At 38.3% G+C, this 72,089-nt stretch overlaps 1 protein-coding gene and 2 long non-coding RNA genes across 3 annotated transcripts; 2 read left to right on the top strand and 1 right to left on the bottom strand.

Moving 5' to 3' along the window:
- Positions 1 to 23,133: 23,133 nt before the first annotated feature.
- Positions 23,134 to 24,005, top strand: LOC141326463 (uncharacterized). Its single transcript, XR_012353897.1, has 2 exons — positions 23,134 to 23,212; positions 23,890 to 24,005. It is a non-coding gene; the product is annotated as an uncharacterized lncRNA (long non-coding RNA).
- A 37,955-nt stretch (positions 24,006 to 61,960) lies between these two features.
- Positions 61,961 to 64,690, bottom strand: LOC141322674 (uncharacterized). The gene is made up of 6 exons (XR_012353710.1): positions 64,380 to 64,690; positions 63,950 to 64,084; positions 63,681 to 63,815; positions 63,431 to 63,598; positions 62,504 to 62,599; positions 61,961 to 62,400 (listed from the first exon to the last, which is right to left on the bottom strand). It is a non-coding gene; the product is annotated as an uncharacterized lncRNA (long non-coding RNA).
- Positions 64,691 to 65,493: 803 nt separating this feature from the next.
- Positions 65,494 to 69,871, top strand: LOC141343142 (glutamine amidotransferase-like class 1 domain-containing protein 3, mitochondrial). Its single transcript, XM_073847747.1, has 4 exons — positions 65,494 to 65,604; positions 66,812 to 66,983; positions 67,067 to 67,265; positions 69,676 to 69,871. The coding sequence occupies exons 1-4, from the start codon at positions 65,497 to 65,499 to the stop codon at positions 69,869 to 69,871; spliced, it is 675 nt and encodes a 224-aa protein (XP_073703848.1). The 5' UTR covers positions 65,494 to 65,496.
- The last annotated feature ends 2,218 nt before the right edge of the window (positions 69,872 to 72,089 follow it).

The following is a 72,089-nucleotide window of genomic DNA, read 5'->3' as shown; positions in this document are numbered from 1 at the left end:
GGACGGCTGGGCGGAACCAGCGGAGGCTCTGGAAGGCCGGGCGGGACCAGCGGAGACTCTGGAAGGCCGGGCGGGACCAGCGGAGGCTCTGGAAGGCCGGGCGGGACCAGCGGAGGCTCTGGAAGGCCGGGCGGGACCAGCGGAGGCTCTGGAAGGCCGGGCGGGACCAGCGGAGGCTCTGGAAGGCCGGGCTGAACCAGCGGAGACTCTGGAAGGCCGGGCTGAACCAGCGGAGACTCTGGAAGGCCGGGCTGAACCAGCGGAGACTCTGGAAGGCCGGGCTGAACCAGCGGAGACTCTGGAAGGCCGGGCTGAACCAGCGGAGGCTCTGGAAGGCTGGGCTGAACCAGCGGAGACTCTGGAAGACTGGGCTGAACCAGCGGAGACTCTGGAAGGCTGGGCGGAACCAGCGGAGGCTCTGGAAGGCCGGGCTGAACCAGCGGAGGCTCTGGGAGGCCGGGCGGAACCAGCGGAGAGTCTGGGAGGGCAGCCATCTTGTGCAATGGCTCTGGAAGGGTGACCATCTTGAGAGCAGACTCTGGAAGGGCAGCCATTTTGCGAACAGACTCTAGAAGGGAGGCCATCTTGTCAACAGACTCTAGAAGGGCGGCCATCTTGTCAACAGGCTCTGGAAGGGTGTTTACCGTGGGAACATTGTTGTCATCCTTGATTCCCACAGTAAAGGGAGAGCCACTCATTTGCAGAGCAATGTCCACGTAAGTTTGTAGAGTCCAGCCAGGTTCAAACGTGGGCATCAGTGAAGCCAAAGGCTCTAAGAGTCCTCCACGGAAAAAAATCATCAGGCAACCATCATCCATAGTAGACTGATTAGCCAATTCGATGAAGTCCATCGCATACTCCTCAATAGTCCGCTCACCCTGCTTGAGACGCATGATCTGTACAGTGGTGTTCGTGCTGGAACCGGATGACACCATACTCGCTGCTGGATCCTTGTAGCGGCGAAGTCTTCTGTCACAAGGAGGGTCAGAGACGTGCGGATCCATTTGCAGCATTTATTAGGTAACACAAAACAAACACAAGGGGGCAGGCAGAAATCGTCGTCAAAAAACAGGCAGAAAGGCCGGGGCTGGCAGCAAGAATCAAACACGGGAGGGAGTCCAGGAATCAAAACACAGGGAAAACAAACTCGGGAAGAAACGCTCAGAAATACAGACCACACGGAACAATAAGACTTCGCAGAGTGGCTGTGTGTGTGAGAAGCTTAAATGCAGTCAGTGTGATGAGGAACAGATGTGTGCAGCAATAATCAGTAAAGTGAGAGCAGGTGAATGCAGTGATTAGTGCAGTGGCTTGTGGGGAATGAAGTCCATGAAGTGTGGTGCAAGAGTTCATGATGACAGGATAGACCAGATACGTGACACAAATATTACAAAAGACAGCTATTGCACAACATTTTCAGTGGCGCAAGTGATAATACGAGTAACATATCGTTTTTGACGCGGGAGACCCGAGTTTGCGTCCGCCTTTTGGTGAAATCATTTTCGAAATCGTCTCCCTTTTCACTTATATCACATCGGAAAGGCATTTGTTTATTTGTAAATTAATGAAATAATTGAAAAGTTGAAATAAAGTATCAACTAGGGTTAGGTCACCTAACTTAAGTGTATCTGAGCACTATACTGTACTTTTAGGAGTGTTAATAATTAATTTTATTATTATTATTATTATTTTTTTATTATTATTAATATTTTTATTGTCTTTAGATTTGTTCTTACATTTTTGATGCTGTACATTATGATGGCGCACTGCCCATGCAGTTTTTTTTTTTCTTAAAAACTAATTAAAGTGAAAGGGAAGAAACCCATGTAGATTTGGCCTAATGTCCATGTAAATACTATAGCCTAGTATTATATCCTAATATAGAAAATAATTTAGACAAATAAACAGAAGGCTCACTTTTCAAAACAATAAAGCTTATATGACTGACAACGAATACAATTGTTAAGTATCAAAAGTGCTCCAGTGAGTTATGCAATTTTTTTCCACCTTTTTTCTTTTTCTTTTTTTTAAAGTGGAAAAGTAGCCTAGTTCTTCTATTTCGGAGAAGTTCGTTAAGTCTGTCTCTTAACAGCTTCCAGTCACGAACTGCGGGTTGAATCTCCGACCAACGATCAGTACAAGGTTTTTTTTATTTTTTTTATTCCTCTTTAAACAGCTCCGATTTACATCATTTTAGCCTGGAACTAGGCTTAAGTCTGTTCTGGGAAACCAAGTTTTTTTTTATTTTTTATTTTTTCTCAGTTTTCTGAAAAGTAGCCGTTAATGAGGCATCAGCGTTAAGCGGCATGCAGTATAAAGAGCGAAATGTTTATGAATGGCAGAGTGGGGGTGGGGTGGGGTGTTGAATGCTGTCTGTTGCCTTGTTGTAATCAACATTTGGAGACTATTTTGGGGGTGCTGGGGGCGGATTCCGACTGCATTCAGTTGCATTTCGAATTCAGCATTCAAATGCATGCCAGGGAGAAGGGGAAAGCTTTCCTCACTCGCTCCACTTTTTTCAAAACATTAGTGTCCACGGCCCTGACACCAGTGATGCGCGGGTCAGTGGATAAACAACCCGAACCCGACCGACGTTTTCAACTAACCCGCCCGCAACTCGGAACGCCGAATAAAAAAATAAAATATTGTACTCGACCCGCCTCCTGACCCGTATGTTTAATATTAGAGTGATTATGCTGTGGAGATGCGGTCTGAAATATCCCGACATCTGAAATCCATTGGTGTACAAGCTACTTTAAAATAAAATAATGTGTCCTGTTGTAAAGTCGTTGCCGTATTGTTGTGTACGAAGTTCAGATGTTATTATTTTAAGAAATGTATATTTATATGTTTTTGGATTCTCCTTATTTTTGTTTTAGACATCCATCAATTACGGTGAATAAAAAAATGCCACGCTGGTGGAAACAAGACTTTCGCTTCTACTTTTGAGACCGGTGTTCGGACGTTTTTCTAAAAAAAAACAAAAACAAAAAAAAACTCTGTCATTTATGGTCATAAAAACAGAAGCTGAACATAATTCAAAACTAAAGTATTTGCTGAATAAAGAAAACATGAAGGATGCCGCTTAATATTTGGCTTTTACGTGAACTTTAAAGCTTATCCCTCATTCCATTTGTTTTCTTTGTTTTGTAATCTTTATATTATTTTCGTGAAATGTATTTTTGCTCAACATGCATTTCTCGTGGCCACGAGTTTAATGAATAAACAAACCTGCGTGACATTAGTAACCCAGAATTATTTGAGATATTTTATTTTGAGTTAAGGAATTATTATATTAATTGTTATAGAAATTAATACAATATTAAATAATTATATAGGCGATGCTGTATATGCTAATGCTGTCTGTGCGCAATGTAGACAGCTTTCACAAGTGTTTACATGTATTACATGTAGGCCTACTTCAAATTAAATAGCCCTGCAAGAAACATTTCATGCATCCCACAATCTTGTCCATTGACTGACCTTCTTTTTTTCCGTAATATTTGTATTATTCGTTTATATTCGTTATTTTTTCCTTCATTTTGATCTCGTTACATAACATTCTGAATGTAAATGATACTGTAAAGGTTCTATGACTGGGGTTTTTACTGGAATGCAGTTTAAAGGTTAAATTTAACATATATTGTATTTTATTTAGTCTAATTAATAGACAAATAATTGAAGAGTGAATCATTCACGTAGTTTCATTTGGAAATAATTTATCGTCACACAGTAAAATAGGCCTACATTCCTTCTATTAACTAATAGTCTTTTTTGCGTATTTGTCTTAATATTAATATCATTATTATTATTATTACTATTACTAATATTATTTTTATTAGCCTGTTATTTTTGTATATATTTTTATTTTCGTGCGTTTCCACCCCTTAATTTGGCTCTCTTTAACGTTCATGTAAATGATTCTGTAAATGCTTGACATATGCTATATGACTGATTTTTACTGGAATGTAGTTTAAAGGTTGAATTGAACATATTTTATTTTGTTTCGTCTAATTAATAGACTAGACTATATAAATACTAAACTGTTTTACTGAGAAATGAATCATTCACGTAGTTTCATTTGTAAATGAAAACATCATCACACACGGGGATAAATACAATCAAAAAGTCAAAACGTTATTGGCATAATTGTCAGGCGTTAAAAATAAATAGCCCTAACCAGGTATTGAAATAATAATAACCTATAATAATAATAAATAATAAGTGATTTAGAGCTATCTACTTTTTTCTTTATTGTGAATCGCTTAACCTTAATAACTTTCTGTATATGCTATTTGGCATATATTTAGCAAATATTGTGAACGACAATTATGCCAATAAAGTTTTGACTTTATGATTGTATTAATGCCCGTGTGTGACCATACGATTTACAAATGGAACGTGAATGATTCACTCGACAATGAAACACTATAAAGGTTATAATTAGACTAAACATGAATATATATATATATATATATATATATATATATATATATATTTTTTTTTTTTTTAAATCCCAGCCATATAGCATAATCAAAGCTTTAATGGCATGTCAGCATTTATCATTTAGATTCGGAATGTTAAGAGATCGAAATTACGAGGGACATAATGAATATAAACGAATAATAAATTTATTACAGAAAAAAAGAGGATCAATTAATGGATAAGACTTTAGGATGCATAAAAAATATTAATAAACCTATCTCTGATAATCCTCGGTTATGGTCACGCAGGTTTGTTTATGCATTAAACATAAGGATGTCGTTACCTCGACAAAATGATCTTGTGGCCATGTAGTGCCTGGAGGGCAATCAGACATGAAATAACTAGTTATATTCCTTAAATGACTTCTCCCCCATGATTAACACCTATGTGCTATGAGCCAGACCTTTGTTCACTATCCAGCTCATCCCCCCACCATCAAGATAAGACTCTTACAGAAATGCAGATACACTTTCCTTATTCAGACATACAGTCCCACATACAGTTATATAGAAATGTACACATATCAATGTGTTACCTTTTCTTATATCGTTGTTTCTGTTATGTATGTCGGCCTCAAACATTAATCCGCAATAGGTGAATTATTGTGCATGCTAAGACTCACGTTTAGAATCACTCAGTCAACCGAGAAGATTCATAGATCATGTTTGGTGTCTATGAGCAGCATTTATTATTCCCTAAATGTTAATGTTTGTGGCATCTTAATAACTCCTTGCTTTATATGTATTATTGAACTTTTGAAAGTTTTGTGGCCAAACAACCAATCAGCTTCCACATGCGAAACCCCATTGTGAGAGACAAAGACTTTCAATCTTCCCTCCAAAACTCAGATCAACCGGATTGGACAAGGTCCAACTGTGGGCGTGAACGACCTACAGGTTTATAAACCTCCCCTCATCTCTCTCTCGCTCGCTCTTGCCTTCGGGACACAAAGACACGTCACCCGCACCTCCCCCCAGATCCATGGGGGGGGGGGGGGTCTCACCTAGCGGAGGAGATGATGAGGCCTGCAATACTGGAAAGGACTTTCTGAACTGAACACAAACGGAACAATGCACAACAACAACAAGCTTGCAAGTATCCGTCCTTTCTACAAACGTAGATAGCTGCGTTTAAGGCATTTTATAAAAGAAACGATTTCAGGATGTTCAGAACCGTTTCATTCCTGTCCCTTTGCAAACTCACTTTCTGTCTCTCTCTCTCTCTCTTACTCTCTCTCTCTCTCTCTCTCTCTCTCTCTCTTACTCTCTCTCTCTCTCGCGCGTTCTCTGTCTATTTGTGTTTTATGTACGTTTGTCTATGTGCGATCGTTTGTAAGTAGAATAGTTTAATAAACAACCATATATTCACATATAATGATTCTCTGTGCTGAATGCTTACATTACAAAGTCACTTAAACTGTTTCGATCTCATATTGCTACCTTAAGCCCTATTCTGTTCAATTGTTTTAACTCCGTTCTGGTTAGTAAAAACGCGTTGCCGTGACGACGGGCCAACGTCAGAGTAATGGGTATCGCTGAATAATTTGCTGGACAAAGAAACCAGTCGATATCGTTATTACTGTTACTGATCAGAAACTGGAAATTGCGTATATTTAATGACGATTATTATACACGATTTCCTGTGAGTTAAACTACTTTCCCTGACTGAAATGTATGTTTTAAATAACTCATTTCATCCTATTCATTGGTCGTAAGACCTGGTGGAGTTTGCAGTGTATATGTGATGAGAGGAACAGTCTCATACATATACACACATATATTGATCATCTTAAATTCTTTGAGCTAACCAAAATTCTCTACATTAATTGGCGTTAGAATGCGGGGCAGTTTTAAACTATGTGATGTGAGCAGCTCAGGAATAATTTGTGTGTCTGCATGCTTGTGTATTCAAACTCGGCTCGCGACTCGCGTCTCTTTTGTTTGTGTGTGTGTGTGTTAGAACGGTGTGGCCAAGCCCACCTTTAACACCTTCACAGATGTTTGAGCCTCTCGCACAGAGAAACTAAACCGCTGTTGAAGATGTAACTTAACTGCAGTTTATATATTGACCCTATAAAACGAAGAAATCTTTTATAGAGCGTCCTAAAGCCACCCTAAATTGAGCGAAGAAAACCTCTATTTTTGCGTGAAGAAGCTGATTGAGCGATGTTCCTCTTTCACCTTACAATGGCCATATCTTTATATTTTGAGTGTAGATAGATTAGCCATTGATGTGCACTCCAATGCTAATCAGCTATCTTGCCCCTTTGGGTTAAAACCTCAGCTTAGCTAACTGATCAGGTTGACCCCGTTTGCTCGTCGAATAGATTTAATATAGTAAACAACTTCGCGTTATTACTGTACAAATCTTGATCGAGTGTTATTTATTTGTTTTGTGCAAAGCACACACAAGTCTTGTGTCAGCAGGCTGACTCAAGATCAAGGTGCACGCATCGTAACTAAGCAACCTTTTAATAGTGTAAGCATCCTATTAAGTTAAAGTTTGCAAAACACATGTACCTGTGTTCAGTAAAACGGGCACAAGAAAGATACACCCGCGATCACGCATCGCCATGGTAACTGCGCTTAGATGCGCGTTCAAATCCACACAAGGTGGAATCTGAAATCCCGCATAAAAGGTATTTCCTTCTATTAAAAGATAGAAGTCTGTCTAAAACCTCTTCCAATACCTATGCCTGATTTCATATTATTTTTTTATTTTATTTTATTTTTTTTCTTTGAGCAACAACGCTTATAGATAGTCCCAGTCAGTCTCTCCCTTCTCTTTTCCTTTTGATGTTACATTATTAATTATTGTTATTTAAACCATAATGATAATTAACATAATGTATGTTTTTTCTCTTGTGTGTGTGATTTAATTTTAATTATTTCACCGCCTTAGATTCAACTCTCCCTTTAGCAATTATAATCGTATTTGCTCATTTTAAATTTGATTAAACAGTCTTGATTTAAATTTAAACTTTGACCAAATCGATCAAGTTGCACTCTCACTACCCCGGGTAATTCGGCCCATCCCAGGGGGGCCTTTCTCTCTTTTGCTCTCTCAGCTCTGCCATTTCCCAGGTGTGACGACTCCATAGCGCCCCCACCCGGTGGGCCCCGTCACTGACCTCAGGGCTGGCAGTCAGCTCACTTTCTCTCTTTTGCTTTAACCCTTTATACCTCTCTTTCTGATGGATTTTGTTTTTATTTCTCTCCCTATTAGAGACTGAACCTGTCTGAACATCAGTGAAATCTTTTGGTAACTACACCGATGAACTGAATAGCTCTAAAGTTAATCGCTCATCATTAAGTTTACTCATAGTTTCCTGTGTTTACCCACACAAACTATCTGACCCCTTCTTTACAGCTAGGATAATAAGCGTTTAGTTTGCGTCACCATCTGATGACATCAGTTAAGTGCGCAACACATAACAACATTTTAGCTCATTAGTTCTGTACGGACTTGCATTGGCTCGTTGTGCTTTGTCTCTCCCTCTCTATTTGTGTCAACATGTCACCATCCAGTCTCGCCATCCAGTCCAGACAAGGCAAAGATGCCATCCTGCCCTGGGTCTAGTGACTACAGCCCCTGAGCGGAGAACAGCCGGTCGACCACGCACACAGGCGAATGGATCACGATCCAGCCAAGAGCTACGGCTGCAGAGAACCAATCAACTCATCTACAGCCTGGACCATCAGTGACCACGCCCTCAACAAGATCGTCTGACTAAAGCCGCAGCGGAGAAAGCTTCACCCACGACGGAACCAGGACAGCGCGCAGAACCGCCTAGACCATCTGGATGTTCAGAGATAGCGGATGAAGAGGACAAGGACCTACACGAGGAGAGAGGAGAAAAGCTTCAAGACACGCCTGCAACACCCCCACAGACTGAGCGCAGAGAGCAGTACAGGGGAACACTCCTAAACAGCGGAAGCTCTCTTTACAATGGCCCCAGGCAGACAGCAACACTCATGCCACGGCCAAAGCCTTTTAAGGCCTCCTGCAAGCAGCCTACGCCGAAGTTCAAGTAACGACTCCGCAAAGAAACACAAAGTGAGCTGAACCCAGCACACCTTAAAGAACTCAAATGCTTGCAGATAACAATATGAACAAACAGGAGAGCTCAACACAAAATCTCTCCCGGGCCTAACAGCCCACCGTTCACACCTCACACGCCAGCAAGCTGGCCGGGAATCTGACAGCTGTCACCACAAAACGCTGTCTTCCTGAACACTGCAGTAGGCTACAACACACGCCTGTCTGCAAAACATTGACTCTTAAGCAAGAACATTGCCCAGTGTGACCACGAGACAGATCTGCTTAGCTCCACCTCCAGCTAACAGGACCCCAGCCATTTGTCCCAGCAGTCAAAACTGTCAAAACTGAATACAGCAGCTAAGAACACGACTGCTACGACCAGCATCTGAGCCTACGTGAGACAACGCGACAGGCACCAAGGGAAGATGGCATCAACGCCAGAAAATCTTTCCCCTCAGATATCCACATCACACTGTGAGTCACCACCCAAATGCTACAGCCTTCTTCCGTACAGCAATTGCTCGATTCAGCGGACTCTACAGACCGCCGGAAAACAGCCAAGCACCAGAAGGCAATAAAGAGTAGCAAAGTGATTGTCCAGCTGCCCCATGCCAAGGGGGGACGTCTGACTGACCAAGGTGAACAAACATACAGTGGTGTATGGGAGCTGAACACGCAGCGACATCACTGTGTGGGAGTGATCTGAGATCAGTGCAGGCCAACACTGAGGACACCTGTGCTCTGAACTTAACCTGGAATAGACAATGCAAAACCTGCTACGTCCTGTTTCTCACAGCCCTACGATACTCCCTCAACTGCGAGAAAGCCTTGCTAGATAAGATTACTCCCAGATGTTTACACTCTGGCGAACGAACTACCTGCATTCACCAAAAGGGGTCACTGTTCGGCTCAAAACACAGTGTGGCTAAAACCCTAATGCTGCACACACATTCAATGGAATACGTGAAGCAGTGCCCACTCTAGAAGCCACACCCCCTTTCTGAAAAGTAATCTTTTGCAGTGTACATACCATTCAGGTATTTCAAAGACTTTAAACAATTCCGTCATGAAGAGCCTAAAGGAAAATGGCCACTCAGAAATGGTGCCAAGCTGCTCTCCACATATGACGATGATGCAGAACTAATGTCATGTACAAGGCTCTCAGCAGAGCCCAGCACCCAGATGACAACAGCTGCGCTGCACAAGCCATCCAGCGATGTGCCAAGCACACCAGAAGACAAAGGGAATCACAGAGACCTGCCACCACTGTGTGATGTTTATAACTGTCAATGCCTGCAGACCAAGGATCCCACGCACACAAACCCATGTGCTCATAGACCCAAGAGCGAGGCAAGACACGCCCAGAGCAGGTACCTAGTGGAAAACGACAAGCCTGTCCCACTGCAACACCTTAAGCCGGGCCACCTGACATCACAGCACGAGTGACGGCAATCGGATCAACCCTTGTGTCACAGCAAGTCGCAAGAACTCCCTCTGAAAATTACTAACCTGCATAGACTCAAAGTAGGCTAAGCTCAGTTTCAAACAACACCACTCAGTTTGAAACAGACGAGCATCAACAACTGTTCCAGACAAGCAGTGCCATCACAATAAGAACATTTACATGCTATTCGTGGAAAAACAGTGAAAGGCCCAGAAAAACTGAGGGATTTTGTGGCTGCCTAAGGTTTTCAACAACAAAAAACCCACCCACCCAACCCAAGCATCGCTTCTAAGCCACAAGCAAACCCCTCACGCTGCTACGCCGCCTGCATCACACCCATGCACACTGGCTCCACCTACAAAATAGCTCTGCTAAAGCAGCCTCTGCCAATGCTGACACTCAACCTTGCACTGTCCGACCACACTAAGGCACTAAGCCGAAAACAACTCAGTGATGTCACACACATGCCGCATCTAGATGACACATCCTCACATTTGTTCCTGATAACCAAACACCGCCACAGCTCCCAGCTTTCCAGGAACAAAGGGGGGTCATTGCTGATGTATGCCCAAGATGCACCGTGCAGAATACACCAGAGTACCAAAGCCACTACCAACGCAAAAGTGGCGCACTGCCAAGCATGCAGTGACAGAGGACATCAGAATATGCTAAGTTTGATGCCAGCTCGAAACCAGCGGATTTCAAACGACACAGCCTCTCTACGATGCAAAGCAGTCAGTCGACGAGAAACATCTGTGAACGTTTACCACCAGATGGCACCAGAAACGACACCCGTGTCAACTAAGAGACCACCCGTGTCACCACCTACATTGCTCACCAGTACTTCAGTGAAACATGCCCGAGTGCGACACCTGCATCCAAAGAGCGCAGGAAGCCAAAAGCATGCCGCAGCCAGCGAGATTCACAATAGGAACTGTGAACCAGTGTGTCTCGGACATCCAGCCCTGCCACTCACCAGGACCAACTGGAGACTCAGCAGAGTACAGAGAACGGCATCCTTCAGCCTAAAGCAGCCAACGGCCTGCAATGGCAGAGAAAGGAACAGCAGGACTGCGACAAATGGACAACTCACATCCAGCCTGGACAACCAGGAGCTGAGCAGCATCATCTTCTCCTTGGCCCACACCCTCAAGGGCCTCAGACAGGAGGTAAATGAACTGAACCTGCAAGCCTCCGAGTACCAAAATTAACCGACACCCACAAGGACAGCTGAACACGCCTGCTTTTCCAGAACAGAGTTTCTGATGCTAACAAGGAGCTCCTTGAATGAAACTCCACTGAGAAGTACTGAAAGATAAACTTCTGACTCCTTGCCCAACGCAACACCGCATTAGACTTCCTAAAAGGAAAAAGCATCCCATAAGACCAGCCGACACCTCAGGAGCAGCCAGACAATGTTGAATGGAGCAACGGGCCCACAGGCCCAACAGCAAAACCCCTACCAACACCACTCAGACCCGCTCAAGTCAGTGTCGACACCCCCAACATCAGACGCCTGATGACATTTGAGCAAAACAGCGGGATAACAGACACCTGCTGCCCTCCTGCACCCTAACCGGGTCCGTCGGAAACTTCTTTACACTACAAAATCTTTACGACAATTCTCTGCGAACCCTGGAACTACCTGCCCTCTCACAAGTGAGAGTCCAACCAGCGATTCCAGACTGCAGGGACCACAGATACTAGATAATAACCACCTGACACAGACCAACCTGGGTCAGGATGACCAGTGACAGTGCCTCGACACCTGTTGCACAAAGCTCGAGGACCCATACCTTGCCACTGTCTACATTATCACACCTGATAACGTCGACCACGGCACCACAGCCACTCCTTGAAGCACCAACCTCCAGAGAGCCACCTCTCTCTTCCAGCCATGAGTGCCGGGTGCATGCCTGATTGTTCCGCACCTTTGACGTCGCTCGCTGTTGTCTGTTGGACGGACAACAACGTTCGAAAGAGGGGATATGTAGTGCCTGGAGGGCAATCAGACATGAAATAACTAGTTATATTCCTTAAATGACTTCTCCCCCATGATTAACACCTATGTGCTATGAGCCAGACCTTTGTTCACTATCCAACTCATCCCCCCACCATCAAGATAAGACTCTTACAGAAATGCAGATACACTTTCCTTATTCAGACATACAGTCCCACATACAGTTATATAGAAATGTACACATATCAATGTGTTACCTTTTCTTATATCGTTGTTTCTGTTATGTATGTCGGCCTCAAACATTAATCCGCAATAGGTGAATCATTGTGCATGCTAAGACTCACGTTTAGAATCACTCAGTCAACCGAGAAGATTCATAGATCATGTTTGGTGTCTATGAGCAGCATTTATTATTCCCTAAATGTTAATGTTTGTGGCATCTTAATAACTCCTTGCTTTATATGTATTATTGAACTTTTGAAAGTTTTGTGGCCAAACAACCAATCAGCTTCCACATGCGAAACCCCATTGTGAGAGACAAAGACTTTCAATCTTCCCTCCAAAACTCAGATCAACCGGATTGGACAAGGTCCAACTGTGGGCGTGAACGACCTACAGGTTTATAAACCTCCCCTCATCTCTCTCTCGCTCGCTCTTGCCTTCGGGACACAAAGACACGTCACCCGCACCTCCCCCCAGATCCATGGGGGGGGGGGGGGGGTCTCACCTAGCGGAGGAGATGATGAGGCCTGCAATACTGGAAAGGACTTTCTGAACTGAACACAAACGGAACAATGCACAACAACAACAAGCTTGCAAGTATCCGTCCTTTCTACAAACGTAGATAGCTGCGTTTAAGGCGTTTTATAAAAGAAACGATTTCAGGATGTTCAGAACCGTTTCATTCCTGTCCCTTTGCAAACTCACTTTCTGTCTCTCTCTCTCTCTCTTACTCTCTCTCTCTCTCTCTCTCTCTTACTCTCTCTCTCTCTCGCGCGTTCTCTGTCTATTTGTGTTTTATGTACGTTTGTCTATGTGCGATCGTTTGTAAGTAGAATAGTTTAATAAACAACCATATATTCACATATAATGATTCTCTGTGCTGAATGCTTACATTACAAAGTCACTTAAACTGTTTCGATCTCATATTGCTACCTTAAGCCCTATTCTGTTCAATTGTTTTAACTCCGTTCTGGTTAGTAAAAACGCGTTGCCGTGACGACGGGCCAACGTCAGAGTAATGGGTATCGCTGAATAATTTGCTGGACAAAGAAACCAGTCGATATCGTTATTACTGTTACTGATCAGAAACTGGAAATTGCGTATATTTAATGACGATTATTATACACGATTTCCTGTGAGTTAAACTACTTTCCCTGACTGAAATGTATGTTTTAAATAACTCATTTCATCCTATTCATTGGTCGTAAGACCTGGTGGAGTTTGCAGTGTATATGTGATGAGAGGAACAGTCTCATACATATACACACATATATTGATCATCTTAAATTCTTTGAGCTAACCAAAATTCTCTACAGCCACGACATAATATGACGTTCCCAGGAATTAATATCTCGTGGCAATGAAAAAAAGTAATATGACGTTCCCACGAATTCATATGTGTGGCCACGACAAACATAAGTGAACCGAAGGTGTCCCCTCCAGGTTACCGTACCTTTTAGTTTGCAGCAATGTTTTCAGCCTGCTCCAGTCCAGTGCGTTACATGAATGCCCCCTACTGATCATGTCTTTCCTGTGTCAGAGCATTTTCTAGGATCCCTCGCAATACACTGGCGTCACGCGAGACCACTTTACTTCCCGCGCGCATTTTAAATGGCCAGATCTGTACGCTCCAGCCCTTGCTGCAAAAAGGTGAGCACGACTCCGATTGGGCATCTTCCGGGGTCCTCATTTCTAGAGAAAGCCCACTCGACGAACAGGTTCCACTTCAAGGCGTAAGCATGTCTCGTGGATGCAGCTCTCGCCGAAGTGATGGTGTCTACCACTCCTTGGGGTAGATCACTCAGAACCTCCGCGTCCCGTCCAGGGACCAGACATGTAGTTTCCAGAGGTCTGGACGCGGGTGCCACAGGGTGCCCCGTCTCTGAGTCAGTAGATCCTTCCTCAGAGGAATCCGCTAGGGAGGGGCTGTCGCGAGGAGCATTAGTTCTGGGAACCAGGTCCGAGTGGGGCAGTAAGGAGCCACTAACAGGACCTGCTCCTCGTCCTCCCTGACTTTGCACAGTGTCTGTGCGAGAAGGCTCACTGGGGGAAACGCATATTTGCGTAGGCCCCCCGGCCAGCTGCATGCCAGGGAGTCCGTGCCGAGTGTACCCACAGTCAGGGAGTAAAAGAGCTGGCAGTGGGACGTCTCCGGAGAAGCAAACAGGTCTAACTGAGCTTCCCCGAAACGTCTCCAAATCCGCTGGACCGACTGGGGATGGAGTCTCCACTCTCCGGGAAGCGCAGCTCGTGAGAGCTCGTCGGCTGCACGGTTGAGCAAACCCGGAATATGAATGGCACGAAGCGACCTCAGATGCTTCTGACTCCAGAGGAGGAGAGAACGGGCGAACTGCGACATGCGACGGGAGACCACCTTGTCGGTTGATGTACGCAACGGTCGCAGTGTTGTCCAAACGGACCAGCACGTGTTTGCCTCGAAGGCGCTCTTTGAGACGGTTCAAGGCAAGGCGTACTGCTAGCAGCTCTAGGCAGTTGATGTGCCATTGTAGCTGGGGGCCCATCCAAACCCCCTACACTGCCTGCCCGTTGTACGTGCCCCCCCAACCGGTGGTGGAGGCATATCTCTGCGGTTTATCTTGAAGAATTTCCTCACAGAAGTACGCAATAATTATGTTTTCTCTTGTCTTTGATATACCACTATCCACTGTTTAATTTGAAAAACACAAATTATATATATCTAGACAAGTTTCGTATGCAAGACCGAAAGTAAGTATACACACACACACGCCGCAGAAGCTTACCGATGCCATATTATGCACCGAGAAGCTTCACAACGAATCGAAAGTGGTCATCTCTAGTGCAATGTGTAACAATACATTAATATGGTTGTGCGATGTCCATGTTTAAATGAGTGATATAAACAGAATCAGCTTGACTAGGCATGTGCTCTAGCTGGATCAACTGTTTGTTGCATTGGTATTATACTATGCTCTGTTATGACCTCTGCTATTGCATTCTATGCAGTGGAGATTAGTTATTCATTAGAGCTGATAATAGGAGGTTCATAGGTAAACTTACAGTAGCTTGCTGACGGCTCAAATGAACCAGAACCGCAGACGCCTCGTGGATTTCACTCCCATCAAAGACACCGCAGCCTGCCAACACTACAGCTACACGCTTTCCCATTCTAGATGTCCTTAGCATATTCTGTCAAATTTAACTCAATGCAAAACGTCCCGTAGGAGGAACGTTGGAACTCTAAGAGGCTAAGCGAATCGAAACTCAAGGAAGATCGCTGTGAACTTGAAAGGCTACGAACTTCTGCGTTCCGTAAATAAGTATTGCGCCACTGCGGAATACTCATTTATAAATTTATTTTATAAATGAATTGTTCACTCTAGTCGGATCTTTTAGTGAATCGGTTGAACAGTCTGAATGATTCGTCTGAACGATTCGTACTGAGTAAACAACTTGGCTGAACTGAGAATCGTCACTTTCGAACGTTAGAACGTCCGAATTTGTCCATTTAGGCAAGGGGGGAAACAACCAAGAGTTTTATTAATGTACATGTTGGAGGATCTGAGGATACTCAAATGCAAACTGTGTGTTTTGCTTCAAGAGAGCAACCATACATTTGTGTTGTGTTTTTTACTTTCTTTTTTTATTAAGTTGGCTTGGGAAAGCCAACTTACTGAAATCCTATTTAAACTTATTATTATCTATCTTCAAACCTTTATCTATCTATCTATCTATCTATCTATCTATCTATCTATCTATCTATCTATCTATCTATCTATCTATCTATCTATCTATCTTCAAACCTTATCTATCTATCTATCTATCTATCTATCTATCTATCTATCTATCTATCTATCTATCTATCTATCTATCTATCTTCAAACCTTATCTATCTATCTATCTATCTATCTATCTATCTATCTATCTATCTTCAAACCTTTATCTATCTATCTATCTATCTATCTATCTATCTATCTATCTATCTATCTATCTATCTATCTATCTATCTATCTATCTATCTATCTATCTATCTTCAAACCTTATCTATCTATCTATCTATCTATCTATCTATCTATCTATCTATCTATCTATCTATCTATCTATCTATCTATCTATCTATCTATCTATCTATCTATCTATCTATCTTCAAACCTTATCTATCTATCTATCTATCTATCTATCTATCTATCTATCTATCTATCTATCTATCTATCTATCTATCTATCTTCAAACCTTATCTATCTATCTATCTATCTATCTATCTATCTATCTATCTATCTATCTATCTATCTATCTATCTTCAAACCTTATCTATCTATCTATCTATCTTCAAACCTTATCTATCTATCTATCTATCTATCTATCTATCTATCTATCTATCTATCTATCTTCAAACCTTATCTATCTATCTATCTATCTATCTATCTATCTATCTATCTATCTATCTATCTATCTACAAACCTTATCTATCTATCTATCTATCTATCTATCTATCTATCTATCTATCTATCTATCTATCTATCTATCTATCTATCTATCTATCATCTTTAAACCTTATCTATCTATCTATCTATCTATCTATCTATCTATCTATCTATCTATCTATCTATCTATCTGCTAAAATCATGCTAGCAACTTGCTAGTCATTTGCTAAATAATGCAAAAATCATGCTAGCGACTTGCTAGTCATGCTAAAATCATGCTAGCAACTTACTAGTCATTGCTAAATAATGCTAAAATCATGCTAGCGACTTGCTAGTCATGCTAAAATCATGCTAGCGACTTGCTAGTAATGTTAAAATCATGCTAGCGACTTGCTAGTAATGCTAAAATAATGCTAGCGACTTGCTAGTAATGTTAAAATCATGCTAGCGACTTGCTAGTAATGCTAAAATCATGCTAGCGACTTCCTAGTTGTGCTAAAATCATGCTAGCAACTTGCTAGTCATTGCTAAATAATGCTAAAATCATGCTAGCGACTTGCTAGTCATGCTAAAATCATGCTAGCGACTTGCTAGTAATGTTAAAATCATGCTAGCGACTTGCTAGTCATGCTAAATAATGCTAAAATCATGCTAGCGACTTGCTAGTCGTGCTAAAATCATGCAAGCGACTTGCTAGTAATGGTAAAATCATGCTAGCGACTTGCTAGTCGTGCTAAAATCATGCTAGCGACTTGCTAGTCATGCTAAAAATCATGCTAGCGACTTGCTAGTCATACTACAATCATGCTAACGACCTGCTAGTGTTGCTAAAATCATGCTAGCGACTTGCTAGTCTTGCTAAAATTATGCTAGCGACTTGCTAGTTTTGCTAAAATCATTTTAGCGACTTGCTAGTCATGCTAAAATAATACTAGCGACTTGCTAGTCATGTTAAAATAATGCTAAAATCATGCTAGCAACTTGCTAGTCATGCTAAAATAATGCTAAAATCATGCTAGCGACTTGCTAGTCGTGCTAAAATCATGCTAGCGACTTACTAGTCGTGCTAAAAATCATGCTAACGACTTGCTAGTCATACTACAATCATGCTAACGACTTGCTAGTCTTGTTAAAATTATGCTAGCGACTTGCTAGTCATGCTAAAATCATGCTAACGACTTGCTAGTCTTGCTAAAATCATGCTAGCGACTTGCTAAAATTATGCTAGCGACTTGCTAGTTTTGCTCAAATCATGCTAGCGACTTGCTAGTCATGCTAAAATAATGCTAGCGACTTGCTAGTCATGTTAAAATAATGCTAAAATCATGCTAGCAACTTGCTAGTCATGCTAAAATAATGCTAAAATCATGCTAGCGACTTGCCAGTCGTGCTAAAAATCATGCTAGCGACTTGCTAATCATACTACAATAATGCTAGCGACTTGCTAGTAATGCTAAAATCATGCTAGCGACTTGCTAGTCATGCTAAAATCATGCTAGCGAATTGCTATTCATGTTAGAATCATGCTAGCGACTTGCTAGTAATGCTAAAATCATGCTAGCGACTTGCTAGTCATGCTAAAATCATGCTTGCGAATTGCTATTCATGCTAGAATCATGCTAGCGACTTGCTAGTCATGCTAATTTAATGCTAAAATCATGCTAACGACTTGCTAGTAATGCTAAAATAATGCTAAAATCATGCTAGCGACTTGCTAGTCATGCTAAAAATCATGTTAACGACTTGCAAGTCTTGCTTAAATAATGCTAGCAAAACTATTTATATCTTCTAACTATTTATATCTATAAATCTATCTATTTTCAAACTATTTATATCTATCTAGCCTATCTATCTTCAAACTTTATTAATCAAACTAAAACTATTTCAAACTGAAAACCTTTAAACTTTCTTTAAACTAAAAGCTTTTAAAACTACTTAAAACTTATTGGCTAGGCTTTCTCAAGCCAACTTAAAGTTTGCTAACAAACTTTTTATCTAGTTCTTCATTTATTATTCATTCATTTATAATCCTATAATTATTCCATTTAATCATGATAATTTATAATAATCATTTAGGCCATTTATATATCCATTTCATTAATTCATTAATTCATTAGTCATTTGTATTATATGATATTATTGTTGTTTTTTATATATTTTTTTTCTTCCATTGTTGTTTAGTCTTATGACTGTGTCGTTTCATGTCCTGTTTGTCCTCATGAATAAGAGATATGAGGGAATGTTTATGAACCTCAAGGTTTATGGGATGCTCTTTTGAAGCAGTCTTTTCGAAGTCTGAGCATTGAGACATACGCAATTAAGACTATTCAATAAACTCTGCTCCTTTTTACCATCATCACTTCGTCTCCTGCTTCTGCTCTTCACTTTTATTAGTTTTTCCTCAGTCAACATGTTGTAGTAATCGTCAGGATGGAATAACATTTTGGCGTACTTCTTGGCTGACAGAAGACTGTTAATAGTGTTTTGGGTATTTTGGGTACCAGACAAGACCTCCTGTTAACAGGGTTTGGGTATTAGACTACTCTGCTGATGAGTGGTTCTGTTACTGGGCAAACTGATATTTTCTGATGGGATCTGGCGTCCGGGGCTGGATCTTTATTGTCTGGGCATGGGGACAGCGATCTAACAATGTAAACGATTTACTTAGGTTCAAAATGACTTTTTGAATCAACTTTTTTTTTATTAGCAGAATGCAGCAAAATGGGACAGGGTCATTCTATGGAAACATAAATTTTTCTGTCCCTAGCCTTTTCAGAAATATTACACTTAAAAAAAAAACACTTTAGGGTTACAATCTTTTGAATATGAAATATTGACACCTAAGCGTCAGTGCGTTTATCTCTTCTTTTACAAGTGAACATGATTGGTGTTGAAAATATCTTTATATTTTAAAATGAAACAATATACTGTTTGAACAATTACACGTTCTTGAGCTATCAATGTGACAATATTTGTTTTTTGTATTAATTATATAGAATTCCAAGCACCACAAATCTGCTCGTCCATACAACCATGTACAGGGGGAAAGTTCTTTATTTTGAGGTCAAAAGCTGTTTTTTCTACCATTTAAAGTACAATAATGTTTTCATAACTATCAAATATATGATATAAATGGCATTAAAACACACAATGCTGAATACAACATATAATGACAACAGTGGTCCTCTGGAGTTGTGAGAGCCTTCCAAGTGATCTACAACATGCATCTGATCAGTATTGGGTGCAAATATCTTCACTTGTGGGAAGGTTAGAAAAGAACCATGTGAATCACGTGTTACTTTCCAAGGTAGGCTGAAAATGTTTTTAGACCAGCTAAACAAAAGTTACAAATATGTACAATATTTAATAGTTTAGGTGCACTGCCTCTTTGTCAGGGGTGAAGACCGGATTGGAGAAACGAACCTCTTTGAAGCTTTGAATCAACTGAACTGCTTCGCAAAATGATTCACTGTTTCGAAGGATTAACTGATTTCACGTGACTTTTTGCAGTTTGACGCGCACTCTGAACCACTGTTTCCGGTCGAGTGGGTGTGTGCATGGATACTTTCGGTTGTGCTAAACGTCAGTGCAGAGAACTGGAGACAACCAAATATTACCTTCTATATAGGTTTACAGGATCTATAACCATTACCATATCCCAGCAAACACAGTACGTTGTGAGGACGTCGCCAGTTGGTCGTCATTTGGTCAGCGCGACATTACTTTATGACAACGTCGTGAGGACGTTGTGGTAAGGTTCCATATTTTTGAATTTTGGCTAACGTCCCAGAAACGTCGTAGGCACGTCCTTAAAAGACGTCGCTGGTTGGTCGCGTGGGAAACGTTATAGCGACGTGGTCAGCAGGTCTCCAACTATCTTTTCATATTATTGCACTACATGTATTAAGCTTATTTTTAAAGGTGTAAACCGTTTTAATAGCCTATAATATGGGGAATATACTGAATTCGTCAAGCATTTTGCATGATGGAATGAATTATTATATAAGTATAACCCGTCATTTAAAATATAGAAATGTTTGTCATCAAATTAATGGCAAAACAAAAACCAAATAGTTTGCTTAGCAAATGGTGATAATTTATGGTTGTGAATGGTTTATTGAAAGGGGGAACGGGACAAATGTTAAAACCAGCGCACGTCACTTTTTGAGTGCTGCGTAAGTGCGCCGTGCGCGTGCCCGTCATTAACGGTCAACTTCCAGAAGACGGACGAGAAGGAAAAGGTAAGCGCTTAAAATCTACTCTTATTCATACTTTTTTGCTGATATAACGTTAGATGACACGTAAGATAAGTAGTGTTTTGTGTTTTTGGAGGTTTTCTATATTAATTTAATAAATAAATGCCCTGTTTGGTTAATGTTAACGTTAATTAGCTTAGTTCTGGATGCGGTCTGTGGTAACGTTAAGTTAACTTTTAAAATCCTAAATTACAATGTTATACCTTATTTTAAGTCTAGTTTGCAATTTACCCACGATACACTAATATACAGTATTCATTTTTTTAAAAATTATTTTAACTTCTACCATAGTAACGTTGACTGCTTGTCGTTCGCATCTGACTATGCTCATGCTAGCCTAGCCGTATTGTAAACTTAAATACAAACCACTGATGTTATATAAACTTTTAATTAGACCGAGGCTGCCGAAATCCCATTCAGTGTATGTGGGATTAATAATGTCCTGCTTTCCTGTCGATTAACAGGCCTGTAAATGGTGTAATTTGCTCGTTACATGTTATTGGTTTTTACATACAACATTTTTACATAACGTTACATAACTTGCATAATTTTTATGCTAGTGACTTTTCATTGACAAACAGATCTGATAGTTTAGTTTTAACAAATATGTATCCAACAAATAGTTTACTATTTTATGTCCTTACTGCCAGTGAACCAGTTGAGTCATTCAGTGAGTTGCTTATTAGAAATGATGTTCATTGATACTACGTAGTAGTTTAAGGATTTTGGCTAAGGTCCCAGAAACGTCGTGGGCACGTCCTCAAAGCTGGTCTCTGGATAATTTTTCATATTATTGCACTAAATTTATTGAGCCTATTTTTTTAAGTAGTAGTTTGAATGGATGCTTTATTCTTTGTTCATTGTTTTATCAATGTTTTATTCAAAACTAACATACTTTTTTAATAACAGGTGGAGAGAGAGTCTGGGCAGCAGCAACACGACAACCATGATTATGATCAGGGATGGGTATCAAGTACAGGTAACTTACTGATTTGGTTCCTGACTTGTTCAGTACCAAAAAATATATATAAAGCAACAGGACTAATGGTGCTGCTATTTGTATTTTAGACACAACCACATGACATTCAAACCATCTCTAAGTGTATTGCAGAAAGGATCCAGGATCAAGAGATCATCCATCATGAAGACTGTGTTCAGAAGAACCCAGAAAATCCTCGGTAAAAAACTAAACCTCATTGTTTCAGTGTCGCTCAGGCACAACTATAGATTTAAATTGATTTCAGTGGCTTAAATATTTATAATTCAGGCCTCCCTGACCCTTCTGTTGTCCTGGATGTGAAGACATGCTGGAACTGCATTTTCTCATGGTTGAAGGAGTTGTGCTGCAGTATCCTTCCTGGACCCACACAACAAAATGCTCAGGAGGAGAGACAGGTAATCACCAGGGTTGGATTTATCATTTCAATTACTCATAGCTAGATAGATATCAATTGATAGTCTAATTCCAGAGCCTGTGAATGATTTTGTTTTTTCCTCAGTCAGGAGACATTTTTTTTTTTAATTGTTGATGCTCATATGATTGTCATATGTCATGGTACCTTACAACAGTGGTTTTCAAACCTGGACCTGGGGACACACAGCACTATACATTTTTGCACATCTCTTTTTACTGACAGATTTGTTCATGAAGCTCTTTCTTAAGGAGCTGATGATCTGAAGAAGGTGGGTTTAACAAGAGAGACATACAAAATGTGCAGTGCTGTGGGTCACCTGGACCACAATTGTAAACCACTGCCTTCATGAGCACCTCCTGTGCTCCTGATCATTTTTAAACATGTTTAAAAAATATTTGAGTTGGCCTGAATTTGACCAATGTAAGACTCCCCTATTTCTAAATCATACACAACCACATCACTTTGCTGTGTTTCCCACAGGATTTGTTTGAGACTTTGGGGGCTGGACCTTCGTCTGTCTGGGGGCATGGCCTAGTGTACAAAAGTATGTACTGTACATTTTAAACTTAATTTTTTCTATCTGGTGCACTTTGTATTAAGAGCTCCAACCCATGCTAAGTGTGGAAATTTAACAAAGAAAAAAAGTCAATGCAAATGACGTATCCCTCTTTTTGGTTATTGTGGACTCTTAAGAATTTCGTGAATAGGTTTTAAGCTAAATCCCCTAGCCAGGACACCTAATAGTAAGATCAAATTCTCTGTGAACATGGCTACAGATTGTGCCTTTCCTTTAGAAGCTGGAGAATAACTGATTTTAAAAGGAAGATTTGCAGTTTTATACAAACGTATTCAAACTGTCTATAAAATTAATTGGTTAATTAGTTTTATTTATATTTTATGTGGATTCAAGGGAAAGGTGAAAAATGAGAAGGCCTAGGAATGACTGAGGAAGGCAGCCGTGAGGAAAATGAAGTAATCATCAGAATGTAAGTTCTTTGCAATCTGTGCATTGTTTATTACAAGATGTGTCTTCATTTAAATTCAAAGCTGAATTTTCAGCATCAATACTCCAGTTGTAAGTGTTCAAAATCATTCTAATATGCTGTGTTGCCCAATTTAGTTGTGTACACTAGGTTGGAGTCACTTAAGTTTTGTTTTTTCTTTATGAAGACCTTAATAGCAAGGATGCATTAAACTGATCTGAAGTGGTAGTAAAAACATTTATAATGTTACAAAAGTAAAAAAATAAAAAAAAGGTTTTAAACCTTAACTATGTATTTATAAAATTATCCTTAAAAAAAAAAATCACAGTTTACACAGAAATATTAAGTAGCACAACTGTTTTCAACATTGATAATAATCAAAAATGTTTTTTGAGCATCAAATCATATGAGAATGATCATGTGAAACTGAAGACTGGAGTAAAGGCTACTGAAAAATTCACCTTTGCCTCACAGGAAAGAAATGCATTTTAAAGTCTATTTGAAAAACAACAGAAAACGTATTTTAAATTAAAATATTTCACACTATTATTGTATTGTAAGTTAAATATAAATATAGCTTTGGTGTGTCGAAAAACATTAAAAAAACTGAAAGACTGCAGATTTTGACTGGTTGTGTGTACATACAGTAGCAACATTAACGAGGTTATTCTCCCTTTCAGCTGCCAGAGAAGGATATTGACAGTACAGCCTCAGGATAGCGAAGAGGAAGAAAAACACCTTTGACATAATTTTCTCATACATATGCCATGTGTTATAATAAAAACAATAAACCTGACTACAATAATATGGTCAATTTTATTAAAAGTTTCAAGTTTGCAAAGAATCTGGAGTATGTGGCACTGCATTAGAGGTACTCTTTGCTGAATAAGACCAAGTGCTGAGCAGGAACCTTATTCTTTAGCAAAACTCCTCATCAAATCTCCAAGAGTAGATCAAGAGTGAAGTGTCACCCTCCTATCCTTTCTTCAGAAGAGAGTACCTTCTGCTGCTGTGGTAAGAAAGACATTCTTCTTTTTCTCTCACAACTGTCCAGAACCTAAATTCTCAGCAAAGAGTCTTCTCCACAGCTGGGGACAGATCTCAGATTTTTCTGAAAAAGTCAACAGGCTCATTTACTGTATGTTTTTTGGGTGGGCCTAATACAGGGGAGATGTAATCTCTACATTGTTATATTAACATGTTCTTACCGTTTATTAATGTTGCTATTTTCTTTATTTCTGTTATCTTCTGAGAAGAATTACGGTCCTTTAGTAATTGTTTAGGTTTTGCTTCTGAGAGTGAAGCAGTATTACAGCACTTCACCACCAGATATTTGTAGCAGGTGTTTCATACACAGGACACTCAGAAAACAAATGAACTTAAAGTAATACAGAAATCACTACTGAATTGTTTCTATCTTTGTATCAGTATTTTTGTACCAAACTAGGGGAGTTGTGTTAATAAGAGTAGGCTACTGATAACTATTACTATACTATACCCATCATATAAATATTTAATATTTTTCAGTAAAAGTAAAACATTTTAATCAGTGGTTGTATTATTCTTTGATTACTATGTACTTTATGTGATGTGTTCAATTACATGTGCTAATGACTTGGCTACACTTTACATGGTTAAATAATAGGTGTCATGTTTAAAATGCAATGGCTTAGTATATGTAGAAAATAACTGAATAAATGGTGATTTAATAAATGAATGCACTGTGTTTTTGCTGATTTTCAGTTGGAATTTAATGATTTTGCATTGGTTTGCATGTATGCAGTGAATATATTTACTAAAAAACTACAACAATTTGAAAACAAGGATTTAGTGTTTGTTTTTTACAGCAGAAAATGTTTGAGTTTGTCATTATATACTGATTTCAAGGTGGTAGGAACACATCCTCGGACAGGACTAAAGGTGAGAAGCAAATATTAAAAATACTGGGAAGGTGCTAGTTTGGTCGTTAGGACGTACTTGCCACGTCCTAGCAACGTAACGCAATAACGTCGCTACGACGAATATGGGAATCACAAAGTTATGTCGCTGGTACGTTATTTGGAACGTCGCCGCGACCAATGTGGTCCTTTATAGTAACGTGCTCACGACGTGCCAGTTTGGTCGTGGAGACGTACTCATCACGTTCCAGCAACGTACCAAATAACGTCGCTACGACGAATATGGGAATCACAAAGTTACGTCGCTGGCACGTTATTTGGTACGTCGCTGCTACGAACCCTTGTCAAAAAATCCTATTGGAATTTCAGTTTATCCTTTAGGATCTTAGTGGATTCTTAGAATCCTATTGGACTTTACGATTTATTTTAATGGAATTTCACTTTGTCCTGTAGGATTTTAGTGGATTTTTAGAATCCTATTGGACATTACGATTTATTTTAATGGAGTTTCACTTTGTCCTGTAGGATTTTAGTGGATTTTTAGAATCCTATTGGACATTACGATTTATTTTAATGGAATTTCACTTTGTCCTGTAGGATTTTAGTGGATTTTTAGAATCCTATTGGACATTACAATTCATTTTAATGGAATTTCACTTTGTCCTGTAGGATTTTAGTGGATTTTTAGAATCCTATTGGACATTACAATTCATTTTAATGGAATTTCACTTTGTCCTGTAGGGTTTTATTGGATTCTTAGAATCCTATTAAACATTACGATTTATTTTGGTAGAACTTCACTTTGTCCTGTAGGATTTTCCTTGATTTTTAGAATCTTATTGGACAGTGTTTTATTTAATGGGATTTCACTTTGTCCTGTATTTTATTGATTCATAGAAACTTAATGGGCATTGTCATTTTTAAACGAAATTTCACTTTGTCTTGTATGATCTTAGTTGATTCTGTTGATTAATTACTTTTTTAATTTTACTTTTTTAGAGTAACACTGCATGTTTGTGTGCACCTGTAACCCACAATAAATTGCAGCCTATATGAATACACACAAATATAAACACATAATATGTATTTATTGAAATTTATAATATTAAAGAAAGGCAAAGATAATATATATGATATTTCATAATGTTCGAATGAGTTAAATGTATTACATGTGATTAAGAATTCACAGAAATACGAACATCTACATACGGTATTGTCCTGACGCGGCCCCTTTAAGAAATCCGAATGTAGCGCGCCTGCAACTGTAGCGCTCATCATTTGAAAATAACGGTCGAAGAGGAAAAGCAGCGAGTGATTAACGGTGTTTAACTTGTTAAACTTTGATTTCAAACACGCCAAAAATGACGAAATAGTAACATTTATCTGGTCTGCATCCTAAACCAACAATATTGGGTGATCTTGGTGAGTTGTTGAACTCGTGTTTGATTGTATCTGCTGATTAGCACAGGAGTCTGCAGCTATGTGTCAAAAGCTATGAATCTGTGGTATTATTTATGATAGTCACATATGTTTATGCTACTAATTTTCATTGTATAAAACATTGGAGTAGTGACTGTTCTGCCACCATTTGTAGCTGTTTTAATTAATGTTGTGCTTTACGGCTTTGTAGCGTCACTATACTTTAAGTGCAAATAGCACACGTTGTTGGCAAAGACTATTAACACTAACTCCATCCACCAATGTGTGATTTGGATAGTGAACACTATAAAAGACAGCAGTCTTAATTTCTCCCTTTTCAAATATTTTAATAAAAATGAAGGAAATAATGTTGTGATGTGTATTTGCTTTGTCTTGAGAACAACAAAGTTGTTATTTTTCTTGTGAAGAAGAAAGGGTTACTACAGAAAAAAAGACATTAAGATTTAGAATTTAATTATTTTAGATTTAATCCTAACTATTATTAACTTAATCATTCAGCCCAGGATTTGCTGAATTAAACTACTGCTAATTTAGAAAAGACTGTTTAACCTTTTGTTATGTTATTTATTTATTTATTGTCACAGTAAAGAGTTATTTTTCTTTCCAACTTCTGGTGTCCTCTAAGTTTTATATCTACCTCCCTCACTCAAGTCTAGAACTGCTCCAGTATTTGCATTGGAGGACAATTGCTACACACACTGTGTGTGTGTGTGTGTGTGTGTGTGTGTGTGTGTGTGTGTGTGTGTGTGTGTGTGTGTGTGTGTGTGTGTGTGTGTTTCACTAAAGCTGTGTGCTGCACAAATCACCTCACATGTTGTTTACAATGTTATTGAACAAGGTGATGTAAACAGCAAACTGCAAATACTATTTGATAGTAAAACAAAAACAGTGGAAAAGTGCACTTTAGATTACAAAAAGAACAGGCATCCAATTTGATCCCATAAAAATCCCATAGAAACCATCCTACAGAATATTTATGTCTTGTCAAAAAATCCTAAAGGATTCCAATAAGAATTTTGTACAGGATTCTTATTGGAATTTCTATCATATTTTGGAACCATTCCTATAGGATTTTGATAGGAATATTCTTATAAGATTCTTATATATTCTGTAGGATCATTCCTAAAGGATTTTTTATGGGATCAAATTGGATGCTTGTTCATGTCTTTATGGGAACTTTTTATCTAAAGGTGAACTTTTCCACTGTTCTTGTTTTACTAACAAACAGTACTTGCAGTTTGCTGTTTACATCACCCTGATGTAGACATTGTTCATTCTATGTTGCTTATCAAAAAATCCTAAAGGATTCTGATAAGTAACTTGTACTGGATCTTATGTTGGAACTGTTTTTATAGGATTTCAATAGGAATAGTCTTACGATTCTTCTTGAAAGATGCTTTAAAACAGGATCCCATTAATATCCTGTAGAAATTATCCTACAGGATGTTTATGTCTTGTCCTATAGGAAAATCCTATAAAATAATTCCTAATGGAATCCTTTAGGAATGGTTCCAAAATATGATAGAAATTCTGATTTGAATCCTGTAGAGAATTCCTAGTGGAATCCTTTAGGATTTGTAGAGGATTCCTATTGGAATGTATATTAAGGTGAGTTAAAGTAAACTGCAAGACACTAAACTAATATAAACAATTAAAAAAGCGTACCGTTAGGATTCTTCAAAATTCTTGAAAGATGCTTTAAAATAAATCCCATTAAAATCCAGTAGAAATTATCCTACAGGATATTTATGTCTTGTCCTATAAGAAAATCCTATAAGATAATTCCTAATGGAATCCTTTAGGAACGGTTCCAAAATATGATAGAAATTCTAACTGGAATCCTGTAGAGAAATCCTATTGGAATCCTATGGGATTTTTTGACAAGGGAATATGGTCCGGTCCAGTAACGTCGTCACGACGTAATTGTGTTAGCTGGGATGCTGCTATAAATGTTAATTGAGCCAGTGCATATACGTTTTGGGTCCGGGGAATGAATGAAACACACTGTTCACGAAATAAAAGTTGAGCTCAATGTGTGTAGGCTACACACATATACACAATGTTTTTTCCCCTTAACAATTATGTAAATGTACAAATTGCTTATTTCTCGAAAATGTTTGTATCATTGGTCCGTTTAACGATTTGCAGTTCTTTGTTCGATTTGCACCGTCAAAAATAAACAGATAAAAATTGGCTTCAAACTTTCTTTCTTTTTTCAAATACCTCACAAACGGATATTTGTCTCTCTGTTTAATTTTCTATTCTTCAAGTTTAGGCTGTGACATCCGCATAAGATTTTTTTAACAAACATATGAAACATGACTTATTCTGATTTTCCATTTTTTGTGTTTTGCGCTCGTGGTTAGTCCGTACTATTTACCCCGGGGGCGGAGATGGGGTGTTGTTGGATTAGCCTACAGCCAGAACGCTGGCGCTTTATGTATTTCTTTATGGATCGCTTTATGTATTTCGTATAATTTATTGTCTACGTCAGAACTAAGTAGCCTACTTCAGACTGCGCATTACCTCAACAATGAAAATAAGCAGTTTTTTACTATAAGAAATTTCGTAAACCGGCTAGTGAATAATTTATTCCAGTGGATAGATTATGCGTATACTACCCACTGGACAGAACTCAGTAACTGTGGCTGCGCACTAACAGCCACAGATTCTCTATGATAGCGTGGTAAAGTTAGTTTCAGTTTCGATATTAGCCGGACTACCTCTGTTCAGAGATATCACTATCACGATTAGTTTCAATAATATGCAACCACTTTATATAGGCATGAAAAAAATAATTTGAAAACTGCCCATGTGTATTGTAGCAGCAAATTTAAACCTGAGAAAGCTTTGACGCGCTATTGCAGCGCTTGAAGGGATCGTCTGACAATTCCTCCGACTGGGTTAAAACGTTCAATGTATTTTAATTAAAATAACTTTTAACATTGACAATAACACATTGTTAAACTGTAAAGCTTGTATTACTGATAATAATCTACTACATGTGCGATTTTGCCAGTACACATTATGTTCAATCTACTATAAGAACCCAAAAGGCTGTTCATAAAGGCTGTTGGGTGTCCAGGTTGACTTACTACAGGTGAGATTTTGCCAATATCTTTACTGTATGTACAGTAGACAAATATTTTTTTAGAAAAAAAAAAATGTTTACCAAAATGTTTTTTTTTTCTTCATGTTTTCCAGGTAGTAGGATTTCCATAGTTACTGAGACTACAGGTGAGATTTGCCAATATCTCTCTTAATTAAAAACTTTACCAGCAGGGTTTTTTTTTTTTCATGTCCCAAATGTTGTAGCATGTTTAGAGTGGCTAGACAGACTTACTATAGGTGGTTATTTGCCAATACGTACACACAACTATTATCCTAAAAAAAATACTATACGCTCCCAAACATTTTTTTTTTCATGTTGTGAAAGATGTAGTACATTTGCAGTTACAAGACTGACTAACAAATGAGATTTGAACAATATCTTCCTTGCTGTATGTACAGTACACAAATATTTTTAGAAAAAAAGCTACAGTTCACCAAAAGAGTTCCTATAGTGACCAGACTGCCTTACCAAAATAAGGTGCATTAAAGAAAACTGGATAATTTAACCCAGTGGGGTAGCCAGTGGGGGACCAGTTCACCACAGACGTCCGATCAGAGACATGAAGATGCAACTTAAAGTTCTTTGATGCCTTTTATTTCTCTTTGCATGTGGTCTGAAACAACCATATAATGAATGGAATTAAAATAAACAACTCGCATTTACACAAAGAAAGGTAACAAACAAATTTCCAACAATAAATCAACAATCACATGAGAATTCTATAAGCATATTTAAGCCAATACTTCCAAACTGAATGTGTTCAAACAGATCACAATTAACATAAACAGGATGCATAAATTAACTTACTTCGTTCATCCATTATACGCATATAACACCAAAGCAAGCATCAAGTCCCCCTTTCTCACCCATTCCATGCAGGTCTATATCTACCAAACACTAATCATTATCACCTGCTGAAAATAGGCGGAGCTGGTTTACATTGTTGGTGCATTCACACCCTGGCTGATCGCCAGAAACCTTCAAAATAAAAGTCCATATACAGCAGGCCTTTTTAACAGCCGCCCCCAGATTTCTAAAGAATGAGGAAATCTGTACATTATAAAAGGCCAAAGTCGAAATTTCAGTCTGGAATTGAAGGTAGCTGTATGACCTTTGCCACAGGTCGCACATAAGACTTATCTTTAACTTTCACTTCAACAGTTCTGATTCTGTTGTCCACCCCTGTGAATACTTGAGATACCTGGCCAATAGGCCATCGGGCCCTGGGGAAATGAGGGTCCACAATCATAACGATTGTTCCCACCTTAATATCAGGTGACTCTCGCTGCCACTTGCCACGAATCTGGAGGCCAGGTAAGTAGAACTTGATAAATCTCCTCCAAAAGTGATCTGCTATAACTTGGCTATGGCGCCAACGACGTCGACTCAGTAATTCACTTTGAGAGTATATCACTTGAGGTAGGGATGAATCAGGCCGCCCCATAAGGAGCGAATTTGGAGTGATGGAATCTGGATCAGATGCATTAGAGGATGTATACCCCAAGGGTTTAGAATTTAGGATTCCTTCAATCTCGATAAGCACAGTATGAAGAGTTTCCTCTGGAATCGGGTGAGTTCCTAGAGTCACCTGTAGAGCTTGTTTCAGGGAGCGAATTTCCCTTTCCCAACACCCACCATAATGTGGGGCATGTGGTGGGTTGAAACGAAAGATAATCTGCTGACAGGCAAGCTGTTCCTGGAGCTCTGGAGCTAGTTCAGCATATGTCTGATTCAGTTCCCTTTCTCCTCCTTTAAAATTGGTGCCCTGGTCACACAAGACCTCAAAGGGTTTTCCACGTCTAGCTATGAAACGTCGGAGGGCCATAAGGAAAGAGTCAGTATCAAGTCTTGGGAGAAGGTCAATGTACACTGCACGTGTAGTCATGCACTTGAACAAGATACCCCAGCGCTTCTCACTTCTACGCCCAATCTTTACAAAATATGGCCCGAAACAGTCAATGCCAGTAGAATAGAAGGCAGGTTTGAATAGACGTAATCTGGCTGGAGGCAGATCTGCCATTCTGGGTATCTGTGGGGTTTTACGAAACTTCTGACATACTGCACAATCTTTACGTTGATAACGTCGAATTGCTTCCCTACCCCGAAGGATCCAGTATTTCCTGCACATCTCTGCCAGTATTCTCTCTGGACCTGTCATAGTCCTTAATGAGAAGGGTAGTGACTGGATGTTGGGGATCAAGGACAATAGGATGCATCAACCCAGACTCAATTTCTTCACAACGACGAAGACGTCCTCCTATCCGTAGGAGCTGTGTTGCAGGGTCAAATTCAGGGGCGAGGCTAAGTAGTCGACTGTTAGTATTTAGTTGTTTTCCTGCGGTAAGCTGTGCCATCTCGGAAGGAAAGCTTTCCCACTGAGCTTGCTGAAGGATAGCCATTTCAGCCTGTTGGAAATCTACAGCTGATATGCTGGTTCCATTTTCCCGGAGAGGTTCTACAGTGGCAGTCAAAAACTCTTTAAAGGTCAGAAATTTGCTTGGATCAGGTATAGACAAACAATGTACAATATTAGACAGACCACAAAATGTAGAGTTTCTTAGTTCATCCGCCGCTATAGCACAGGATGGAGGTGTAACCGGCCACTGATCTGATGGAAGCTGAAGGAATGATGGCCCTGTATTCCAACGACTTTGTGGCCCTAGTTCTGCCAATCTTTTACCTCGAGTAATGTCATCCGCAGGGTTACTCTCTGAATCGACATAGCGCCATTCACAGGAGCTGGTAAGGTCCTGGATCTCTGTTACTCGTGTACCAACGAAAACTTTGAATCGACAGGATTCAGATTTAATCCAGGTTAAAACTGTGGTAGAATCAGACCAAAGAAAAACTTGGTGAATGGGCAAAGTCAATTCGTTCTGCAGGATCTTAGCCAGCTGCGCACCTGTCAGAGCTGCACATAATTCTAGACGAGGGATCGACAAACGTTTCTTAGGAGCCACTCTTGATCTGGCTACTATGAATGTGATCTCTACCTCCCCATTTTGATCTTCTGTTCGTAGATAGGCGACAGACCCATAGGCACACTCGGATGAGTCACAAAATATATGGATATCACGCTGGCTTGAAACGTCATCCTTTGGTGCACTGCAATAGCATCTGGGTAAAGCTATATGTTGCAAGTCATTGAGTTCCTTTGACCATCGGTTCCACTCATTCACTAAATCCTCAGGTAATTTAGGATCATCCCAGTCTCTCTTCTTATCCCATAATCGCTGCACTATTACCTTTGCACGAGTAGTATATGGGATAATGTAGCCAAGAGGATCATATTGGCTAGAAAGTACTTTATAGATGTTACGCATGGTGACCTCCTGGCACTCCGCAGCACGAACCTTATAGAACAAGGTATCAGTTTTACAGTTCCACTGTAGTCCAAGCACTGATTCACGGTTGAGAGAATTACCCTTTGCGATCCATTGCTCAGCATTGTCCGATCTGGATGCTGCTGGCAAATGACTAATAACTGTGGGTAAATTACTGGCCCATTGCCGGAGTTCGAATCCTCCTTCTGCTAAGACACTTTGCAGCTGATCTACCAATAACTTTGCTTCCTCTACAGAAGGCAGACTTTGCAGGTAATTGTCAACATAAAATGCCTTCAATACTGCATCACGTACCTTTTCACCAGGCTGACTGTTTTCCAAGATGTGCTTCTGCATGGCAAAGACAGCACAACATGGGCTACTGGTGGTCCCAAAAGGGAGAACTTGCCATTCATAGACCCTGGGCTTCACTTCTGTATCTAAATCTCTCCATAAGAAACGGAGAAGGGGCTGATCCTCAGGCAGGAGTCTAATCTGGTGGAACATTCCCTTAATGTCACTGCTGATAGCAATAGAATGTTCCCGGAATCTCAATAGCACAGCCAGTAATGAGGAAGTCAGCGTTGGTCCTGGAAGTAACAATTCGTTGAGGTTGTTCCCTTGGAACTGGAATGAACAATTGAAAACCACTCGATGTTTTCCATTATGTTCAACCATATGGTGTGGAATATACCAACTCACTTGAGTATCTTCTGCTCCTGACTGCAGTTCAGCGATGTACCCGGCCTGCTCTAGTCTTTTAATCTCAGCCTGGTAGATAGCTGCTTGATCAGGGGACTTAATGAGACGACGCTCTAGGCTTCTTAACTGAGGCATTACTGCTGCTTTAGGTGCACAAAGAGGAGGCATATTTTCGACTCTGAGCAGTGGGGTAGCATATCGCTAAATTTTATCAACTTCAACTCTGATAGTTTTTTGTTCCAGTAGTTTGAGTGACTGCTGGTCTTGTACTGATCGGGTACTAATCTTCTCATCCCTCCAAGGAAGGACATCCATTTGCCAGAGTCTTTCAACTTGTTCATGCAAAGTAGCAGAGGGTGACCACCTTGTGGTGAACAGACATTGTTGCTCTGTAAGAAGATGTTGCAGAGCTTGAACTGGTCCTTGCAAAGTCCATCCAAGGAGAGTTTTGACCGCAGCAGGACCCCCTGGTGGCCCCAAACGGACTGGCTCGACCGAGGTGATTAAGTGAGGGCAGTCAGATCCTATGAGCAAAACTGGATGAGCAGCTTCAATCTCTTGGAGGGGAAGTCCTTTAAGATGATGGTACCTTTCCCGCAAATCCTTAACTGGATGACAGTGCACTCCAAGCCCCAACTCTGATGCAGTGAAGGCTCCACTGATCTGATACATCTTGTTTGGCTGGCAGGCTGGTGAAAGGTGAAAGGAAACAGCCGCCCCATGCAGGATCTTTAATTCTTGTCTGACTGTGCGTAGGGGCAAGTCCTCTGCCTTACCTTTTAGTTTCAGCCAATTTGCTGCAGCCTTCAACAAGATAGTTCTTTCCGAGCCATCATCAAGAATGGCATAAGCATTCATCGATCGATCTCCATTCCTTAAAATGACTTTGCATATCTTTAACAGTACCTTACGACTTCCTGGAGGCTTGTCGATGAACAACACATCATTGGCCGCTTCACCCATAACAGGGCTAGCACCTGGATCCCCTTCTTCCACTGCTTTCTCCTTGTTCCGTGCATTAACCTCATGTAAAACAAGCAAGTGACGACCATCACAGGTTCTGCAGCGCATCTTAAGGTTACACTCTGATGATCTATGGCCCCGTCCACAGCGCCAGCAACGGTTGTGCCCCTTGATCCAATTCTGCTTCTGAGATTTGGAGAGTTGAGAGAAATTTACACAGTTATTCAAAGTGTGTTTGTTGTTGTCACAATAAGGGCAGTAAGCTTTCCCCTTTGTAGTCTTAGCTGCAACCGGTGAGGAATATGATGGTGATGAAGGGGATTTCTCTGTGCCAAGTAAGACTTCTGTCCCTTTGTAGTTGGATTTCACCTTCCTTGACATCTCCCTGAATGAACTGGTTGAGTATCCTCTGCCTGCACGGCTTGTATACCTTGTGGAATCTTCTTGAACTTGGATTTCATATTCCAACCAGTCTGCAAAGTTGAGGAGGGTAGGAATCTTTACATCTAGAGGATAAATGAACCTTCTGAAACTGCTCCGCAGATCATGTGGCAATTTACTCAAAAGTCTGGACACATGTGAGCCACATCTTAATTCCACCATGCCAGGCTTACCCAATTGCTTCAGCATTCCAACCAAGGATCTCACCCTTAGAGCATACATTCGAAAAGTTTTAATATCTCCAGTACTGATGCTGGGTCCATCCATCAATTCCACTATGCGCTGCAATGCCAACTGATGTGGCTGGCCATACTGTTGATTGAGGGCATCCATAGTGTTAGTATATGGATGACGTGAATTGCTGTAAGATTCAGCAATTAACTGAGCCTCTTCAAGCCTGAGATGTTCTAGCAGGACATGAAATTTAAAGCGCTCTGTAGCGTCAGCTGGAAGAATGTTTTCTAAAGCGATCTTAAGCCGTGAAAACTCTCTAGGATTTGGGTGAATCAGGTCAGGAATTGTAGGTGCAGGGCCACGATATACTCTTTCCTGGTCAACAGGTGGGCTCGGAGAGTGGTGGTGCCTTCTCTTACTCCTAGAATGCAGGTTGTGCCGTGGTCTAGAAGAATGGGGTGGAGAGGGCGATCGAAAATAACTTCTCACCTTCTTGGCATGATCTCCTCCATGTCTTCTGTCATTTATTGGACTAGTCTTAGCTTTCCTCTGCCTGGATGAACTCAGAGACAGGCCATCAACTGAAGAGTACAAACTTTCCCGACTGCTTGAATACTCAGAGCTCTCCACACTTTCTGTTGAACTACTATCTTGCAATGCATTATGAGAGGCTTGAGCACCGTTTGAATTTACTGTGAGTTCAGTTGGTCTTGGCTTCCTTGGGGCTGGAACTGGTTTAGGGCGGTCTCGGACCTTTGACTGGCAAGGTACTGGAAGCGTAGATGATGCCTGTGGAGGTTGTAACTGTTGATTTTGCCAACTTAACAATTGTTTCACCTCTGCTCCAAGTTGAGACATCTGCGATGCAAACTTGATGTTGGCCTGCTTAAGATCATCTCTTTCCTCCTTTAGCTGCTGAACTGTAGTAATCAAGTCTCCTTGGAGTTTCTTTAAATCAGCATTCTCTTCCCGCAGGACTTCCATACGCTGATCCCAGCGATCTGCTACATACCACTGTTGCGGACTGTGATAATCACCATGCTGGGCTGCTACATGTGGGGTGTCTATTCTGTCATCCTCTTCGGGTGACAGAGCACCGGAGGGTTTATGGGAATAACTAGGTGGTGATAAGGATCTATGTAGATCATAACCACTCAAATCATAATCCTGCAAATGTGCTGGTAGAGATGTTTGTCTCCTGGGTCTCTCAACAGGAACATCCTCTGATGGCTGCATCTCCATAACTGTGGAAAACTCTGAACTCCGGCTCGAAGGACCATAAAGAAAACTGGATAATTTAACCCAGTGGGGTAGCCGGTGGGGGACCAGTTCACCACAGACGTCCGATCAGAGACATGAAGATGCAACTTAAAGTTCTTTGATGCCTTTTATTTCTCTTTGCATGTGGTCTGAAACAACCATATAATGAATGGAATTAAAATAAACAACTCGCATTTACACAAAGAAAGGTAACAAACAAATTTCCAACAATAAATCAACAATCACATGAGAATTCTATAAGCATATTTAAGCCAATACTTCCAAACTGAATGTGTTCAAACAGATCACAATTAACATAAACAGGATGCATAAATTAACTTACTTCGTTCATCCATTATACGCACATAACACCAAAGCAAGCATCAAGTCCCCCTTTCTCACCCATTCCATGCAGGTCTATATCTACCAAACACTAATCATTATCACCTGCTGAAAATAGGCGGAGCTGGTTTACATTGTTGGTGCATTCACACCCTGGCTGATCGCCAGAAACCTTCAAAATAAAAGTCCATATACAGCAGGCCTTTTTAACATGCATTTTGCCATTATATATCTTAATAAATGTACAGTACACAAACATCTTGTGAAAAATTACAGCAATTTACCAATATTTCTTTTTTATGTTCCAAAAGTTTTAGTATGGTCCAATGGCGAGACTAACTTGCTTGTAGTATTTTGCCGTTACAAGACTGACTTATGACAGGCAAAATTTAGCTGAAACCTCCTTTACTGTACGTACATTGAATAAAAATATGTTTAGAAAAAAAATACTGTAATTCGCCAAAACATTTTGTTGTCTTGTTAAAAAGGGTTGTAGTATGTTCAGTGACGACTAACTGGTGGTGAGATTTCCTTTGCTGTATGTACAGTACACACATATTTTCAGAAAAATGACAGTAATTTAGTCATTTAAAGTGTTTTTATTTCATGTTTCAAAGGTTGTAGTTTGTTCCAAGATACACGTGAGATAGGTGAGATTTTCCAATACCTCCCTTCATATATGTGGAGTACACAATTATTTAAAAAATACTGCAAGTCCCATGTTTCAAAGGTTCCAAAGGCTGTAGCATAAAATGTATTAAAATGAGGACTTCCGGTTCTGCTTAGCATGGAGAAAGATGCTTTCGTCTAAGCTCCTCTAATCCTCCAAATAATTTCGTAATAAGTGAATCTGAAAACTAACTTTTAACTTTAAACGTAGTACAGTAGTAAGTCAATTAGTTAATAATCCACAACAATGCCAAAAAATTTGAAAAAAGACGGCAAACTACAGGAAGAAACCCGCGATCAGGCCAAGGCCTCGAGCAATGCTAAAGGGGAGCCGACTCAACCGAGGCCAGCCACCGCTAACGATAGTGCATCTCCTCCTAGCACTCAAGATATCATGGACGCCATAACAGCTCTCAGTGCTTCATTTAGTCAGAAATTCGACACGTTCACGGAAGCTTTAACCGAGCTGCGATCGACGATGACATCCATGGCAGGGAGAGTCTCGACGATTGAAGAGGCTACTACGAACCAAGAAACCCGGCTGACGTGTGTAGAGAAACAGTGCGCAGAACTACTGGATGAATGCAAGAGACTCAAAGATAAATGTAACGACCTCGAGTCTCGCTCCAGACGCAATAACATTCGACTTATCGGAATTGCAGAGAAGGAAGAAAACGGAAGACCTACCGAGTTCATAGCAAAGTTACTTCCAAATCTGCTGGGTTCCGAAAACTTCAGTAAGCCTATCCAGATTGATCGTGCGCACAGGGCGCTGCGAAGACCGAGTGATGATCGTCCACGAGCGTTTGTCATCAGGGTACATCATTACCAGACGAAAGAGTTAATCATGAAGCTAGCCAGAGAGAAAACTCTAGAACATAACGGGAGAAGGGTGCACATTTTCCCAGATCTGACCTCGGATGTGTTGAAGCAGAGATACCGATTTGACGAGTTAAAGTAAAAATGCAAAAATCACGGCGTCAAGTACGGGTTTCGATTTCCATCTACATTCATCGTGACCGCCAAAGAAGGGGAGACGAAAACATTTGACACACCAGAGGAGGCTGGAAAATACTTGTCACGAGTTGTGGACAATTGGCCAGTGGACTAAATTGAAGGAACGGTTTGCCAAATTGGTCCAAATAAGACTTATTTAAATCTACTATGTTTGAATAATAGTGAACATTATGGACAATTAGGTTCACAAAACTAGTATTCAAGTTTATTCTATCTTAATGGAGGAAAAAATATTGTTTTGTTTTGTTTTGTTTTTCTCTTGTCGGAGGACACGGAAGATTACGTTGCATCGTTGGTGAGTGATCGATCCGACAGTAACGTGGAGCTAAGTCATTTGACTGATGGGAAAGGGTGGGAGGGAGTCAGGGGTTTTCTGTTTATATGTTCTTGTTCTGAATTGTTCTTGGTAAGGGGATATAGTTATGGTTCGTTTGAAAGGCTTGGTAAAATTATACTTTTCATCGGATATCAGAAAAATAATTACTATTATATAAATATTTAGAATAAGTCAAACAATCAGAGAAGGCACAGTAAGGCTTCTGAGTTGGAATGTGAGAGGTATGAATCATCCAGTGAAAAGACGTAAAGTATATATTCATATTAATAATTTACAAGCTGAAATTATATTCTTACAGGAGACTCATATAAAACAGACAGCAAAGGCACTTCTTAATCCTGGATGGGCAGCTCAAATATATCAATCAAACTTCTCTACTAAATCAAGAGGAGTCGCGATTATCGTTAAGAAACAAGTACCATTTATACATAAACAGACAATATCTGATAAAAATGGCAGATATATAATTGTATGTGGTGAAATAAATTCAGTCCCTATTACATTGGTTAACCTGTATGGTCCTAATTATGATGACCCAAGTTTTTTTGAAAGAGTTATAGGCAAAATACCTGACTTTGCTTTATGTAACGTGATTATAGGGGGAGATTTTAATTGTATTATTGACCCAGTTAAAGATGCACGTCCTAGTCGTACTACAAAAAGTAAATCTGCAGCCATTTTACATAACTATTTGGGAAATTTCAACATGATAGACATCTGGCGGTGCTTAAACCCATCAGCTCGAGAATATTCTTTTTACTCATCAGTACATAAGTCCTATTCCAGGATTGACCTTTTTATTATAGATTCTAGTTTGTTAAAAATGGTTAAGTCCACTCAGTACCATAACAGATTAATATCAGATCATGCCCCATTATCTTTGGATCTAAAATTAAAGTCAGAAAAAGGGACGTATAATTGGAGATTTGACAACTCCCTTTTGAATGACGTTAAATTCCGTGATTACATAAAAGAAAAAATTGGGTACTTTTTGGCTGAAAATGATATTGGTAATGTAACAGACTCTGTACTTTGGGATTCAATGAAAGCTGTTATGAGGGGAGATATAATTTCATTTCAGATCAGAAAAAATAAAGAAGATAAAAAAAGATTAATTGAAATAGACAAACAAATGACTGAATTAGAGGAATGTTATAAGAAAAATTATTGTTCAACTACTTTAAAGAAAATTGTAACATTGAGAAGTGAATATAATTCTATTCTTGCTAAAAAAATTGCTAAACAACTTTAATTTAACTTTAATTTAAACATCAAATTAAACAACGTCATTTTGAATTAGGTGAAAAACCTCACAAACTTCTAGCTCGACAGCTTAAACAATCCCAAGCATCTAGAGCCATTCATAGGATTAAAACAGAGAGTGGAGAAATAATAACAGATCCAAAACGAATAAATAAATGTTTTGTAGACTTTTATAAAGAAGTATACACATCCAAAGGAAATATAGATATAAATGAAATAAATAAATTTTTATCTAATATTGATCTTCCTCAAATAAGTGAAGATGCTGTTGAAATGTTGGATAAAGAAATTACCTTGAAGGAGGTAAACGAAGTTGTTAAAAACCTCCCTAATAATAAATGTGCAGGCCCAGATGGGTTTAGTGCAGAATATTATAAAAAATTCTGGGAGCTCTTTGCCTCAGTCTTTCTTCGTATGATCAATCATTCATTCTCTCAATTGAAACTCCCACCAACACTGTATAATGCCAACATAGTATTAATACCTAAGCCCGGACGGGATAAAATGAAGTTGTCATCGTATCGTCCAGTCTCTCTTATTCCAATAGAGGCAAAAATCATTAGCAAGGTCCTAGCTAATAGACTGAAACAATATATATGTACAATCATAAATCAGGATCAGACAGGATTTATGCCAAATCGGCACATACAATCAAACTTGAGAAGACTTTATAATATAATATATACAAAACATACAACAAAAGCATGTTTGATTTCCTTAGATGCACAACGTGCATTCGATCAAATTGAATGGCCTTATATATTCACAACTCTAAAAAGATTTGGATTTGGGGACAAATTCATTCAGTGGATTAAAATTCTGTACGCTAATCCAAAAGCTGCGGTCTTTACAAATTCTACACTTTCGACCTCATTCCCACTATATAGAGGAACACGCCAAGGCTGTCCTCTCTCCCCCTATCTATTTGCATTAGCAATGGAACCTTTGGCAGAGAGTGTCAGGCAGAATGGTGAAATTGCCCCTATTTTAATAAATAATAGACCCCAATATATATCTTTATATGCAGACGATGTACTTTTGTATATAGCAAAGCCAGAGTTGTCTATTCCACCTCTTTTGAAACTTTTAGAATCATTTAATAACCTGTCAGGTTTTACAATAAATTGGGATAAAAGTGAGTTAATGCCCTTAACTGAGGATGTTGACAAGAATTGTTTAAGTTCTATACCATTTAAAATTTCTCATAATTCATTTAAGCATTTAGGAATCATAATTACAAGAAAACCAGAGGCACTTCTAAAGGTGAACTGGCAGGCGAAAGTGAATCAGCTAAAAGATAATATAAAATTTTGGAGGACTTTACCTATGTCTATGGCAGGAAAGATCAATGCAATTAAAATGGTAACGTTTCCTAGATTTTTATATTTATTCATTTCCATTCCGGTTCTGATACCAGCGAAACTATTTACAAAGTTAGAGTCTATAATTATTTCTTTTATATGGAATTATAAAACTATCAGAATATCTAAAAAACACTTATGCAAGCCAAAAGCAGAAGGAGGATTCAGTCTTCCTTCCTTCAGATGTTACTACTGGGCTGCTAATTTACAGTTCCTTTCTTGGTGGAGACAAACTCCAGAGAATAAAGTGGAGATACCAGAATGGGTTTGGTTAGAAGAATCCTCTTGTAGGAGGATATCTTTAAAGGCTTTACTGAATAGTCCAATAAAAATTGAGTCAAGGTTTTATAACGGAAATATAGTAATAAATAACTCCCTAAAGATTTGGAAACAGATCAAATCATTTTTGGATCTTCCACATATTTATTTGGACACCCCAATTAGTAAAAACCACGCCTTTACCCCTGGTTTGCAAGATAAGGTTTTCTCCCAATGGAAACAAAAGGGTTTAATTTCTATAAGAGATCTATATATTGATAATAAATTTTGCTCATTTAGTCAACTTAAATTAAAATATGACCTTTTATCAACAGATTTTTTTCGGTATTTACAAATTAGAGATTTTACTAGGAAACATTTCACTGGTTTTGAAAACATGACTACACATCAAACTCTGGAAATTCTATGTAATCGCAGTCCAATAGAAAGAGGAGCTGTTTCTTTCTTTTATGCTTTACTATTGGAAAAGGTGAATGTAAACACTGATCATATTAAGAAAGAATGGGAAAAGGAACTTGGTATAGAATTGTCTAGCGAGTCATGGGAAAATTGTCTCAATGAAATTCATGAATGCTCTATTAACGCAAGGCATAGTGTGATCCAATTCAAAGTTATTCATAGACTTCATTATTCAAAGACCAAACTACATAAGATTTTCCCAAATGTATCCTCAGTATGTAACAAATGTAAAATCTCAGATGGCACGTTGTCTCATCTATTTTGGACATGTCATAAAATTAGACCTTTCTGGCGAAGTATATTCAGATTTATTTCAGAAGCATATAAAATTGATTTGTCACCTGAGCCAAAATTGGGCATTTTTGGAGATACCTCAGATATAGGAAGCAAATATGTGTCACAAGCTGTTTCTTTATGCATGATCTTAGCAAAAAAGGCAATTTTACAGAAATGGAAGTCTGAAGTTGTGCCTGTATTTGAAGTTTGGCTAAGAGACTTAAGTTATGTGTTACCCCTAGAAGAGCTGAGATATAATATAACAGATAGACAAAAAATATTTACAAGAATTTGGAATCCAATAAGATCCTTAATTAACAATTTTGAAGTATAACTTTGTATCAGCATAGGGGTCAAGATTAGGGGTACACTCTGAGTGTTTTAAATAATTTTTTATATTGTTAATTATTTTCCAATAAAGAACTGTAAGATATCCGGAAATTAGGTTATTGAATTACCGCCTTTGTTTAGTTCTTAGTTATTTGACTATGTAATGTTAAGGAATAAGAGACATATTTGGGATATAACCGATGCCTTCAAAAATTTGTGGGTATACGGGATTGGTGTGGACATGTAAAATGTGTATGTGTAAGAGGTTTGGAGGCAGATGTACCTTTGCATTTACTGGTATGTTTAATGTGGGATTATGTGTATGTATGTATGTATGTATAGGTATGTAGGTGTATATATAGGTACGCAGTATACAATTGTATAGGTTATGTTCTCTGGAAACTTAAACAAAATGTTTGTTTTGTATAATAATAAAAAAAAAACAAACAAACAAAAAAAAAAGAGGTATTGGCAAAATCTCACCTGTAGTAAGTCTGTTTAACAATGTGTTATTTTCAATGTTAAAAGTTATTTTAATTAAAGTACCGTATTTTCCGCACTATAAGGCGCACTTAAGAGCCTTACATTTTCTCAAAAATCGGCCGTGCGCCTAATAATCCGGTGCGCCTTATGTGTGCACTGAGTCCCAAACAACTTTGGTAAACGCTCTGCTTGACTGACTGTCAGACCATTTCCCGCTGACACAGGGACGTAATACGTACACTGGCAGCGATAAACCAATCAGAGAACATTACGTAATACGTACAGTACGTACGCTTAACAACATTTGTTTGTTAGACTGATTCCGACAATGATGAGAGAGAACCCGGCATGTTTGACAGCTGTAGAATTCAGAGACAGAAGATGAGGACTTTGATGGATTTGTGGGAGAAGATTGTTTAAAGAATAATTTAAGTGTATTGTTAAATAGTAGAATAAAGTTCAACTAACGTTAACTCACTGTTTTGCTTCCGTTACCTTTTTTTGGTAGACTGTGTTTTAGCATGCGCCTTATAATACGGTGCGCCTTAAGGTGCCGAAAATATGGTACATTAGACATAAAAAAAAAAAAAAACCACTCCACTTTTTTTTGGAAATAGGCTCATTCTCTATAACTCCCCCAGAGTTAATAAGTTGAGTTTTACAATTTTTAAATCCATTCAGCCGTTTTCCTGTTCTGGCGATATCACTTTTAGCATAGCTTAGCATAAATCATTGAATCATATGAGACCAATAGCATTGCGTTCAAAAACGACCAAGGAGTTTCGATATTTGTTCTATTTAAAACTTGACTCTTCTGTAGTTATATATCGTGTACTAAAAAATTTGGAAAATGTAAAGCTGCGATTTTCTAGGCCGATAAGATTAGGAACTACACTCCCATTCCATTGTAATAGTCAAGGAAGTTTGCTGCCGTAATATGGACGCAGCAGGCGCAGTAATATCACGCAGCGCCAGAAATGAGTTCCTAGCTGGGTAACTTCCAACGAGGAACGCTCCCTGTTCCTGTTGGTGGAATTGTCAGACGGTCCCTTAGGCATCAAGCGCTGCAATTTTTTCATGTCTATATAAAGTGTTTGCATATTGTTAAAACTAATCGTGATAGTGATATCTTTGAACAGTGGCAAACAAGAGCAATATGTCAAATATCAAAACTAAAACTAACTTTACCACGCTATCATAGCGACAATCTGTGGCTTTTAATGCACAGATACAGAGTTCTGACATAGCCATTAAATTATACTTATAATAAAGTGGCAGCGCTCTGGTTGTAGGCTAATCCAACAACACCCCATCCAATAGTATGGACTAACAGCGAGCACAAAACACAAAAAATGGAAAATCTGAATAATGAGTCATGTTTCATGTTTGTTAAAAAAATCTTATTCGGATGCTGCAATCTAAACTTGTATAATAGAAAATTAAACAGAGAGACAATTATCTGTTTGTGAGGTATTTAAAATATATATATATAAAAAGTATAACAGTAAACAGGTTAAACACTGATTCAGTAACTTTGTCATTGGATTTACCACCATTTAGTTCTTATAACCCCCAACCCCAGCTCTTCCTGGAGCATGTTTTAAGTGTTCCTCCATTGCTAAGTCAATTTCTGAGTCAGTAGCATTTGCGCTCCACCTCTTCACAGCATCTGAGGGAAGAAAATATGAATGTGAACAGCAAAAAGTTAAACAAGCACTTATTTTGAAAGTGTTTTTATCTATCAAACTAATTGTACAATGCAGTCGAACAAGACTTTTCCCATCCATTTCATGAACACATTAACCTGTGATATGAGTAACATGAGAACATTATATTTTAGTGGATTTCTCTGACACTCTACATGTCACAGTATTGAGAGCTTCTCTGAGATACCAAATGATTGAATGTTTCACCAGGACCACTCCCTCTCCTTAGTCTTCAAAAAGTCTAAAAGTAATGTAGTGACACTCTTATGGAAATAAGATAATTTGTAATTATTTAAATTTGTCTAATTTTTAAACTGTGTGTCATGAATCAACATCTCAGAAAAATGTTATGCATTTCAAAACAAAATGACGACTTAATTCATGATGCAGGATGTTGATTTCATACATGTCCACATATGAGAACACCAGGACTAAAACATGTTAATTATGCGTTTGGACATTTCTGATAAAAACAGGTCTTTTAAATAAATAAGACACAAGCAACATACGATGTGCCACAATTTACCTTGTATTATATTATATAAAGGTGTAGCCTTGAATGCAGCCTTTTCCAGCTGGCCACCACCCTGCATGTTGAATTTTGCCATTAAGGCATTTGACATGATTCTGAGAAATAAACGATTCAGTCATAATATTAAAATGCATTGTAAGATCAGTATTACAAATTAGCAGTACTATGCAGCTTGCCAACTGCATGCAGTGTTAAAACATACACTTTCACAACCATTCTCTATCATGTAATAAGTGCTCTATCCCTATCCAAAGTTTTTGTGACAAGTAATGACTCATTCATTTCTTACACTAACATTATGTTTTTATATCTTGTTTTAAGTCCTACGAACAGCCTGATCTAGCATAGACATTAAAACTTCAACACAAAAACAGGCAATTATATAAGTAGATATAATGTGTGTCAGAATTATAGTATTACCAAAGGTTGAGGTTATTATTGTGGATACTGTTACTATTGTCATTTTTTTTTCTGAAATACGACACAGCAAAACACACAAACAATGCTAGGTAAATACATACCTGTTCATACACAGTCTCTGACTGACATTCCACCAACTCTGGACAGTTGCTGAACCTAAAAGTGACACCACAATCAAAATAATGTAATAATGTTTTGAAAACTCAAGAGCAAGACAGAATTGACAGCAAACAAAAACAATGGTATCGATATTGGCATTAGATTATCGATAAACAACTACTTGTACCTCTAATAAAAGATTTACAAACTGACTGTTTGCAAACTTTGCTTTAATGAATTTCCTATAAACGTTTCAAACACCATATAATATTCCTTACTTGCTGATGGCATGGGGTAATTATGTGGTTCCACGTATTTGAAATTGTAAAACACCAAGGCAGGCTCCACTGTCCCCTCGGATTCTGAGCTGCTGTCCTCTTCTGCTAAGGCATCAACTCTTGCCTTTCGACATCTCCACTTTCTTTGATAGTCAGAGGACATGTTTAGCAAATCTGAAATTACAAAATACTTTTAAAGCACTTATTGAAGTCAGCCATGCTTCAAATTAATTTACAGATTTCAGTGAATTATTCTTGAGCTCCTCCTACAGTTTTAACATATCACAGTGTCTTTCATTTCATTTCTTTTCAGAAATAAACTTTCAGAATGCTACATCTGAGTAGTACTTTTTAATTTAATCTTTAAACATGTTTAATCAACCGATGTGCTCTTAATTTCTTAATTAAAAATAAAATATTAATAAACCTATCTCCGATAGGCTAATCCTGGGTTACTATGGTCACGCAGGTTTGTATTAAACTCGTGGCCTCGAGAAATGCATGTTGTTTCCTCAACATAAGAAGTCGTGGCCACCAGAAATGGATCTCGTTTCCTCATCATCGCATCTTGTGGCCACGACATAAGGATGTCGTTACCTCGACAAAATGATCTGGTGGCCACGACATAATATGACGTTCCCACGAGTTAATATGACGTTCCCACGAATTAATATCTCGTGGCCACGACATAATATCATGTTCCCACGAGTTAATATGACGTTCCCACGAGTTTATATGTCGTGGCCACGACAAACATAAGTGAACCGAAGGTGTCCCCTGGCGGGCACCGTAATATAATAATTAAAAACGAAATAATTAAATCATATTATAATGTATGGGAAACTGGTGGAATAATGGGTAAATACAGTGGTTTCTGAATGCATTTTTAAGAAATATTTTGTGTTAATTTTTTTTTGCATATTTTATCGTCATACCGCGACTATTTTTGGCCAGGGACAGGACGTCGCCGTCCGACCAATGTTTGCTGGGTTACCTCTATCGTCCCACCCCTAGTTGCCAGCTAAGTTGTAGGAGTAGGCTGCTACAAGGAGCTTCCAATGGCAAGTGACGAGTCCTACACAGAAATTAGTTTTTTTTTTCTGTTAATTATGTTTATGCTTCACGAGAGATATTTTGCGAAGTAATTATGTATTGCAAAAATTTACAGATGGCGATTAGCCAAATATTTCGTAAAGATGTACTGTAATACCACATTTCAGTCGGAACATAGGTTGTAGGGCTGCACGATTAACCTTTATCGCATCGATATTGAGGTTTTAACTCCCGCGATAACCTAACCTCAGGAGGCTGAGTTTTTTTCCCCGCCTCTGACATTTGAATGACAAACCTATTAGCCAATCAAAATGGTCGAATCTTGCGTTCCTGGCTTGCTGGCCAATCAGAAATGGCAATGGAAACAAGGTGTATGCAATGCACCGGCTTTCTGTCAGCAGCAAAGCAGCTAATTCATAATTTTACATTACATCATATCTGTCCCAAATCTTTGTAAATGTTCATAAAGACTTGACCCTTGGCTGGAAGATTAAGGATTGTGCATTTAAGCGATACGTTTGTATTTCTGTAGCTCTAATAAAGTCTGTTTGCTTCATATAGAGATATAATTTATGCTTTAGCCTTTTCTTCAGGCCGCGGAAGCATGGCAGTTACGCACTTTATTTCACAATGCCAGTTTTCCTTGGTCTTATTTGATTTAAATAACTGATCAACAAAAATATGTATTAAAAATTAAGATAAAAATTATACAAAACGAAATTCGTTTCAGAAAGGATTTCCCTCAAATAAAAACGTACGAAATTGTCAAAAAAGTGTGTCTGACCCTCCCCAATTCTCCCGGCGTATATCGCCGTCCAATGGGTTGGTCCAATTCATACCACGTCCTTTATGACATTTAAAGTTACACAAACTTATTTCGTAATAAACAAATTAAACTTAAACAAAACACAAACAAATAATATTTAAACAATGTAAAACAGAAAAAAAATCTTAAATGGCTACAACAATATATATCGCTCTTTCTCTTTTCGCTTGATCTGTTGTTTAAACTAATCTTTGCTGCTTTTTTGATCATTCTTTGCCCGTTTGCTGATTAAATAAACTGTTTTAGACTTCCCCTTGAACTACACGCGACGCGTCCTGTGTGTGTGTGTGTGTGTGTGTGTGTGTGTGTGTGTGTGTGTGTGTGTGTGTGTGTGTGTGTGTGTGCGTGCGTGCGTGCGTGCGTGCGTGTGTGTGTGTGTGTGTGTGTGTGTGTGTGTGATACCTGCGAGTTGTCCGCGCAACGCAGCGCTGCACTTTTTCCCGGTTTCATTGAGGGCGGGTGAAAAATGGATTCTCCGATGCATCACAATCCTCTTTTCAACGAGCTTGTGTTTTTTCCCTGCATATGGGACGTGTGTGTGCAAGAGACGCAGCGGGCTTCAATGCACAGAATTTGCACTATGCGACACGTGTGCATTGTTTGACACTGTGTGCTTCCACCCGCAGTGTTTTACTTTAGATATGCCTTCATTTCTGCTGTTTGTAATGCAGTACTATTAGATGCACAAAACTCGCGCACTGACAGACTTTCACTTTCACTTTCTCTTTGTGTTTGTTCGTCCTAAAAAGCTCGATTGCGGATGCGGTTAAATGCACTTGCATTTTCCAATACTTTTATACAAAACTGATATAAACACAGCCAGTTATGTTTTCAGAGCAGGACAAAACATTGGATATATCGAAATAGATTGGTGCATTCATTGAAGCCTGTTAAAGCAGCCACTGTCATATGTTACTGTCTATGGTTTTAAAAAGTAGCCTGCTTATATAAAAAAATTAAGCAACTACTGCACGAAATTAATTTAATATAAAATCTAATTAAATTGAATCTTAATTTTAATATAAACAAGAAGTATTGAAACTGCAATTTTACATATTGTTAAAATGTAAAGATTCCCACCCCTTTACAATGAGCCTATTTGTAACATCAACTAAGATTTATGTAAGCTGTAGAATAGAAGTGTTGTTCCTTGTTAGAGTGTGTTAATTTCAACATTTACTGATATATTGTTAAATTTTGAAGTTTATTTTGTTAACATTAATGAACTATGAAATAACTTTAATGATCAATATATAATTAATATTTTTATTAATTTACAAAGTATGGTTTAATACTTTTTTTAAAAACTAGTAGAGCACTATTTTAGTTGCCGTTCAGTATCCATTTTCAAAAACTATTGGTTAATTAATCGGTATCGGCCAGTGTGGTCCAACCTAGCTATCGGTGTCGGTAAAAACCAATATTGGTCGACCTCTATAGTTTATTTAACCCTCTGTTTCGTAAAAGTAACAACATATTTTATTCAGAATTTTAGTTTTATGCACTTAAAAGTATCGAACGCAAAAACTAAAATCGCATCGCAATCGCAATATTTGTCAGAAAAAACGCAATTAGGTTTTTTCTCAAAATCGTGCAGCCCTAATAGGTTGTTTTCATACCCAGCTAGTGGTGCGATATAAAGCTTTTTATGAACGCATTTAGCACGGCCGATCGTGGGAAATCCACTGTGTATGGAAGCAAAGTTAGCCAAACATAGATGAATCTTACCTGTCCAGGAGAAAATTACCAACGATGGCGTCTATCTTCAAATTCTTCTCCGTTTTCAGCCGTCTCCATCTTTCAAAGGCATATCCTATACAAATCCTTGTTTTATTTCCGACTTTGTCACGACGTATTTCGGATTCATAACAAGGTCTTTTAGGTTTCGTAACGTTATACATGTTTTATCCGACACGTTCGTATAGCTAGCTGCAGCTCTAACAGAGATGGCAACCCGGATCACGAAACTCTACTGACTTCGTGATTGGTAGATAGCTGGAGGGTGGAGCCTCAGACCAAAACACAAAATGACAACAATAACATCAGTTGAGGGCTGCAACTCTCACTTTTAAATGACAATATCCTGGCCGGACTACTGTTGTCAGTGATATAAGTATTTGAAATGAACATGATTTCTTAATGTCTAGTGACATGTTAGGGCCATTTTATAATTAACTGACATAAATTTCTTACATACGGTTCCTTTAACGGACAGGGTCGTTAAAATTCCGTTATAATCTATTAATACCGTCATTTTAATTTTCATATTTTAATTAAAACAATTATTTTTTTTACATTTCCATTTTTAATTACGCCATTTATTTTGAAGAGAACAGATGCTGTGTCATTGTTGTGAGGTCACTTCCTCACGTCACACGTCACTTCCTGTTTGTCCTAGCGCGCACCTTGAGTTGAAGCTCCGTCGAGTCAAATTACTATTTTCTATTTTTAAACCTAAAAACAATTCTATACACCATCGTTCTTGTTTTTCCATAACATGTGAATATACCCATCGTGTGGTACAACAAAAACAATCGGAACGCCTTGTTATCATTAGTTTTTATTTTTGCTTTCCCGAGTCTGCTACTAAGCTAGCTTATAACCCGTTTAGCTTTGCCAGCGTGGTCGCGGCTAATCTTGCATACATCGTTTATTCTCTATTCACAAACACTTAAACTGCTTACTCACTGTTACTTGCTTTAATGGCGAATTTGTGTCTACCTTTGAGTGCAGGTGAAGACACGTTCGAGCTGCACTCGGTTCTGATGGAGCTGGAGGCAGTGGAGAAGCAGATCCAGGAGCTCCTGGCAAGACAGATTCAGCTGCGAATCCGAAAGGATGCTCTGGAATCTGTCAGGGTAAGTGTACAGCTCGATCCTAACACTCCCATAACCTCTACTCCGTGTGATTCTCTGCACAGATCCGCCGCACCCAGGACGCAATCCTCCCAGATGTCGTTCACTCCGGCGCCGGGACACCACGGACCCTGGGTGCAGCAGCAGAGGAAAGCGCGAGCCAGACCCCGAGCCAGGACCTCTCCCCCTCCGCCGCCCCCGGTCTTCGAGATCTCCACCCGGAACCGCTTCGCTCCCCTCCGCGAGATGGAACGCGACGCTGTGATCGTCGGAGACTCCATCGTCCGGTACGTTCGTGCTAACTTAGCTAACGGTAAAGTGCACACTCGCTGTTTCTCTGGTGCTCGCGTTGTTGATGTCTCTTCACAGATACCTGCCATCCTGAAGGACGATGTGAGCGTCGGCGCGATCGTCCTGCACGCAGGGGTGAACGACGTCAGGCTGCGGCAGACGGAGGTCCTGAAGAGGGATTTCAGGAGCCTGATCGAGACGGTTCGCAGCACAGCGCCCGCGACGAGAATCATCGTGTCAGGACCGCTTCCCACGTATCGACGCGGACACGAAAGGTTCAGTAGACTTTTTGCTCTAAATGAATGGTTGTTGTCATGGTGTAAAGAACAGAAACTGCTCTTTGTCAATAATTGGAATCTTTTCTGGGAGCGTCCTAGGCTTTACCGCGCTGATGGCCTGCACCCCAGCAGAGTCGGAGCAGAACTCCTGTCGGACAACATCTCTAGGACGCTGCGCTCCATTTGACTAGTAAGCAATTCTTCAAATAGTTGCGTTGATGGCTTTTGTTATGCACATTTAAACAATAGTATTGGTGCTGTCCAACCTATAAAGACTGTGTCTGTTCCTCGAATAGTGAGGTCAAAACAAAAATTTAATGCAGGATCTAGAACAAATCTAATCGTGATTAGACCAAAAAAATGCACAATAAATGAACAAAATCAATTTTTAAAGCTTGGGCTCCTAAACATTAGATCACTCGCACCCAAAGCACTTATTGTAAATGAAATAATCACAGACAACAGTTTTGATGTACTCTGCTTGACTGAAACTTGGCTAAAACCAAACGATTATATTGGTCTTAATGAGTCTACTCCACCAAACTACTGTTATAAGCATGAACCCCGTCAGATTGGTCGTGGCGGTGGTGTTGCAACAATTTATAGTGATATTTTCAATGTTACCCAGAAAACAGGGTACAGGTTTAATTCATTTGAAGTACTTCTACTCAATGTTACTCTGTCAGATATGCAAAATAAATCTCTCCTATCTCTTGCTCTGGCTACTGTGTATAGACCTCCAGGGCCGTATACAGAATTCCTAAAAGAATTTGCAGATTTCCTTTCTGACCTATTGGTTAATTTTGATAAAGCATTAATTGCTGGGGATTTTAACATTCATGTTGATAATACAAATGATGCGTTAGGACTTGCGTTTAATGACCTGTTAAACTCTTTTGGAGTCAAAAAAAACATCACTGGGCCCACTCATCGTTTTAATCATACACTAGATCTAATTATATCGCACGGACTTGATCTTACTGATATAGATATCATACCTCAAAGTGATGATGTTACCGATCATTTCCTCGTATCGTGCATGCTGTGTATCACTGATGTTAACTATATAGCTCCGCGCTATCGTCTGGGCAGAACTATTGTTCCTGCTACCAAAGATAGATTTGCAAATAACCTGCCTGATTTATCTCAACTGCTCTGTGCACCCATAAATAAACATGAACTAGACAAAATGACTAGTAACATAGGCACTATCTTCTCTAACACATTAGAAGCTGTTGCCCCAATCAAGCTAAAAAAGGTTAGAGAAAAACGTACTGCGCCATGGTACAACAGTAATACCCATTCTCTCAAAAAAGAAACTCGTAATCTTGAGCGTAAATGGAGAAAAACTAACTTAGAAGTTTTTAAAATTGCATGGAAAAACAGTATGTCCAGCTATAGACGGGCTTTAAAAGCTGCTAAAGCCGAGTACATCCACCAACTCATAGAAAAAAACCAAAACAATCCAAGGTTTTTATTTAGCACAGTGGCTAGATTAACAAATAACCAAATACCTCCTGACCTGAATATTCCTGCACAGTTTAATAGTAACGTCTTTATGAATTTCTTTACTGATAAAATAGAAAACATTAGAAATACAATAACTAATATAGATACTACAGCAACTGATACTTCAACATTAGTCATTACACCAGAAGAAAAACTCCAGTGCTTTAAAACTATAGAACAGAAAGAATTAAATAAACTTATCACCACATCTAAACCAACAACATGCCTATTAGATCCTGTACCCACTAAATTACTAAAAGAGTTGTTACCTGTAGCAGAAGTACCGCTTCTTAATATTGTTAACTCATCGTTATCTTTAGGTCATGTCCCAAAACCATTCAAACTAGCGGTTATTAAACCTCTTATTAAGAAACCACATCTAGACCCTGGTGAATTGGCAAATTACAGACCCATTTCTAATCTTCCATTTATGTCTAAAATTCTAGAAAAAGTTGTGTCTGCTCAATTGTGCTCCTTCTTGCAAAATAATAATATCTTTGAAGAATTTCAGTCAGGTTTCAGGCCCCATCATAGCACAGAAACTGCACTTGTAAAAATCACAAACGACTTGCTACTTGCGTCAGATCAAGGCTGCGTCTCATTGCTAGTTTTACTTGATCTTAGTGCTGCGTTCGACACTATAGATCATGAAATACTCATAGATCGATTACAAAACTATACAGGTATTCAAGGGCAGGCTTTAGGATGGTTCAGATCATACCTGTCCGATCGCTACCACTTTGTTTATTTAAACGGGGAGTCATCGCAGTTATCACCAGTAAAGTATGGAGTGCCACAAGGATCTGTCCTAGGTCCTCTGCTATTTTCAATTTACATGTTACCCCTCGGTAATATTATTAGGAAATATGGGATTAGTTTCCATTGTTATGCTGATGACACTCAACTATATATTTCAACAAGACCAGATGAAAGTTCTAACTTAGCAAAGTTAACAGAGTGTGTTAAAAATGTGAAAGACTGGATGACCAATAATTTTCTACTGTTAAATTCAGATAAGACTGAGATATTACTTATTGGACCAAAAACAGTACACAGAATCTCTTAAACTGCAACTTGCAACTAGATGGATGTACTGTTATTTCCTCTACAGTCAAAAATTTGGGTGTTATATTAGACAGCAACCTGTCTTTTGAAAATCATATTTCCTATGTTACAAAAACAGCATTCTTTCATCTTAGAAACATTGCTAAGCTACGGAACATGTTACCTGTTTCTGATGCAGAAAAGTTAGTTCATGCATTCATGACGTCTAGACTGGACTATTGTAATGCACTACTAGGTGGTTGTCCTGCTTCTTCAATAAATAAGCTACAGGTAGTCCAAAATGCAGCTGCTAGAGTCCTTACCAGGTCAAGAAAATATGATCATATTACCCCAATTTTACAGTCTCTACACTGGCTACCTATTAGGTTCCGTATCACTTACAAAATATTACTTCTTACCTATAAGGCCCTAAATTGTTTAGCTCCTGCATACCTAACTAGTCTCCTACTACGCTACAATCCCTCACGCTCCCTAAGGTCGCAAAACTCTGGACTTTTGGTAGTACCTAGGATAGCAAAGTCCACTAAAGGAGGGAGAGCCTTTTCTCATTTGGCTCCCAAACTCTGGAATAGCCTTCCTGATAACGTTCGGGGTTCAGACACACTCTCTATGTTTAAATCTAGATTAAAGACTCATCTCTTTAGCCAAGCATTCACATAATGTATCTCATAACGTTGTAATTTCAGTTACATCTGATCAAATGCACATTAATATTCCTCAGCTTGGGCTAAACACATCATTTTTGTTTGGTCGGAAGTTGGAACAGCAGCTACGCTAATTATTTCTTTGTTTCTCTGTCTCTGCCACGGGATTTCCATCCCGTGGTAACTAGGGTTTACACAAGATTCAGCCCGGATTCAGAAGAAGAGATGATGCCAACCCCTCAGAGGACCGCAGATGATGCCAGCCTTGAAACAACATACAGCACTACATAATTTTCCTACAAGTCGATTACAGCACATAACCATTGCAATTAGTGTTCATCATCTGTTTGATTACACAGTTACTGATTTTAATATTTATATCATATGTACATCGACTCAACATACAGTATTCACCACTAATAAGCTACTAAATATATTGTAGTAGCCTAAAACTTTTGTACAGCTGCTCTGCAACAATTTGTATTGTAAAAAGCGCTATACAAATAAACTTGAATTGAATTGAATTGAATGAACAGATGTCACAATCACCAGCTGGAGTGCCCTTCGTTAGCCTTTATCGTGTTCCTTGTTTCCTTGTGTTATTCCTAGCCATTGTCTCAGTTCTGTTCAGTTTCCTAGTCTTAGTCATAGTTTTTCCCAGTTTCATAGTTTAATTTCATTTCCCTTTTTGGACTGCCCATTTGGTTTTTGACCTTCTGCCTGTGTTTCGGATTACGCTTTGGATTATCTTGGATGTTCCTGTTTGCTGGTGATTTTGACCCTGCCTGTCAACCACGATCTGTTTAATAAAGCTTGCATATGGATCCACACGTCAGTCTCCAGACCCCTATTGTAACAACAGATGAGACTGCCTAACTTTTTATGTTCAACACCCCACCCTGCAGTGACTGCGATTTTAATATTTTCTCACTTCTATGACCAATATTGATTCGTAAATCCCAGTCGGTTGATGAATGAACATATATATGCCTCCCACCCAATAAATCGCAATACATAAGCTTTGTGCTGCTTTTGATATGAAACAAAGTCTGAGATTTCAAATTATGTCCATTTCATTAGAAAATTTAAGCAATAAATATCGTTTTGGCGCTCTTTAATGTGGATTATGGGATTCGAATATATCAATTAAATGAGCAAAAACAACTGAAAGTAAGGATTCACATTTAAGTCTTTTTGATATTGCTCATCTATTACTTAGTCACTGAATTGCTGTTATTGTTATTTTACTGATAATGATTACACAAAAAAGAGAGTTTTTGCAAAGTTGTATTTGGGTACTTTTAATAACGTTTTTAAAACGTTTTATTCCAACGTGCATATTACGTTATTTTAACACCTGAATAAAACGTCCCCAGAAAGTTGCAGTTTGGTCTGGTTTTCTTTTTGTAGTAGACAAACGTGATATTTACGTTTTTTTGAGTACTTTAAGAAAACGTACCAGGTTGGTATTTTTACAACGTTTCTAAAACGTTTTATTTTGGTTACATTATTTTTTTATTTAAACAAACGTTTTAAAAACGTTTTTTTAAACGTTGCACTACAACATTACCTAATTGCAACCAAAATACAACGTTGTGGAAAGTTGTAAAAACGTTTTGTGTTTGCTGGGTCGGAGAAACAGGAATACATATTTTTAAATAAATTTAATAACAGACTACTGCAAACAATTTTTAATGTTGAAAATCCATTTATCCTTTCCTGAATCTTCCGTGTATTTATGGAGAGCGCAGGTCATGGTTGCTAAGCAACGGCACACGCTTCCGGAGCGCAAGCGCCCGAGCGCTTTCTGGACAAGAAGGAAAGCGGCGCGCCTAGCGTTTTCCACGTGTTTTTAGGCGCGACATGTGAACGGCCCCTAAGTGAGCAGCTAAACTACAATACTTCAGACTGCGTTGTTGCGCTCCGCCATCTCACGATATTAAAAAATAGCCTACATAAATAAAAACTTTGCGTGCCGTAGTTTACATCCCAGTCAGCAAATTTCCTCTGGGCCGGATCTGGCCCATACTAACAGTTAAAGTGTGGCCCAGATAAGTTTTGGTTCAGCGGCCCAAAACTGGTCCACATCTTTTTACCCAGAACCGAACCAAAACAGTGGCATAACCCAACCTAAAATGAGCCAAATCATGGAAACAGATGTGGCTGATATATGGATCTTATATGGTATTCTTCTATGGCTGAGTTCTGTAAAGGGCTATGGCCCGTACGTGGACCACATGTGGCTACTTGATCAAAAGCCATAATTATATTTTTGCCACACCTATTATTTATTTTAAATACCAATTACACAGTAAATCTTAAACACATCTTAAACACAACATTGATTCACAGACATTTTTAATATAATAAAATTTTAATAGCAGAAGAACAACCCAGCTAACACAATTACGTCGTGACGACGTTACTGGACCGGACCACATTGGTCGCGGTGACGTTTCAAATAACGTACCAGCGACGTAACTTTGTGATTCCCATATTCGTCGTAGCGACGTTATCGTGTTACGTTGCTAGGACGTGGCAAGTACGTCCTAACGACCAAACTAGCACCTTCCCAGTATTTTTAATATTTGCTTCTCACCTTTAGTCCTGTCCGAGAATGTGCTACTACCACCTTGAAATCAGTATATAATGACAAACTCAAACATTTTCTGCTGTAAAAAAACACTCAATCCTTATGTTTTCAAATTGTTGTAGTTTTTTAGTAAATATATTCACTGCATACATGCAAACCAATACAAAATCATTAAATTCCGACAGAAAATTAGCAAAAACACAGTACATTCATTTATTAAATCACCATTTATTCAGTGTTACTTTCTACATATACTAAACCATTGCATTTTAAAAACTTGACACCTATTATTTAACCATGTAAAGTGCTGCCAAGTCATTAGCACATGTAATTGAACACATCACATAAAGTACATAGTAATCAAAGAATTAGACAACCACAGATTAAAATGTTTTACTTTTACTGAAAAAGATTAAATATTTAATTAATGATGGGTATAGTATAGTAAAATGATCTGTACTCTTATTAACACAACTTCCCTAATTTGGTACAAAAATACTGATACAAAGATAATAACAATTCAGTAGTGATTTCTGTATTACTTTAAGTTAATTTGTTTTCTGAGTGTCCTGTATATGAAACATCTGCTACAAATATCTGGTGGTGATGTGCTTTAATTCTGCTTCACTATCAGAAGCAAAACCTAAACAATTACCAAAGGACCATAGTTCTTCTCAGAAGATAACAGAAATAAAGAAAATAGCAACATTAATAAACAGTAACAACATGTTAATATAACAATGTAGAGATCACATCTCCCCTGTATTAGGCCCACCCAAAAAACATACAGAAAATGAGCCTGTTCACTTTTCAGAAAAATCTGAGATCTCTGTCCCCAGCTATGGAGAAGACTCTTTGCTGCGAATTTAGGTTCTGGACAGTTGTGAGAGAAAAAGAAGAATGTCATTCTTACCACAGCAGCAGAAGGTACTCTTTTCTGAGGAAAGGATAGGAGGGTGACACTTCACTCTTGATATACTCTTGGAGAGCTGATGAGGAGTTTTGCTAAAGAATAAGGTTCCTGCTCAGCACTTATTCAGCAAAGAGTACCTCTAATGCAGTGCCACATTCTCCAGACTCTTTGCAAACTTGAAACTTTTGTTTATTGTTTTTATTATAACACATGGCAAATGCATGAGAAAATTATGTCAAAGGTGTTTTTCTTCCTCTTCGCTATCCTGAGGCTGTACTGTCAATATCCTTCTCTGGCAGCTGATATCCAACCCTGTGGATTACCTGTCTCTCCTCCTAAGCATTTGGTTGTGTGGGTCCAGGAAGGCTGCTTGTATGTCTGGATACCGCTGCACAATTCCTTCAACCATGAGAAAATGCAGTTCCAGCATGTCTTCACATCCAGGACAACAGATATAAATATTTAAGCCACTGAAATCAATTTAAATCTATAGTTGTGCCTGAGTGACACTGAAACAATGAGGTTTAGTTTATTTACTGAGGATTTGCTGGTTCCTTTTAAACACAGTCTTCGTGATGGATGATCTCTTGATCCTGGATACTTGCTGCCATACACTTAGAGATGGTTTGGATGATATGTGGTTGTGTCTAAAATACAAATAGCAGCACCATTATTCCTGTTGCTTTATATATGTATATATATATATATATATAAATATATATATTAGTACTGAACAAGTCAGGAACCAAATCAGTAAGTTACCTGTACTTGATACCCATCCCTAATTATAATCAATGTTGTCTTGTTGCTGCTGCCCAGACTCTCTCTCCACCTGTTATTAAAAAAAGTATGTCAGTTTTGAATAAAACATTGATAAAACAATGAACAATGAATAAAACATTCAAACTACTACTTAAAAAATAGGCTCAATACATTTAGTGCAATAATATGAAAAATTATCCAGAGACCGGCTGACCACGTCGCTATAACGTTCCCCATGCGACCAACAAGCGACGTCTTTTGAGGACGTGCCCACGACGTTTCTGGGACCTTAGCCAAAATCCTAAAACTACTACATGGTAACAATGAACATTATTTCTAATTAGCAACTCACTGAATGACTCTACTGGTTCACTGGCAGTAAGGAAATAAAATAGTGAACCATTTGTTGGATACATATTTGTTAAAACTAAAGTATAGGATCTGTTTGTCAATGAAAAGTCACTAGCATAAAATTGATGCAAGTTATGTATGTAAAAATGTTGTATGTAAAAACCAATAACATGTAACGAGCAAATTACACCATTTACAGGCCTGTTTACCGACCGGAAAGCAGGACATTATTAATCCCACATACACTGAATGTGATTTCGGCAGCCTCGGTCTAATTAAAGGGATGGTTCGGAGTAGAATTGACTTCATTGCTATGCTCTCCGAAGCCCATCTAAATACCCCATCCGAAGTTATTTTTACCTTAGTCGAACATTTATGGAGATATTATAGTTTTTCGAATTGCTTGTACAAGAGTGAATGGTACATGTGATTTATCTCGTAAATTGCACCTCTAAACGTGCAAGTAATCTTACCAAACTTGTACAGTAGTGTAAATAGGTTAAGTACTCACAAAACGCTGCATCAGAACATTTGTAAGTCCACCATGAGTGTTTTAAAAACACGTTTTACCCGAGAACTACTAGTCTCAGAAACTACAAGTCGACGTCACTTCCCTGGTTTGAAAAAAGCACGTAAAAGTCCTCCTACTACATCTGTGTGCATGTCAACTTGTAGGAGGACTTTTACGTGCTTTTTTCAAACCAGGGAAGTGACGTCGACGTGTCGCCATTTGTAGTTTTTGAGACTAGTAGGGATCGGCTTAAACGTGGAGGTGACGTTTTATGGAGGTGACATAAAACAAGATGTAAAACAAATGGAAGTTTTTTAAATAAAGATTTCCGTGCTGGTTTGCATGGGTCTTACTAAATGTTTAAAGGACGTCAGTGGACGTCTATTAACAACCTCTTAAGAAACTACTTTGGGCACTTAAATTAATTACTGTAGTATGCCAATGTGAATGTGAATGTAAGCACAATTGCTTTTGCATATTTCATAAGGATTTTATAGAGGTTGACGATGGACTATAAATGCACGTGTAAAAGACGTCACCTGCTGGACGTCCTTTCACAACCGCGGGATTATTTTGAACTACACTCAGCTAAAAGTCAAAGTAACAACTTTACATGCAACCACATATAATTGTAGACATGTACAAATGCATCTGAATGCATTTTTAAGAAATATTTTGTGTTAAATTTTTTTGCATATTTTGTCGTCCTACCGCGACTATTTTTGGCCAGGGACAGGACTTCGCCGTCGGACCAATGTTTGCTGGGTATTCTTTACCAGTTGTTTACTCAGTACGAATCGTTCAGACTGTTCAACCGATTCACTAAAAGATTCTACTCGAGTGAACGATTCATTTATAAAATGTACCTCACTGGGATGCACTTTTTTCCAGGGGTTTCATTACAGCGTAATCGATACTGCGTCACCAGGCAGGCGTGGCCTATTTGAGAATTTGCATAGGTCACCGATCATGCGCAGTTTGGGAAAAGCAATTTGCTTCAGGTACCTCCACGATCTCAGGGGTTTCGTGCATTTCATATTCATATACAGTATCATGAAATACCTGTCCACGTTCGCAGGGGTTTCGTGCACTTTATATTTATATTCATATACAATATCTTTAAATACCTGGCCACGATCGCAGGGGTTTCGTGCCCTTAATATATTTATATTCATATACAGTATTTTGAAATACCTGGCCACAATCGCCGGGGTTTCGTGCCCTTCATATTTATATTCATATACAGTATCATGAAACACCTGTCCAAGATCGCAGGGGTTTCGTGCCCTTAATATATTTATATTCATATACAGTATTTTGAAATACCTGGCCACAATCGCAGGGGTTTCGTGCCCTTCATATTTATATTCATATACAGTATCATGAAACACCTGTCCAAGATCGCAGGGGTTTCGTGCCCTTCATATTTATATTCATATACAGTATTTTGAAATACCTGGCCACAATACCGTTGTAAACCATAATTTATTTTCGTAAATAGACGCTACACGTTTTACACACTGTAAACCCAGATAAGTTCTACTAACTCAAAAAAATTGAGGCAACTGATTGCCGCTATTTTTTTAAGTTTGCAAACTTAAATATCAACGGTAAGCATATAGCTACTTACTTTGAGTACCTGTAAATTATAAATAAACACCAAATTAAATCAAAATATATATTTAGTGTTTTGTTTATCTTTACTTTAGTGCAACTCAAAGTTTTGAGTACTGACAACTTTAATTATTTCACTTAGTTTAAGGAACTTTAAGTGCTATCAAATTAAATTATATAATTTACTTAACTTAAATTGTAGTAGTAATGTTACTTAAATATTTTATGGCAACTGATTGCCTTGTTTTTTTTAAGTTTCCTGTACTCAAATATCTACATTTTACAACTTAGCATTACAAATTACAAATCTGAAATCATTAAACAAAGTACAAAAATTTATTATAAAACATGAGACATTAAAACAGTTCTTTGCAATAAAAAGGCACAAATAAAATACATTGAAATATTACCTAAACAGCCATTATGCCGACAAAAACTGTGACAACAGTTCTGTGCAACAATAAAGGCACACCTGGTCAAAGATAATAAATTAAAATATTACCTTAATAAATACAAAACAGGATTAAGCGTTCTTGTTTCTTGTGTTGGCCATCTCTTTTGGATATGTGAAAACCAATGCAAAAATTAAGCCAAACATCAAAAGTAAAGCATCAAAGAGTCTCTGAAGGTTTGTAATGACAACTTCATTCTCAACGATGATCGAAATCTTCTCTGGATTGTACTGAACAGCAATGTCTGGGAGTTCACAGACTCTATCTCAACTAATCAATCAACATCTGGCTCTTCAGAATCATCTTCAATCTGGATGTAAAAAGTATTGAAACACAATTACCAAATGCTATATTACCAGTTAAAAAAAATGCTGAAATATAATCCTAAGAAATATGCAAAATAAGTGACTTACCGTGCATGTTTTAAAGAATTTTGAGGTGTCTTCTCTCAGATTCACAGGAAGTGCACAGAGCACTGTTGTTCGCCTTTTGTGTACATCATGTTGATCCTTAAAGTTTACATTGAAAACAATGTTAAAAGAGGAACACACATTTTAGCCAGCACAAAACCAAACAATGCTAACTTGACATGGAATGAATGCCAAAAAGTTGATCAAGGCATAGATAAAACAAGTGATCACGGTAAGAGCCCTGACTCTTAAAGGGATACACCCAAAAACAAAAATTGTGTCATGACTTACTCACCTTTACATGCAAGTTGTTCCAAATCTGTATAGATGTCTTTGTTCTGATTAACACAGAGAAAGATATTTGGAAGAACGTTTATAACCAAACAATTATTGGACCCCATTGACTACCAACATTCTTCCAAATATCTTCCTCTGTGTTCATCCAAACAAAGTAAGTTGATTTGGATTGATACAGATTTGGAACAACGAGCGAGTAATTTATGACATAATTTTCACTTTTCGGTGAACTATCCCTTTAAAAAGGACACAAAGACACATCAGAAGTTTTTTTTAAGTATTCTAAACTAACTGTTCTCAAACCTGTCCTGGAGGAACCCCTGACCTGCAAATTTTGTATGTCTCCCTCATCTACACACATGATTGTTGTAGAGACTGCAAGAACTAAATTGGGTGCGTCTGATTAGGGAGATATACAAAATGTGTAGGGCAGGGGGTCCTCCAGGACAGGTTTGAGAACCACTGTTCTAAATGAAATACCAAAAAAATTCTGACAAAGGTTTACTCATCACTTAGTACATGATAAATCCAAGTCAAAGTTAGACTTATATATTTAGATCAAGTGATAATATTCAGTATATACAGTCAAAACAATCTCTGTTGAAGCATTAAACAACAATACCAAGATAATACCTTTAAGTCATGAACCCGAAGAAATTCAGCAAGTGCATCAGCAGTTTTTCCAGTCTTCGCTGCTCTCTGTCGATATAAACTCATCAGGTGAAAACTGTGGGGGTCTAGCTCTGCGTAAAATGTGTTTGTCAGATTCTGGTTGGTAATGCGATGAAATTCAGCGCACACCTGAAACAGAAGACAAGAAAAGCACGTCACAATCCGACTGAAAATATTAAATACCTTTTTTAAACACACAATTAAATTATACCTGTGATTCCAAATGTAGAGCTGGCCAGCGTCCTAGGATCTCTTTCACTGGTGATGGACTGGTAATGATCTCAATAATTCATTCCTTGAATTGTTGATCTCATTCCTCCGTAATGCAAATGTCATCTGCATCTTTCTTGACCAGAAAAAAATAATTTAAATGAAACCTAAACTTTAGATGCAATAAATAAACATTCAGTAACACTTTTTTTTTGTTACAAATTTTTAAATTCTGTAATAGAATTATATTTGCAAGAATCTGTGTCTCACCTTAGGAACTTCAATAGGAACAACGTGGACTCAATAGGCCTGTGAAGTTTAAACTACTTGTATGCATCAAAAGGTTGAAGAAATGATAACACAAAGAAAACGAATTTTCATCAAATGATCTGCAGCTGTCTCCACCTATACAAAAATACACACATTTTCAGAAAGGCCAAACTGTAAGACTGCATATGCACTGCATCATTTAATATCCTTTTTTTAAACAATCTTTTAAAACAAAAGACAACCTTATTTGCCACTTTCTAAATTGTAAACATTTTAACAGGCAGTGACAATCCTAAAACATATAGGGCTAGTTCAAATGAAATAACATTTAACTTTAAATTTTGTAAAAAAATCAGTGAGGCAATTTTCATTACCACTTTTTTAATGTTAGTCTAATAAGATTATATTTACAAGAACGTTCTTGTCTCACCTTAGGACCCGGATTTGCTGGAACAACATGGACTCGACAGGCCTATTAGGTTTAGGTGACTTTTTTTTCACCGAATCGTCGAAGAAAACTACCCGTAACACAAAGAAAACAGATTGAACACGTATTTTCATCAAATAACCTACAGCTTACTTTACGTATAGACAAATACACGACTTAGGTGGAAAAGCTAACGTGGCTGGATGGTGTGAGTGTAGCCGATACAACTATAAATAGGCGGCAACATTATTTGAAACAGCTGAATACTTGCGTATGTTTGTTGCCATCCAAATTAAAACATACCTATATTTGAAATGCTGTCGAATCCAACTGCCCTGAGAGCGCGAACTTCTGTGCATCGTTTTGAAACACGTCTGAGTGCACGTTTAGCGATGACGTCACTTTTTGGTAAAAACCGCCACTAGAGGGCGTATGTTTGACATTAAAATATTTGATTATGGTTGAATCTATTTTTCAAGTTCCCTAAACTCTTAACTTTAGTGTAGTTGTAAAAACTCAAATAAAACATTACTGTTAATTTAAATCTCTGATAGATGTTGAATAAACTGAAAAATAATAGTTAGCTAAACTTTTTGGCACATTTTGAGTACCAGGTACTTTCCATTATAAGTTAGTTATACTGTTTGGGTTTACAGTGCATATAACGGCTGTTTATTTGTTTTCGAAAATCGTTTAAATGTAAGATTTTAAAACATTAAAATAACCTGTATTGTGTTGTCCTTCATTATCCACCAGTGCTGATCCTAGGTTTTGAAATGCCCGCGCAAAAAAACTGACTTACTGCGCATGATCGATGACCTCTCTTAATATATATATATATTTTTTTTTTTAGAAAGGGGCTATTTCCCAACGCCCCCAGGGACGCCCATTTTACGTCGTGGTAATGAAACCCCTGGAATTTAGTGAGTCCCGTACATCACTCTCTTCCGCAGTGGCGCCACTCATTTACGGAACGCAAACGTTCGTATAGCCTTTCAAGTTCACTGCGATCTTCCTTGAGTTTGTGATTTCGTTTCGCTTAGCCTCTAGAGTTCCAACGTTCCTCCTACGGGACGTTTTGCAGAGTTAAATTTGACAGAATATGCTAAGGACATCTAGAATGGGAAAGCGTGTAGCTGTAGTGTTGGCAGGCTGCGGTGTCTTTGATGGGAGTGAAATCCACGAGGCGTCTGCGGTTCTGGTTCATTTGAGCCGTCAGCAAGCTACTGTAAGTTTACCTATGAACCTCCTATTATCAGCTCTAATGAATAACTAATCTCCACTGCATAAAATGTAATAGCAGAGGTTATAACAGAGCATAGTATAATACCAATGCAACAAATAGTGGATCCATCTAGGGCACGTGTCTTGTCAAGTTGATTCTGTTTATATCACTCATTTAAACATGGACATCGCACAACCATATGAATGTATTGCAATAGTGTTGTAACACATTGCACTAGTGATGATGACCGCTTTCGATTCGCTGCTTCGTGAAGCTTCTCGGTGCATAAGATGGCGTTGGTGAGCTTCGGCGACGAGTGTGTGTGCTTCTTACTTTCGGTCTTGCATACGAAACTTGTCTAGATATAATTTGTGTTTTCTCAATTAAATAGCGGATAGTGGTATATCAAAGACAAGAGAAAACATTATTATTGCTTAATTCTGTGTGAAAATTCATCAAGATAAACCGCGGTGATATGTTGATGCAAAGTTATGTAAAATTTTAAACTTGGTTGTAAAAATGATAGAACAAACTGATGTATGTGCACAATTGAGAAATGGGTATTTATGAAGATCATTCGCAGCCCATGTCTCACAAGGTACCTTTTTCATGTTGAAAAAGTTATATTTATTTATATATATTCGAGATATTAGTAATTTGTACATTTGCATAATTGTTAAGGGGAAATACCTTGTGTATCTGTGTGTACACACATTGAGTTCAACTTTAATTTCGTGAACAGTGCGTTTCATTCATTCCCCGGACCCAAACGTAAATGCCCTGGCTCATTTAACATTTATAGTAGCATGTAATGATCGAAGATCATCTTTGCATTTTTTTTAAGTGATATTACAAATTCTTTAAACCTATATAGAAGGTATGTATGACATTTAGCACAACCGAAAGTATCTATGCACACACCCACTCGACCGGAAACAGTGGTTCAGAGTGCGCGTCAAACTCCAGAAAGTCACGTGATTTCAGTAAATGCTTCGAAACAGTGAATCATTTTGCAAAGCAATTGGTTCAGTTGATTCAAAGCTTCAAAGATGTTCGTTTCTCTTATCTCATCTTCACTCCTAGAAAGAAGCATTGTATCTAAACTATTAAATATTGTATTTGTAACTTTTGTTTAGCTGGTTTTTACCTTTTCAGCCTACCTTGGAAAGTAACACGTGATTAACATGGTTCTTTTCTAACCTTCCCACAGGTGAAGATATTTGCACCCAACACTGATCAGATGCATGTTGTAGATCACTTGAAAGGCTCTCCAACAGAGGAAAAGAGAAATGTGCTTGTGGAGAGTGCCAGACTTGCCCGGGGTGAAATCCAAGACCTCTCGGAGCTCAACGTAAAGGATCTGGATGCCATCATCTTCCCTGGTTAAAACACTGCTTCTGGAAGAATGTCCATGTACTGTTAAGCTCAGCATTTTGCTTAGTATTATTTTAACATTATTTTGCAGGTGGCTTTGGAGCAGCCAAGAACCTGTGTAGCTGGGCTGTCCAGGGTAAAGACTGCTCGGTCAATGAGCAGGTAAAAACATCGCTGGAGGCCTTTCATGCTGAAAAGAAGCCCATTGGCTTGTGCTGCATCTCACCTGTGCTGGCTGCTAAGGTTTTCCCTGGCTGTGAAGTGACTGTTGGCCATGACAAGGATGACAGGTAGATTATGTGACTTTTAGCAAAAAAAAAAAAGTAAGATATGTCTAGATAGTTGTGTTTAGGGTTACCACTTTTAATACCCAAAAATAAGGGACGCATTCGGGGGTTTGCAGTAAAAAGGTTTCATATGATTTTTTCATATAATATGGGCCGTCCTGAATAAGAACTGATCATTGTTTTTTTTTCTACTTATTAGACTCTAAGTCTAATAATGTCCCATTTCTCAGAAAAGAACCGTCAAGTACACCAATAAATAAAACGGATATTAAAGCAGAAATGCAAATAAATAAGTAAGTAAAAATTCACGCGCATTTTGTAGTATTATCTCGTGGGCGTCTGAATGAAAAGCGCTCTGCAAGCGCGTTCTCTCTGTGAAGTTTCTGAAACTACCGTAATCACTGTAATATGCGCGCATACTTAAAATCAATTGCGGCTGGCTTGACCGTGTTTTTCTGAACCGCGGCTGGCTTTACCGCAGTGAGTATTTGCATGACGCTGCTTTAAAAAAAAATATTAAAAATACGGGACAAAACCCGTCCCTTATTGATTCAAAACGGGACGCGCAATTTCATTCTCAAATACGGGACGATTCCGTATTTTAAGGGACAGGTGGCAACCCTTGTTGTGTTCATTTTGGTTTCAAATATTTTAGTAAGTCAAGTTAAATTGAATGAATATAAAATAACTTTCATTTTAAAGAAAATATTAAATAAGTTGATGTTTATTTTATTTCAAGTTTTTTTATTGTTTTTATTTAAAGTGCCCCTATTATGCCATTTTAAAGGTAGTTAATATTGTTGTAATAGTCTCTTAAAACAGGTTTACATGTATGCAAGTTCAAAAAACACTTTAGTTTTCTCCAAAATTAGATTTATTTTTACCCCGTTTCTAAATGATTCGTAAACGACTCGTGTGAAGCAGTTCGAAGAATCAGTCTCTCTAAACCCCTCCTTTCCGTGAGCCCTCACCGCTGTGATTGGTCAGATGGTGCAGTCCTTTTGGATTGGTCTACCGCTACAGCGCAAAACGAAACGCCCATTGGCATAACTGAATGACAGCTGCGGAGACCTGTTAATGCATAGAAAAGATAGCCTCGATTTTACCCTATCAATTCGAGCCGGAGTCTGACGATGAAACGGTTGAAGTGTCACATCGACAAGAAACTGTTTTGCAAGCACGACCGGAGCAGGACGTTTCTCAGTGGGTGTCATATGTTAACTGTGGACAGTGTTTGCAATTTGCTTTTGTAAGCGAACCGGGCACACCTCTACGTTGTGAACTTCAACACTGTACAATCCATAACACTGCGTTAAGCCATCGTTTATCATTATCATTACTTAAACTAATAAGGCAGACAGACAGTCAAGCTGCATCAATCACAAGACTTTTTAGACTACATTGCACTCACAGCTGAACAACAGAACTACAGAAACGCAAGTTAGCCGGTTACCAAGACATGTGCGGGGTTGTTACACACCATAACGTACACAAAGACGTATTTTGAACGATCGCTAGAAAATACAATTATTAATCATACTTACAGGTAGAAGTTCAGAGGAGCAAGCCGGTCCAAATAAACTGGGCACTGATCCATTTTTTAAAACCAAGCGTTTGGTGAATCTCGCGTTGTAACGTTACTCCCCAAGATTAGAAAAGCAGTCATCAGTAAAATGACGCGAACACAACACAAGATTGGCATTGGACTGCTGAGGTGTTGAAAAAATTAATGTTAACCACTGATAGTTTCATCTTTTGGAAGGGCATATAAAACAAATTCACTCTCACAGGCTGTCACAGCGCAGGGCGTCTTCTTGACATGATGTAATCCACGTGAAAATGGTAGGCCTGCTGTTTGTGGGCAGGCAAGTTGTTCGCGAAATTGAATGTGGGCGGACATTACGCAAATGTGTAGCTCGTGACGTGTGGCTGTTACAGAAAAAAGATTCGAATTGCTGACGACTCGTTTAGGCGAATGTGAGCCGACTCTTTTTTTTGATAGACAAAAACTTTATTTATAGTGCACTGTCGGCGTCACAACTTTGCAGATAGTTTATGTTCACATACAGCTACATGACACACTACATGAAATATCATATTTGAAAAGGCATAATAGGGGCACTTTAACTATAACCCTGTTTCCAATATATATATATATATATATTTAAATAGTGTTCTCGTTTTTACAAAAAATATGTAGTAGCACAGCTGTTTTCAAAATGCATAATAATTATGAACTATTACGTAAACTATTGTTCTAATGAAATTATTATAGGCTATAGATATTTGATCAAATACATGCATCTTTGGTGAGCATACGAGACTTTTTTTTTTTTCAGAAACATTAAGACAATCTGATCAACTTCAAACATTTGGATGATAGTGTCATAACGTCTGAATCTTTGGCTTTCAGGTATCCAGATGTTCCAGATACTGCAAAAGCTATTTCTCAGCTTGGCTGCAAGCACATCTGTAAGCATGTGAATGAGGCTCATGTCGATGAGAAAAATAAGATTGTCACCACCTCTGCTTTCATGTGTAAAGCACCACTACATGAAATATTTGATGGGATTGGAGAGATGGTACAGGAGGTGCTGAAACTTGCCTGAATTCCTACAAAATTATGAATTGGCCTTGTCTTTCTCATGTTTGTGTATAACAATTCCAGCATCTGAATAAACAAGTAACACATTTGTCTCACTAAGAATGTTTAGACTTTGCTACAGATGGAATAATGAGTCTATCCTTATTTAAATATGAATTGACTGGAGAAATCCTTTGCGATGACATCTGAACATCTATAGTAATGCCTATTTAGTCTGAAGGTCAGTCAGGAGCACACGTTACATTTACCTTAATTTGTTCCCATTTTCTAGAAATGCACCATAAATGTCCTGTAAACTACCATTTAAAAGTTTTTATTTAGAAGCACTTTTATTCAGCAAGGGTGCATTACATTTATCTGGATCAACAAATCAGCATACAGTGGTGTGAACATGTTTTTACCCCCTTCGTGTAAATGTTCTGCCTATTTGTCACTCTTGAATGATTGAGGTCATCAAACTCATTTTAATTATACACAAATAAATATGATGTGATATGAATGCGTTTGATATATGTGCGATTTTATGGGCTAAACTTACCGAAAGCAGTTTCGTAAATAAATAGCCTCCATCCATTTAAATTATTATTAAATCGTCAATTTATTCGTAATGTTATCTAGGAAAACCCAACACCATGTTTTAGGCTTTGATACCATATGAAAGCCGAGTTCAAGCTCTTTCCAAAACTGTTTTTATTCGTAGCCAAAGTTATGGCCGATTTAAGATGGGTTAGAGTGAGACGGCTTTTACTTTCACTTTTACGGGTTTAAGGAGTGAGGAGTGCTGTAAAAAATTTACTGTAAAATTTACAGCAAGTTACTGGCAACTTTGGTTGCCAGCAATACTGTAGATTTTTACAAGTGCACTGTAAATGATTAACTACAGTTTTACTGTTAAAATACAGCAATTTTCTGTATATATACAAGCAACGATATATACATTATTTAAAGCTGCTACTGTGGAATTGCAGCAATAGTTTGCAATTTTACAAGTGTACTGGAAATCATTAAATAACGTTTCACTGTTAAAAATATTGTACTACTTTAATTTGTATATTCTTTATTTGCAGTATTTATTTTCCAGATAGCTGAATAATGACTAGCAATTTAAACAATTTATTAACTGCATAAGCTTAAAAAAATATTTAACTGCATAAAGTGTTGTATAGTATGAAACTCAGTGCACCTATTATTTAACAAAAACAAAAATAATAATAATTTGACACATCTTAATCTTGATAAACAGGTCCAATTTTATTAAAAAAATCTCTTATTTAATAACTCTCAAATGTGCATGAAAGAAATGTCATAGAACAGTGTATTCAGTATGATTCTGAATTCCAAAATAAATTGGGCATGAAAATATTTACTTGAAACATATTAACCTGCTAAATTTTAAGGTTAACCAATATTTAGCCAAAGTTGAAACCAACATCAAGTTAACCAACATGGTCATAATTAAATGGTTCGAAATACCACAAAGACAGTGATGAATTTTCACAACTTCATGAACAGTCCAACATGGCCAAACAACAAGGCCTCAAGTGAGTCCAACAAAACTTCTGATCGAAAAAGCAGAACAGTTCAGCTCCTGATGCTTTTCCATCCCAGGATGCAAAGAGTGGCTAAAAAATATAGAAAAGAACAAAAAGGGCAATACATTAGATATTTTACAAAACATTGATACAGACAAAGACAGAGGGATGACAGATACAGTCAAAGGCAGAGAGAGATGATTGTTACAGTTAGATCAGTGTGATATTAAACAGTAAAACATTAAAATAGTGAAAAATTATTACAATTTTTACAAGTTTTATATTTTACTATACTTTCAAATATAATTTATTTCTGAGATGCAAAGCTGAATGTTCAGTATCATTACACCAGTGTTACATGATCTTTCAGAGATCATTCTCATTTATTATCAATATGCTGATTTATCGTCAATGTTATTGTCAATGTTGTCAGTGTATGTTTTGGAGCCTGTGATACTTTTTCAGGATTCTTTGATGAGTAAGTTTAAAAGAACAGCAGTTATTTAAAAGATACATTTTATCTAAAAATATAAATCTTTACAATCAATTTCAATGTAACAAACTATATATAAGTATAATATATAAGATATAAGTAAAGAAAATCCATGAAAGAATCCTGAAAAAGTATCACAGGTTATTAAAAATATTAAACAGCACAATTGCTTCTAACATTGATAATAAATCAGCATA

This window comes from Garra rufa, chromosome 1, assembly GCF_049309525.1.
Source record: "Garra rufa chromosome 1, GarRuf1.0, whole genome shotgun sequence".
In the NCBI taxonomy this organism is placed as follows: Eukaryota; Metazoa; Chordata; class Actinopteri; order Cypriniformes; family Cyprinidae; genus Garra; species Garra rufa.
The sequence above is the reverse complement of the archived record's forward strand: the minus strand, read 5'-3'. Positions and strand labels throughout refer to the sequence as shown.

Coding starts and splice junctions, on each gene's coding strand:
- LOC141343142 (XM_073847747.1), top strand. CDS start 65,497: ATGGGAAAGCGTGTAGCTGTAGTGTTGGCAGGCTGCGGTGTCTTTGAT. Junction 66,984..67,066: donor GGATGCCATCATCTTCCCTG/GTTAAAACACTG, acceptor ATTATTTTGCAG/GTGGCTTTGGAGCAGCCAAG. Junction 67,266..69,675: donor GGCCATGACAAGGATGACAG/GTAGATTATGTG, acceptor TTTGGCTTTCAG/GTATCCAGATGTTCCAGATA.